This window comes from Olea europaea, unplaced genomic scaffold (assembly GCF_002742605.1).
Source record: "Olea europaea var. sylvestris unplaced genomic scaffold, O_europaea_v1 scaffold2659, whole genome shotgun sequence".
NCBI lineage: Eukaryota > Viridiplantae > Streptophyta > Magnoliopsida > Lamiales > Oleaceae > Olea > Olea europaea.
The window spans coordinates 16279-82718 of NW_019244955.1; the positions used below are offsets into that span (position 1 = coordinate 16279).

Below are 66440 nucleotides of genomic sequence, written 5' to 3' on the forward strand. Positions count from 1 at the left end.
AGTATACTTCACTACATGTGAATATATCTCAATGTAGTCTATACCCTCTCTTTGTGTAAACCCTTTAGCAACCAGTCTAGCCTTGTATTTTTTGTCATTTGAATTGTATTCTCCTTCTTTTATTTTGTAAACCCATTTACAATCAATTAGTTTGCAGTCTTTAGGTTTGACCACTAACTTCCAAGTGTTATTTTTATACAAAGAAATCATCGCTTCTTGCATTGCTGCAACCCATTTTGTAGAGTCCTTAGAGGTAATAACCTCTTCATAACACTCAGGTTCCTTATCTAAGGATTCTGGTTCTATCTGTCCAGACACATAATCTGCAAACTGGTACCTAGAAGGAGGTCTAATTGTTTTTCTTTCCCTATCTTTGGCCAATTGATAGTCCTGCAGGTCATGTACAGGTTCTAATTCATGAGGATTATCTAGATTTTCTTCATTGGTTTCAAGCTAGATCTCAGTCTAAGGTGTCTCCACCTCAATTTGTATTTGTTCAGGGTATTCTAGCTTTCAAAGTCAATTTCAGTCATAATAAAATCACTGTCTGTTATTTTATCTTCATTATTGTCACCAAGACATGGGAAGACATATTCATTAGAAATCACAGATCTACTTATGACCACCTTAAATCCTTTAGTTTCTTTTAGCCAGAGCCTATAGCCTTTTACCCCTTCCCCATAACCTAAGAAAACACATTTCAAAGATCTTGGGTCAAGCTTAGAATCAGTTTGGTGAGCATAGACAGCACACCCAAATGTTTTCAGATGAGAATAATCAGGAACAGAACCTGACCATATTTGTTGTGGTACATTGTTATTTAGAGAGGTGGAAGGACACAAATTTATCAGATAGCAGGCAGTTTTTACTACTTTTCCCCAGAAAATTTTTGGTAGTCCTGAACTAATCAGCATGCACCTAGTTCTTTCAATGATGGTTCTATTCATCCTCTTAGCCACACCATTTTGCTGAGGGGTATAGGGCACTGTTCTATGTCTAAGTATGCCATTTGTGCTGCAATACTGATCAAATTTAGTATTGCAGAACTCCAATCCATTGTAAGTTCTTAAGACTTTGATCTTCCTACTTGTTTGATTTTCTACTAGAGTCTTCCACTCCTTAAAAACTGAGAAGGTGTCAGATTTTGATTTTAACAAGAAGATCCAAACCTTTCTAGAGTAGTCATCAATAGTAAGGAGATAATATCTATATCCAGATGTAGTAAACACAGGTGCAGGCCCTCACAAATCATTATAAATGTATTCAAGTATATCTTGGGACTTATGTATACCAATGATTAAAGGGCATTTTGTTATGTTTTCCCATAATACAATGTTCACAGAAGGTTAACTTCTGAACATTGTCATTCCCAAAAGCACTAGCCTTTGAAAGAACCTTTAGGCCTTTCTCACTTAGATGACCTAGTCTTTTGTTCCACAATTCAGAATTATCAATTTGTGTGACTAAATTCACAGCAATATTATGAATGACAAAATCAGGACTTAGGGTATAGATGCCATTAATTTTGGGTGATTTGAATATAAGTGACTGGTTTCTGTTTATTTTTGTAAAACCATCATTAATTTCAATTTGATACCCTTCATCATCTAATACCCCTAAGGATACAAGATTCTTCCTAAGTGCTGGAACATACCTAGTATGGTTTAGCCTTAGGAGTTGACCATTCTTCAATTTTAAAACAATGTTTCCAATTCCTTTTACTTGATAGGAATCATTATTCCCCAGTTTTACACACCCACCACTAAGGTTTGTGAAATTAGTAAACCAGTTAATATTGGGGCTCATATGAAAGGAGCATCCTGAATCTAGAATCCAATCATATTCAGGTTTTTCTAATGAGAGCACATAAGCCACCCCAATATCAACATTCTCATCCCTTTTATAGGAAGCAACAATGGCTGAAGTGCCATTATCATGCTTAGGGCCATTTCCTAGGTCCTTAGCCTTCTTAAAACAATCTTTTATCAAATGACAAGTTTTACTGCAGTGATAGCACTTCGTATTGTTAGCCTTTCCCTTGTATACTTTCTTATCATTTCCTTTATTATTCCCCCATTTCTTTTTAGAGAAATTTTTATCTCTATTGTAATTAACTTGACTAAAATTATTTAAGCCTTTAATAGGGAGTTTTGGATTGGACATGGATTTTTCAACATGTAAGGCTACTTTATGTTCAGATTTGAGTTCTAGATCTCTATTTTTGAGTGAGTCATGGATGATTTCAACAGTTAAATCACTCCTACCATATTCTAAGGCATTCTTAATGTCCTTATACTTATCATCCAGAGCATTTATAAGACCAACTACTTTCTAATCATCTGAAATCTTTTCTCCACAATTGGTTAAATCTTGTGTGATCTTATTAAATCTATCAATATTTTCTTCTAGGTCTGCAGTAGGATCAAATTTATGACTGAAAAATTGTTTCCAAAGAAAACACTTATTTGGCAGGGACTTAGAAACATATTGTTTTTCTAAGGTTGTCCATAATTCAGCAGCAGTAGTGGTGGTTCCTATCTTTCTAATCACAGAATAAGATAGGTGAAGAAATATGGTGCTCCATGCTAATTCATCTTTCTCAGTTTTCCTAACTTCTTATAAAGTTTATGGCCAAGATTCATCAATTGCTTTAATACATTTTAATTGCATTAAAAGAGCTTTCATCTTCTGGCTCCAGAGAGTAAAATCTCCTTTACCATCCCAATGTTGAATATCAATTTTAGTGGACATATTGTGCAAGTGTGTCACAATAACATTCAAAATGATTCAGACAAGATTTAATCTTAGCTAAACAGATCACACAATATGCAATACATAGCAGAGGTATATAGCATAAAAATAGTTCACACTCATTAAACTTAACAATTGATAGATTAATTCTTGTACTAACAAATAAAGCACTTTCTTGCCAAATTATGCAAACGTGAGTACTGACACAAAAGTCAATTAAGTAATGTCAACTGCAGATAGATGATTAGTATTGTCAACCCTATACACAAGAATTAGGTTATGCAAGGATAATAACATAAATTGCAGAGCACAAAATAATAAACTCCTAATGGATTTTCTTCACCGTTCATTAATTTCCTCAGATTCTAGGGTTCTCTTATGAAACCCTAGACAAAGGTAAATTAAAGGGGGTTCAAAAAATCCCTAAACTTAATTCCTAATCAAGATTCGACAAGTATTAAAATTGGGGCTAGGTGTAGATTTCACCAGATCTACAGCTTATGCCAAAAGTACCAAATCGATACCACAGATCTACTCAAGATTCAGATCGAAGACTGTTTCCTATACAATAAAAGTAGATCTATCAGTTTTGGCAATTTTTAGTACAATCGAGTTACAGAAAAAATTCAAACTGTAATATTTTTAAAAAAGGCTCTGATACCACTGTAGATCCCAGTACTATGAACTTTTGTGACTTGATTACTTTACAGTAAAGACGTAAAATATAAATGAAAAGAAGGTAAAGAAACACGAAGGAATTTTTCGACCACCCGAGGTTCGGCAATCAACTAACGCCTACATCCTCGTTGAGCATCCATACGGATTAAGCATGCATCCACTATCACAGCCCCCAAAACGGGCAAAATCAAGTTACAAAATATGAAAATGTTCTGCCGTTCTTCAATCACAAAAAGCCCTCGCAAATCATACACTAATCTCACTAAGAGATGAATCTCATCACTTCTATTATACTATTACAAAGATTTCACTCAAAAATCACAGAGAAGAATCATCCAAATGATGAAGAGAACGATGAAGAAAAAAGACAGTTGAAAGAGATTAGGGTTCCACAGAAAATCTCCTAACCATATTTATATGAGAGCGTCCAACAGATTAATCCAACGGTTATAGTTTTGCCAAGTGTAAGAAATCCGGTGCGGGACGCGTTAGGTTAAAGTTGTATTTCCAAAAACACGATTTTGTTAAATCTGGAACCTTCAATTAAAATATACCAATCATTGGGCCGGGTCTAACGTTTAATTGCAGATCATCAACTGGGCTCAAGAATTTCAGCAGCCCAAATCTTTACACATCACCAAGTATTTAAGTAAGTTAACAATTCACAAATACCTTTAAATGTTTACCGTCTCTATATTTACTTTAAAAAAAAAAATTAATCCCAAAATACAAATTTTTTTTTTCTAATTATGTTTAATAAATTTTGATCATGCTAAAAATGTTAGACAATATGTAACATTTTTTAAAATTGTGTTACACATTTTATTACCCTTATTTCCACCGCCATTGTCACCATCGTCCCCATCACTTGTAATACACCGTGTTACAAAATATTTTGCCCCCTATTCTACTATCGTAATGATTGCTACCACCATCACTTTTAACATCTATTGTTATGCAATCACCATCGATCCATGTCTTATAACATTTATTGTTATATGATCATCATTGGCCCCATCACTTGTAACATTGAGCCTTTGTTTGAGTCCCATTATCCAAAAATTCATTTTTCTTCAAATTCATTTTTAACCACATGTTTTGCTAATAAAATAATTTCATATGTAACATGAATGCCAATTTACTTTGATCTTCCATAAAGAGGAAATGGCTCCCACAAAAATGAGGAAAAAAATGCATGTCAAAACAGCCCCATATTCAAGCCATTTTCCAACACGTATTTGGGAATGTTAATCAAGATTGCATGACGAATTTGAAACGTGCATGTCGAGAATAATTTGTACGAAAATTGATCAAAACTGAAAACACAACTTACTAGATAGATACCGTCGTTGATGACAGTTAATTGTCATTTTCTTATCATTTTAAGCAAAATTGTCTACTATTTTATTAATGTAGTCTTCTAATATTTTGCATATATAGTTATATTTTTCAGATGGAATTAAACCATATTGTAACAAAGCAACATCGTTTTAATGGCAAATAACCAAACTATGCAACACAAGCGACTTAAAAGGGGGAAAAAATGATTCGACATTTGTTGTCAATATCTTATCCAATAGGTCGATGGGGATACCTTGGAAGTGGAAGTATGCTTGGGCTTATGTCTTCATCAGTTATTCTCATGAATGTTTTGGTCACATAGCTATAGTGAACACAGTAGGGTCATATATATGGATAATTTCATTATATTCGAAATTACCATTTCGCTCATTATAATATGTTCAAGTACATAATATATCTCTTGCACCATGCATGAGTCATAATGACATATGACAGGACTCAAATGGATATGCATGCACAATAGCAATCACATCATAATCGAATCATATCCACACAACAATCTTTTACATATATCCAACAATAGTATCATATTCCATATACATTGCTCCAACAATACATCTTACACCTCACATGGGATGATGTTATAGTATAAATACTATTGTTTTACATTGTGGTTGAACCGTTACTTACCTCCCTCCTTACCTTGATAGCATTTACGGCTTCCTTCCTCTTCAACATACCATTCACTTGAAATTCAAAACGATGAAGAGTCATCATGTATACCGTATTTTGGATTATATACCATTAAAACTAGAGACGAGGATTGATGCTTGGGAACCAATGCACAGAAACACTAGAGTGTTGTGATTGATATACAGCTATCACAAGGCATATATTAGATCATTGGTAAACTTATCGTGTCAAAAGTCCAAGGCCTTTTACGAATCTCAATTCTAAGAACTGTACAAAAATTTGTGACGTTTTTGACCTCATCGAGCCGCTGCGCCGTCATAGTTATACCCCCTTTAATTAACTAATGAATAGCCTCCCTTCGCCAAGAAAGGATACCTGTTTTGTAAAAAGCATATAGGAAGTTGTCAAGGCTAAAAATGATTTTACTCTTTCCCCTTACCTCCACCCTCTGAAAAAATTGTATAAATAAATGGATGAAAAAGAGAAAATTGAACACTATTGTTGTCTTTCCTCTATTTGTGGGAAATAAAATTAGATCTTTAGTACACTCTGATAAAAATATATAAATAAATAAATAAATAAATAAATGTTTAATTGAAAAATTGTGGGTCCCATGAAATATTAGGTTAAAGTTAATTATTAACTTTAATTTATATTAGAATCTGAATTTTAAATCTCAGCAAACAGGGGCTTTGTATTTCATTGCTTTCTATATTAAGCAAGTGTATTTGAGAAAAATCAAATCATTGTTTCTACTTGGTTTTTCTGGGATCATATGACATTTTGGTTAATTATAAATATAACTACTATCCCCCTGTTGCAATCCAATGCTGGTGACAGAACTTGGAATTCACTAGGTGAGCCAAGTGTCTGAAGGGATTTTGTTTGAGGATTTTTAGGAACTTAATTACGTGCATGATCAAGCAACGACAATCCCAGTAGTCGAGCCAACAAAAATCACAAGTATGCAGCCTAATTCTCAAACTTGAGCGTTGAGATGATTGTTTTTGTTAATTCTTTTCTTTATTTATGTAGTCCATTCTATGAAATGAAAATGCAGCAAACGCCTAGATATTATTAATGCAGGGGAATTGGGACATGCCAGTTTTTGGTACATGGTATCAATTATGCAGCCACACCAACAAATAAGGTTAATCTGTACGGAATTTTTATATAAGGCGTTTAAGGCTAATGCCATTTGTGAAACTGAGATATTTGACTTGATTGATCAGTTCTGTATTTGTCTTTGACCAAGCAAATAATTTAGATTTTTAATATGTAGTTTATGTTGTAGTCCTACAGGCATAGACAGGAAGCAATGCTGAGATGACATTTTGCATTGGATCGATGTATAGAAAATGCAATGAAATATTTTACGCTCTCACCTATCTTGATTTGCGATTGGTACATGTAAAGTGTCTATGTATATATGTGGAAGATGTGTAAGTATTATGCCCTAATTCTAATCAATTTTGGACATAAATACTTTTGATATATAATTAATGTAATTTAATGGCAGATCTATTATTTAATTAATAGACAATTAAATAAATAATAGAGTCTGTAAATTCAAATCTTTGTAATTTGTTAATCACAAGGAGTTGTGATTGTGAGATACAAATTATATCTGATTGAATCTTAAATTGTCCGTGGTCGTAAGTAATAACGAGATACGAATATCATTATTACGATAGACCATCACGTATGACATTTCTTACTTGTAAAGTAAGTAGCTGATCTCACAAGGTAAAGTATGGTGACACTTAAATGAACACGTGGATATTTTATTATAGAACAAAACATTGGAGACCCACCGAGAGATTCCACATGGATAACTATCTGAGTGTCAGTGGTTAATATCTAACGTTCGGTAGTGGAATTGATCCTTTGACTTGAGGTCGTCTTGGTACCTTATATGAAGACAGTCATACTTTGACGGTGTTGAATGTTGCTCTGCAAAGGGCTGCTTATACGACATCGTTCGGGTACGTCAAGAATTGTAAGAAGGTTGTGATTGATCAATAAATGATTCGTCACTCTTAGATATTAGGAGATTATGATCTGCATTTCATTCAATTAAGTCGATAATGAAATCTTTGGCCAAGGTGTACTCATAAGTTGAAAAAGGAGTTTTCGACTTATATTGACTTAATAGTGGAGTGAAAGATATGATCGATGATCGAGATTGACACACTTCCATATCTCGTAATTGATCGGATCATATTGACGAAGAGATTATAATTTCATGGTAAACGAACGAGTTTGGTTTTGTCACACCACATGACATTTCCCATCACATGTATTGCCCTGACACATTGTTAGATGTCAATCAGGGACGGCGAGTGTAAATTGATGATAAATTAAAAGGGTATTTTAATCTATCAATTTTGATTAGATCAAAATAATATTTCACGTCATTAGGTATCGTGGTCGGGAGCCTAATGGATCGCACACAAAAGAGAGTTGGAAGATTGCAAATTGCCAATTGGTTAATTTAACAATTGTTGGATAAATTAATTAATTGGATTTGTTATTTATATTCTCGAATTAATTAATTGGATTAATTAATTCACGGACCAAATTTAATTAAATAGATTAATTAAATATTGGATCGGACCGGACCGACTCGAGCCCGTTTGGGTTTATATAAATACATGACTAGGGTTTGAGGTCAATGATGATTTTTTCTCATAATTATTCTTGCTAACACAAGAGGAGAAACCCCTGGTAGCTGCAATCTTATTGTCTGTGTGGATCACCATTCGAGATTGGACAATTGGACAGTTGTGGGTGGCGAATCAAGATTGTTGGAACGAAAAGGAAAGCAAAAGGTTGCAGAATTCTTCAAAGGTACAATCTTTATCACGATTTCTATCTAAACACAAAGGGATCATCGGTAGGAATCGAAATAATTTTAATTTTTCGCTGTGCATGTATAAGTAGATTTCCAACAAGATGTTCGTTTAATTTAAACTAAGTTATATATTTATGAATGTGTAGTTTGAGGCTAATTTCATTCGCGTGCCTTTCGGGTCCTCAAAAACCATGAGAAGAAAATCTCTTGGATGGCGGTCATAAAAAGGGTGTATAGATTGACACGGCTAACTACGTACACAAGACTAGCAGTTGAACATTTTTTCTCTGGCAGGCACCAAACTTCAATTTCATTGTCGTTGATATATACCTATTGTAATGATGAGAATATTCGTTCGTGTATAAGCAGATTCTCAACAGTGGTATCAGAGCCTCCTTTGTATTTGTTAGAAATTGATTTGTGTGATTAAACAGTCAAATGTTGATTGTTATTATTTTTCTTGTTTCTAGCATTTAAGTGGAAATTTAATTTTGTATTTTTGAAATCTGATTTGAAAAAAAAAAAAAATCTGTAGCGGCAGTGTGCCGTTGTTTCAGCAGCACGAAGGCGCGCGCTCCTGATATGGGCTGCAAGACCCATCGCCATAAGGCGGTGGGTCTTGCCCTCCAGTGGGGCGGTATCGGTAAGGCGCTGCCACTGGAGCACTAAACAAAATAAATAAATAAATAAATAAATATTTGGTGAATTAATCTAGGGTTTCAGTCGCTGTTAGGGTGAATTGGAGGCGGGAGCCTCTGACGCAATTTGTGAAATTGCAGGCCTCCATTTGCTATATCCATTTTGGGGTTAGTTTGTAAATTATTTAAGTGAGGGTAGTTCTTGCAGTATTTGATATTGAGGACCCCTTTCCTGCAATTTCATTTTCGGGGTTTGATTGCAATTAATGAATGAAAGGGCTTCTCTGCAATTTCTTTATTTGGGAGGTCCTGATTATAAATTCAAGTTTGGGTCAAAATACAATTTCAAAATAATTTTGAATTTATATTTTGGAATGCTTTTAAATTTGATTTTAATGGGTTTGACCTATAAATTTAATTTTGACCCAAATTGAAATTTTATTTAAAATTGACGACTTTTTATATTTTCATTAAAGTATGATTTTAACTTAAATATTAAATTTGAGCCCAAATAGAATTTTATTTTATTTAGGATTGTTATCCTAAATTAAAATATTAATTCTATTAAAATTAGAGTTTGACTCTAATTTAATACTTAATTAAAATTTGATTTTAATTAATTATTCATCCAAATATGTTATTGAAGTTAGAATTGGATTCTAATTTGACATTTAATTAAAATTTTATTTTAATTAAATTGTCTCACCCTAAATTTCCTTTTGGAATTAGATTTTGACTCTAATTTGTTATTTAATTAAATTTTGATTTTAATTAAATCAATTCACCCTAAAATTTATTCCAATCAGAGTTGGTCTCTAATTTGGTATTTAATTAAAATTTTGATTTTAATTAAATTAATTCGCCCTAAATATTGGAATTAGAGTTAGACTCTAGTTTTGTTATTTAATTGAAATTTGATTTTAATTAAATTCAACTGCCTTAAATTTTGAAATTAGAGTTTGACTCTAATTTGATATTTAATTAAAATTTAATTTTAATTAAATTATCCCGCCCTATAATTGTTGAATTAGAGTTGGACTCTAATTTGGTATTTAATTAAAATTTGATTTTAATTAAACATGCCCGTTAATTAAATAATTGATTAATATGATTAATTAATTATTTAATTGTTACGATCCATTTGTCTAAAAGAGTTTAGACGATCTTAATTGCTAAAAATTTGAAACTAATTTACATATAATATTAGATATTATATAGGTATACATTTATGTGATGAATGTATTATTAGTGGACGATTGTGAATTCGACCATATGGATATGTTGAATGGTTAATTTTTATTCTCGTTGTTTTCTGGGGCATGTGAGCTCTTAATTGTTTTGGGCCTGTGAACCCGTTATTATTTTGGGCCTGTGAGTTCTTGATCATTTTGGACCTGCGAGTCCATTATTATTATTATTATTATTATTATTATTATTATTATTATTATTGCTGTGGGCCTACGAATCCAATTTCATTTAGGCTTGCGTGCCAACTAGTATAGGATACATGTTGCAACTGGACTAATTAAAGAGACAAAAAGAGGAGGAGACCATAGAGATAGTGCATTGATACTGTTCAATGCTATACCCTCTAGGAATTGACCAACTAGTCTTCCTTATGGTTTGGGAAGACTAGATAGTGAAAGTCCATTATCGTCCACAATATATATATATATATATATATATTATATATATTGATTTGATGAGACTTTTGAATGCAAAATCCCTCCACAAAATATTAAGTCACATTTATGATTGACTTCCATCATTATAGTGAAAAATTAGAGTCCCAAATCGTCTCAACTTGTTAAGTATACTCAAAGCTGGTCTATTAGGGATATGTTTGACACTATGAAATATTAGATATTTCTGAATGATGGTTTCGACTTAACTAAAATTTATCTTTTGTTGAGTACACTCAATGAGATAAATTTTAGAGGTATGTAAAATGTGTAAAGACTAAGATTTGTCAGCTTAATGATATGAGAGTTGTATGAAGATACAATTGATAATAGTATCTACCCAAATGTTGTACTAGAGCTTGTTGAGTACACTCAAGGTCTTAATATAATAGATGGGATCCCAGCCCACTGGGAGTCAAGCATGGACTCCATAAATTTGTGTAAGAGGGTCATAAATTTTAGCATAATTAATTTAATAAAAGTCCATGTTAAATTAATTGATGCATTTTATATATTATTCTTTCCTTTTTCGTCATTTATACTTATTGAATTATGAGTAACCAAATGTATTTGAATGGCATACTAGATGTCAATAACCAAACTAGATTTTCTTAATTGACACAACAATTTGAGAATTATTCTCATACATGAGAAAATTGGTCACGTCCTTGAGTAGCTCTTTCCAGAGACACCTGCTGATGACTCGATTAAAGAAGAGGTGGCTACCGAAATAAACTCAGTGATGACAATAGTACTGCAACGTATGTGATACTTGCAACTATGTCACTAAATTACAAAAGCAACTTGAGAGTATAGATATTAACACATAATTTTTCATTACAAAGAATTGTATGATAATAATCATGTGTGGAAGGATATGAGACTTCCAAACAACTATATCGGTGCAAAATGACAGAGTAATCTTCAATCGATGCTTAGACACTGAAGATGATTGACGTTGAGAAATGTCTCAATTGAGTTCAATCATAAACCATGAACTAAGTAGTGACTTGGTTCTGCAATTTCTGTCAGATAAAGCTATTCATAACTAATTATGAATTTAACGTGAATAAACTCGAATGCACAATTATTAAGTTGCTTAACATCCGCTGGACTGTTATGCCCAATAACAAAGTTAGAAGTAGGCAAGCCATTGATTCCTCTAAGGGTATTAAGAGGAAGTCTAAAGGGACTTTGGGAAAGCATCTAATATGATTAAGACAGTCTAAGTGAAGGATAATACCAAATCTAATGACCTTTGGTTTCATTATAGAATGAAAGGTCATTGGAAGGAATATTGCGTGGCTTACGTCTACTTCACGAGTTTCTTAAGTATTTGATATGAGATGTAGATCTCATACAAATATGGAGAAACTAAATAGAAGTAGACCACTGCGAAAGGAAGAAGTTGACCTACACGTTGGAGATAAGCAAAGGTTGCTGCATTGCCTGTATGCATATACTTCTTGCCATTGCCTTTTGGTTTAGTATTGAAATTAGAGAAATGTCACTTTATACCCACCATAGCTGGAACATTTAAATGAATTTCATGTTCGGATATGAACTATTTTAATGCTAAGGACAATTGTTGTTCTTGTTTATATTGATAAAGATCTTAATGGCTATTGTAAATTACAAAACGACGTTTATATTCTATAATACTAAGGATTCTATAATGAGTATAGAAATTATAAGACATAAATGCGATAATCTAATTATTACCGAAATCTGGCATGACAAACTTTGTCATATAGATGTAAAGTAATTCCAAAGTTACATAGAGATGTATACTTGGGGCTAATTGATTTTGACAAGTACAAATTATGCATGTCTGGCACAATGACCAAATCTTCTTTTACTTGAAAAGAAGAAAGGTCAGTATAATTACTAGTATAATGCATAATGATGCATATGGACTCGTGTCAATTAATGTCAGGTAATATTTCTCTTATTTCATCAATGATCATGTATACTTGATGAAAACTCAAACATGAAATTCTTGAAAAGTTCAAGGGATTCAAACTAGAAGTAGAGAAACAAATAGGTAAAGATACCCTTACATTAAGATTCAATCAAGTGAGAGTATCTTAAAAATAAAATTTAGATTATTTAAGAGAGAATGAAATTCTCTTGAGTGGACTCCTTCTTATACACTGCAGCAAGGTGGTGTATATAAAAGGAGGAATTGCTAATTATTAGATATAATGCGATTAATAACAAGCCATGCAAATCTCCTAAAATTGTTTTGGAGTCATGCATTAATTGCAGTGTGCAACACAAGAAATCATGTCCCATCTAAATTGGTTAATAGAACTCCATACGAGTTATGGAAAGGAAATAGTCCCAATTTATCTTATATGAAAGTTTGGGGTCATGACGCTTATTTGAAGCGCCTTGAATCGGATAAGTTTGACACTAAATCCGATAAATACGTATTTGTGGGAATATTCAAAGCAGACGTTTGAATATAAATTCTATTATAATGAAAAAAGTCTTCATGTCACGACATATCGTCTTCTTAGAGAAAATGTTTACTCTAGGGGAGGACAGTGGGAGCAAAATAGAACTTGAAAAGTTCAAGAGTCCACAAATATAGTTAACCAAGTAGATAAATCCGAGCTTGATCCCATATCAGATATGGGACATTCTCTTGATCAGGAAGTAAAGACTCCTGAGGACATGACAGCTCTATATGAATCTAGTTGACAGCTCTATATGAATCTAGTAGGATCATTTGACCTTCAAGAAGGTGCGAATCCATGATTATTAATCAGGTATTAGTGATCCGGGATAATGAACCTGCTAGTTGCAACAAAATAAAGTCAAGTGTTGACTTAAAAGAGACAGCAAGAGGCCATGAAACTCGAGATGAAACTCGACGTATGTGAACAAAGTTTGGACTTTGGTCGAGCCTCCTGATGGAATAAAACCCATAAGATTTTGTAAATAGTTTACAAGGGAAAGGTCAATGTGGATGTGAATATCCATATATACAAAGCAATGCTAGAAGCAAAGGTTAAGTGTTGACCTTGGTGAAACCTTTCTCATGTGGCCTTGCTAAAGTCCATTTGGGTTTTATTTGCGATAGTTGCATATCGTAACTAAAGGTTAAGATAAGTTTCTATGGAGTTGAAATCTTCGATTTAATGGAAAAAGTTAAAGTGTTTGATTTTATTAAATTTGAAGACGAATTGTGTGTTTACAAGAAGATAGTGGGAGCATTGTCGTATTCCTAATATTATAAAAAACGACATCCCTATGTTTCAATCGTTGAAATAATGATTGTTAAAAGATTTATTCATGAACGATATGAGATAAGCAACTTGATCTATAGAGGTAGATCTAGAAGATTGCTTAACTCATTCCAATTTACATAAATAAAATCTTGAGAAGATTTCATATGGAGAAACTGGTTTACTCTTAAGCGGTATGTTGGAAAGGTTCCAAACGTGAAGCAACCGTTGATTCAATAGTAGAAACCTAATACATGACTACTTCAGAAGTAGCAAAGAGTTGCAATCTGGATCATGATGTTCATAAATAAACTTGGAGTAGTTCCTGATATTGTTGATCACATACCATTGTATTATGATAACAATAGAGCCATTGCGAAAGCAAAGGAACTAAGGTCTTATCAATGATCCAAACATGTATTAAGGTGATATAATCTCATCAAAGAGATAATACATAGAATGACGTAAAGAGAAGAACGAATTCCCACATTTAACAATATTGCATATCCACTGACAAAGAGTCGTCGTAGTATAAACATGATCATCATGTAAACTTATGATATTAGACATATAAGTGATTGGATCTAGTGCAAGTGGGAGTTTGTAAGTATTATGCCCTAAGTCTAATCAACTTTGAACATAAATACTTTTGATATATAATTAATTCAATTTGATGACAGATCTATTATTTAATTAATAGACAATTAAATAAATAATAGAGTCCGTAAATTCAAATCTTCATAATTTGTTAATCACAATGAGTTGTGATTGTGAGATACAAATTACATCTGATTGAATCTTAAATCGTCTGTGGTTGTAAGTAATAACGAGATACGGATATCGTTATTACGGATAGACCATCACGTGTGACATTTCTTACTTGTGAAGTAAGTAGCTGATCCCACAAGCTAAAGTATGGTGACACTTAAATAAACACGTGGATGTTTTATTATAGAACAAAACATTGGAGACCCGCCGAGAGATTTCACATGGATAAGAGAGAGAGATTTAATCTAACACAAAACATTACTTTTCATTATATAGAGACTCCGATTCAATTGACTTGAGAATTGGAGGGTATACACGGAATTTTTATTGATGCACGTTTGTTGGACATGTGAGTTTTAGAGTACTTACAATTCTTGGTAGAGTTAAGGATCAATTATCGACTCTAGTGTACATGCACGCATGCTTATGTGGAAGATCTTTTGTATCATGAGCTCTAGCCAAGTGGTGCAATAGACTGATCCATTAATATTATCAGTCTTCCTATTCTCCTTTGGGTTACATCTTGAATGTACTTTCACTTCCTACCCCCACCCACTTTCTAGTGTCTACTATATCCCATTTTGCTCTAGAAGAGGAGGAAGTGGTGTCAACAAGTTGAGCCGAAACCCGAGGCTCGGGTTCGATTGTAGTAAAATGGTTCAAGCTTTTTTGAAAGCTTGACCTGAGCTTTTGCCCTGGCCAATAAATCTAAGTTCAGCCTGTGCTGAGCTGGGCTGGCTTAGCTTAGCTTTTTTTTTTCTTTCCCCTTAAGGCAACACCCGAATACCTTAAAAAAGCAGCAAAATGCTACCTTTAACATGTTTTTTTTAAAGGCTCGTGAACCCGAGCTGGCGAGTGTGGTCTGGTGCCCCGAAATGGGGCTTGGTAGAGCTGGGTCGGCTAGGACTTTTTTCGAGTCGAGCCAGTGAGCCCAATTGTCATCCCTATAAGGAATCAAAGGTCATAAAAAGTCGACAACTTCCAACTAGAATTCTATCGTGTCATTTTATTTTTACCTAATGGACAAACAAAAATTTATTGATCAAGATTAAAAAAATAATAAAAAAAATTGATTATATTCACAAGATCGTTGCTTAAAATGCAATTTCCTCGTTATCATGTAGACATATTTGACCCTTATGTTTAAAACTTAGCTCATGTTTGGCTCAACAAAAAAATGATTAGAATTTTAGTCAAAGACAATAATTAATTTTAATTATACATTTTATAGGATCCACAACTTTTTATATACTAGATACACATGAAATCAACTTTCATCAAAATTTACTAAAAATATGATTTTTATCTAAATCAAATGAGGAATAGAAAAACCAAAATGATTGTAATTCTACCATTATTAGAAATATATTCCAATTTGAGAAAAATGAAAAGATTAGACATTTGATCTTTTCATTTAGATAAACGCACAAAAATAAAGTGGATATAGAATTTTAAGTATATAATAGTTGCATTTAGTAAATATCCGTGTAGATAGATTTATAATATCCGACTTCTATTTTTTGCATTTACATTTGAAACAGCGGGATCATGTTCAATCAATATGAAATTTCTTACAGTCGAAGAGAAGTAAAATGTTGTCTTTCTCAAACAAAGTAGAAAAAAATCGAAATTACACAATACTAGGGGTTTAAATATCACAATTCAAAAATCAGGGTCGTAGTTTCATTATTCAGAAATCAACTATTGATTTAATAATTTAAATATTAAATATTTCAACAACTAAATTCAATTTCAACCCTAATTCCTTTCTCTCTCTACCATCTATATTTTCTCCATTCTCTCTACCATAAAACACCATCTTACCATTGGCGGCGACGATTCACGATGGCGGCGAAGCTTTGAAGCATCCTCATCGGTGACTATTCTGTGTATTTTCTCTCTCTTCTACTCTGAAGCAATATCACTCGGTGGCTCCATCATTCTTCGATCTCTCTGTCGACAGCGTTCACTCGCTCTAATTGTTGAATAAGTAATTTACACGTTGACCTAATCTTTAGCATCATTAGCTAGTTTGTTTTGCTAATTACTGAGTCTATAGGATTTGTTAGTCAGTTCCTCTTTTCTTGCTTGTATCTGTTGTGTTAATGCCTATATAAAGACCATTGGATTGAGGAATAAAGATACCAAGAAGCAATTACGTTCTCTGCTCTCTTTAGTTTTACTGTATGAAGATTTTGTCTTCTTTAAAATTCAACAGTGGTATTAGAGCAGGTTATCTTAAAAACCTTCTACAAAAAATAAAATAAAATCTGACCGCCTCTTTCTCATAAATTGCAGGAGTAGTAACCTAATCCAGCAAGATTTAAACCTTACAGAAGCAAGTCTTTCCACATACTATAAAGGGCCTGCAGATTTTACTTTTGATCATAAATCCTTCCTCCCAACATTTAATCTGAACCGTTTGTAGCAGAAGTAAACAATGGCTTCTGACAGCTTTGTGCAACCAGCTATACCACGCTTTGATGGTGACTATGACCATTGGAGCATGCTCATGGAGAACTTCTTGATGTCCAAAGAATACTGGACGGTTGTTGTCAACGGAATAGTAGAACTAGCAGAAGGTTCTGTGGTGACTGATGTTCAAAAGACAGAGCTTGAAGGACGAAAGTTGAAAGATCTCAAAGCAAAGAATTATCACTTTCAAGCCATTGATCGTTCAATCTTGGAGACCATTCTTTGCAAAGATACCTCCAAGCATATTTGGGATTCCATGAAAAAGAAATATCAAAGATCAACAAGGACAAAGAGGCAACAACTTCAGGCACTTCGTTTGGAGTTCGAATTGCTTCGAATGAAATCAGGAAAGTCAGTTACAGAATATTTCTCGCGGATGATGGCAGTTGTCAATAAAATGCGTACCCACAGCGACAAAATGGAATATGTCATTGTTGTTGAGAAGATTCTTCGATCCCTGACACCAAAATTTAATTTTGTTGTTTGTTCTCTAGAAGAATCTAATGATATTGATGTACTTTCAATTGATGAATTACAAAGTTCTTTGTTAGTTCATGAACATACAATTACCCAGCACGAGAAAGAGGAGCATGCATTGAAGGCCTCAACATAAAATTACTTGACATCTAGCAGAGGACACCAAGGAAGAGGCAGAAACAGTAGAGGTTGAGGTAGAGGCAGAGATTACAACAATCATGGAAGAGGAAGAGGGAGAGGAGAGATGGCTTCCACTCAAATACTTTCAGACTTGAGTTAGCAGACAAGTTTGTCGTTGAGTGCTACAGATGTCATAAGTATGGTCATTATAAGTAAGAATGCCAAACTAATTTGCCCAAAGGTCATGGTGAGAGATCTAATTATTATGCAATAAAGGAAGATATAGTGAAGGAAGAAGAGGAAGTATGCTTATTGATGGTTAGTCATGCAAAGGAAAAAACCAACATTAAGTGTTTGTGGTATCTAGACACAGGATGCAGCAATCACATAAGTGGAGACAAGTCAATTTTCTCCACTCTAGATGAATCAATCCGAGATAATGTGAAGTTTGGAGACAACTCTAAAGTATTGGTTATGGGAAAAGGACAAGTAATTATTCAAACCAACGAAAATGCTACCAAAAAAATTTCCAATGTCCTTTTTATTCTAGATTTGAAAACCAATCTCCTCGATATCTGTCAATTAGAAGAAAAGGGTTATGAGATTTCTATCAAAGATGGAGTATGCAAAGTTTGAGATGATAATTTGGGTTTAATTGCTCAAGCCACAATGAATGCAAACAGAATGTTTCCTATTTATCTCAATAACACTCATCAATCATGCTTCACAGCAAAATTACAAGATGTGGCTTGGCTTTGGCATTTTCGATTTGGTCATCTAAATTTTGGTGGGTTGAGAATACTTCAACAAAAGCATATGGTGACAGGCCTTACTCAAATTACAACTCCCTCGAAAGTTTGTGAAGAATGTGTTGCTAGCAAACAACAACGGAAACCATTCCCAAAAGTCAAATCATGTAGAGCAAAGAAGGCATTGGACATAATTCATTCCGATCCTTGTGGGCCAATAACACCATGTTCTAATGGAGGTAAAAGATACATAATCACCTTCATTGACGACTTTAGTCGAAAAACATGGGTGTATCTTTTGCAGGAAAAATCTGAAGCTTTTGCAGCTTTTAAACATTTTAAAGTCCATGTTGAAAAGGAGGTGGGTAGGCAAATACAAATACTTCATATTGATCGCGGTGGAGAGTACAACTCACAGGAATTTGCAAAATTTTGTGAGACTAATGGAATTAAAAGGCAACTTACAGCATCTTACACTCCTCGGCAAAATGGTGTTTGTGAAAGGAAGAATTGCAAAATTTTAAATATGGTGCGAAGCATCTTGCTAAGGAGTGGTGTTCCAAAAAGTTTCTGGCCTGATGCTGTTAATTGGAGTGTTCATTTATTGAACAGAAGTCCTACACTTGCTGTTAAAAATATGACACCAGAGAAAGCTTGGAATGGATGAAGACCCGCTGTGGATCACTTCAAAGTTTTTGGGTGCATAGCTTATGCTCATATACCCAATGAGAACAGGAAGAAGTTGTATGACAAAGGAGAAAAATGTGTCTTTCTTGGTATTAGTGATCATTCTAAAGCTTACAAGTTATATAATCCTATCACTAAAAGGATTGTCATTAGTCGAGATGTAGACTTTAATGAAGAAAGAATGTGGCCATGGAACGAAGATAGAATAACAACACAACTCCCTGCAAACTTTGATGGAGAAGATGAAGAAGGGCAACAGATTGTGGAGCAAGAACCACAACCCACAGTTATCCAAGAAGAGTCCATAGCAGCACAAAGATCAGAATGGGTCTGAAGGAAACCCACTTGGATGGCTAACTATAAGTTAACAGGGATTGACCATTCCAAGAACTCACTCATACACCTTGTTCTATTTTCAAATTGTGATCCTATAATTTTTGAAGAAGCTGTCAAACAATCAAAATGGAGAAAGGCAATGGATGGTGAAATTGCAGCCATTGAAAAAAATAATGCTTGGACATTGACTGAACTTCCTCAAGGACAGAAGATTATTGGTGTAAAATGGGTCTACAAGACAAAACTGAAGGAAAATGGTGAAGTTGATAAATACAAGGCGCTCTTCGTTGCCAAAGGCTACAAACAAAAATTCGGCATAGACTACAAAGAAGCTTTTGCTCCAGTTGCAAGGCATGACACAATCAGATTGGTGATTGCATTTGCAGCACAAAATTGTTGGCCTATTTTTCAACTAGATGTTAAATCAACATTCTTACATGGAGACTTAGAAGAGCAGGTATTTGTTAATCAACCTCCTGGATATGTTAAGATTGGAGAAGAATATAAAGTGCTTAAGCTGAAAAGGGCTTTATATAGGCTAAAACAAGCCCCACGAGCTTGGTACAGTCTTATCGAAGCTTATTTTTTGAAGGAAGGATTTAAAAAATGTCCTTATGAACATACACTTTTCATGAAATTGGAGGATAATGGCAAGATGCTCATGGTTTGCTTATATGTAGATGACTTAATCTACATTGGAAATGATCAAGTCATGATTAAGAAATTTAAGAAGTCAATGATGATTGAATTTGATATGTCTGATCTTGGCATGATGCATTACGTTCTTGGCATAGAGGTGGTTCAATCTACTGCTGGCATTTTTATCTCTCAGAAAAAGTATGTGCTGGAAATTCTTGACAAGTTTGGAATGAATGAATGTAATCCTGTTAGCACACCAACAGAAGTAAATGTGAAGCTCATCAAAGATCCCAAAGGAAAAGATGTTGACAATACTCTTTACAAGCAAATCGTAGGAAGCTTGATGTATTTAACTACAACAAGGCCTGATATAATGTAAGTTGTTAGTCTCATCAACAGATTTATGGAGTGTCCAAAGGAGATGCATTTCTTAACTTCAAAAATAATTTTCAGATACTTACAAGGCACTGCTGATTATGGTTTGTTGTACAAAAGTGTTGAAAAATCATATACATTTGGTTTTACAGATAGTGACTGTGCTGGTGATCCAGAGGATAGAAAAAGCACATCTGTTTATGTCTTTATGATGGGGACAGGAGCAGTCTCATGGTCTTCAAGGAAGCAAGCCATTGTGACGTTGTCAACTACAGAAGCAGAGTTTGTGGCAGCAACGGCATGTATATGTCAAGCAATTTGGCTACAGAGGATTCTTGAGTTTCTTTGTTTCAAGCAAAAAGGACCCACCCATAACTACTGTGATAACAATTCAGCTATTAAGTTATCCAAGAATCCCGTTTTACATGGAAGAAGCAAAATATTGATGTAAGGTATCATTTCTTGCGAGACCTTACAAAAGATGAAACCATTGATCTTATTTACTGCAAAGGAGAGAATCAAGTTGTCGATTTGTTTATAGAAGCCATTAAATTGGATGTATTTCAAAAGCTGAGGAAGTTGCTTTGAGTTTGCACGCTGAAGAAATAAATGATGTTTTAAACATGAGTTTAAGGGAGGGATTGTTGAATAAGTAATTTACATGTTGACCTAATCTTTAGCATCATTAGCTAGTTTGTTTTGCTAATTACTGAGTCTACAGAATTTGTTAGTGAGTTCCCCTTTTCTTGCTTGTATCTGTCGTGTTAATGCCTATATAAAGGTCATTGGATTGATGAATAAAGATACCAAGAAGCAATTACATTCTCTGCTCTCTCTCTTTATTTTTATTGTATGAAGATTTTGTCTTCTTTAAAATTCAACACTGATGACGACTTATTTTTGCAGCCCCTTAATGTAGCATGACGACATTGCTGCAAACACAGCTTCACGATGCTGCAGTTCTTGGTGCCGACTGGTGTCAATGTTGGAGGGGATTTGGGATTTTTTTTCTTTCTCTTTCCGATTTGAGGAGATTGTGATGAATCATAGATATGGGCAAAAATATCGTGTAGTGGTGGAGACGGTAGCAATTTGGGGATTATTTGGTAAAATTGGTGGTTATGATCAGAAGAAGAGGTTGATCGGAGGTGTAGGTGGTACGGTGGTTGATTGAACTGGTGGTTGTGGTTACAAGAATAGGTGGTCGTGTAGCGATAGAGACGGTGGTAACGTTGTGGGTTGTGTATTGTTGGTATGTTTGGTGGAAGCAGTAGTGGTGGTTTCTGGTAGTGGTGGAGGTGGTTGCTGGTGGCTGGAGAGTTGATTGTTGTGGTTTTTGTTAGTAGTTAATTGGATTTGGTGGTAATGTCGTGGTGTTAGTGTTGGTGTTGGTGGTGGTGGTGGTGGTGGTGATGGCGTTGGTGGTAGAGGTGGTGGTGGTAGCAACGATGACGGGGTGAGGGCAGTGGTAAGTAGCGATGGTGGCAGTGGAGGTGGTGGTGGTATGTGACCCACTATCTGATATATGACTAACTATCTAACCTTGACATTGAAATTTGATAATTGTGACCAAAAAATTGGAAAACATGTGACTGATAGATAAATTATGATCTATAATTTTTTCATCTGTGACTAATGAAATAAATTGTGACCTATAAAATTTATAATTTGTAACATCGAAATAATCCGTGATCAATTAATTGATAATACGTGAATAATAAATAAGTTTATGGCCTATAATTATTTGCATGTAATCATTAATGGTATAAATGTGACCTTATTATTTTTAGTTAATAAAATATATTTAATTAATAAATAAAAACCTGATTTTCGCATTTTTAAAACTTTAGACATGAAAATTGAATTGCCCACACTTATGCCTTAATTGTGAATTTTTCCCTAGAAAAAATCCATAGAAAGAAAAAATAATAATCATAATGGAATTATGACTTGCGTCCTCTCAAGCCTTTAGCTTAATAGAGAAGAAAAGAATCGAAAAATAAAAGTAACGAAATATCATAGTTAATTGTCCCAATAATCACTAAACTTAAATTTGTGTCTTCGATTGTTCACTATAGTTTCAGATGTCCAGTTTTTGTCACTAAAATTTTAAAGTATCGGACGTTACACACTAGATGACTTCCATTTTGCAACTATAATGGAATAGTTGACATAACAGGCGAATTGCACAGTTGGCGCCCAACTACCAAATTAATGCCTAATCATGGAAAATGCATCTTTCATTGCTCACTAAACTTCTCAGACTGACGTCTAGAAAAAATAGAAATTTAGGAATTATCGGGACTCTTCAAGAACAAGCTTGCTTTATGAATTTTTTTATTAGAATGACTTGAATGATTCAGCTAACCCCAGGTAGAGGGACTTATGAACAGTCCACCCAAGCCAAATGAAGGCCTATCTACCTCTTCGTTAGAGATGGCAATCCGTCGGCTCGAGCCGCCCGTGACTCGACTCAGAAAAAGTCAGAGCCAACCCCACCCAGCTCGAGGCTTAGAGACACCAAGCCCCATTTCGGGGAGCCGACTCAAGCCTGGGCCGGCCCATTTAAATTTTATAAAAAGGAAAAAAAAAATTAATCTCCAATGACCACAAACCTGTCGCTGCCTTAACCGACATCATAAAGAAATTGCCTATTTGGCAGCTAAGGCAGCAAAGGGAAGAAAATAAATCGAGCAGGCTCGGTTCGGCAAGGCTCGAGCATTAATTTTTTGGCCGAGCAAGTGCCAAAAAAGCTCGATGTAAAAAAGCTTGAGCCGAGCCCAAGCAGGGAGTTTCAGCTCGCGAGTTGGCTTGGCTCAACTCATTGACACCCCTACTCCTTTTAATGAGAGGCAATGCATTTTCCACTTTAAAGAAGCCCCAGATGCAAGGATTTGTGCAAATAATGAGAGGTGTCTATGCCAGATTTTTTGTTTGATGCATGTGTTTTTTATAGAAACTTCTGAATGTAATTATTAGCTCTAGCATCATATTTTTTGGATGTAATTACTAGTTTTAACTACTAGTTTTAATTAGGTTTGGACATGGTTTGGGTTGTGCTGATATAGAGCTCAACTCGAGATCGAAATCGACTTAATCAATTTTGGTAAATCTCAACACAAATAAACCCAATGTAGCTATTGAAATCAAATCAAACCAAATTGATTTGGATTGGCTTGTTTTGGTTAGTCTATTTGAACATTTTTTCGAGTTAAAATAAAAAATAAAAAACTTATGTACCGATTTTGAGTTAAAAATTTTGTTTGTCTATATATATAATTTTTTTGCTTGCATATTGCGTATTAATTATATAGAGATAATGTAATGTAAATAGTAAAATGTTTATTTTTCCAAAATCAACATATATGTTTGTTAGTTATCAACAAACAACTACATGAAAATGAAAAGTAAGGCTACAATATAAATTTGGAGTTTATAATAAACAATTCTTCTAGTTGCTTTGTCTTTTCTTTTGAATTTTGGAGTTTTAGTAGAAAAGCGTAGATGGTAAAAAAAAATTATTTGAGAAAAATTATATTTTTATTTTTATTATTTCATTTTTTAATTTAAAATATGAATTTTATAATGAAAATAAATTTTCAAAAAAAAAATGGTATTAGCATGATGAGTTGGTTAATCGTCGCAACCAACCCGACCCGACTCTTTAATGGTTAAAACTACTTGAACAAAATCGATTTTTTGTTCAAACGAACCCAAAATGACTTGATTTGATTTGGTTTGATCGGTTTGATCGGATTTTTGATTTCTTTGCCACCGTGATTAATATTTCTCATTTCATTCTTCTTGATTTTAATTTTCTTCTCTCTCTAGCAAAATTCTTTCCAATTGACTTTGCACACCAACCACTATAAATTAGTCATTATCTTGCAAAAAGAGAATGCTGTCATTCTAATCATAAACTCATAAAGTGGACCTGTTTTTGAAAAGCTATTTATAATTCCTAAATTTTCATACGATTCTGCTATGCGTACATCTGAGTTGACATCTGGAGGACACTCCACACACATGGGGTGGGGCAACGATTATTTTATTAGGCTTGAGCCCCACCCACATGTGTGTGAAGTGTCATCCGGAGTGTCAATTCGGATGTCTACACAGCATTATTGATTTTCATATCATCTCGCGACTTGAAAATTTTAATTGCCAAAACTTGATCACTTTAAAATATAATGAACAATAAAAAAAAAACTTCTATCAAAGTATAGTAAACAATTAAAGACACATTTATTTGTGATTGGGCCTCAATTTAGAGATTAGGTGTCAGCTGTGCAATCTGTTTGTCGTGTCAACTATTCCATTATAGTTGCAAAACGAAAGTAATCTCAATGAATGACATTCAATATTTTGAGAAGTTTATTGATTACTGGAACAATTATCACAGAGATATCATGTACCTTTCAACCATTTATTTTAATTGAGAAGTCGTGAGGTAATTTTTCTTTTCGGAATGAATTTTTCCTGAAAAGTAAAATACAACAATGGTTCTCGACCTTTGACTTGCATTACAATTTTGTCTCCAATCTTTATTTCATAACAATTCTATTCTCAAAAATAGAGTAAATTATGGGGTTTCATCATAAAACAACATTTTTGCTGTTCTAACAAAACGACAATTCTCAGTTATTGTATTTTAAGCATGAATTAGAATACAAGAAGGAAAAGATGAAAAATGAAATTTCAAATTCGTCGCCCAGCCCCAAACAATTGCTGTAACTCTCATGGAAGTAGCAAATAGTTAAGGATGGCAACGGGACGAGTCGGCCATTTCCACCCCCGTTCCGTTAGGTATTTTTGTTATCTTACCCCATACTCATGCTCAATCAAAGCGGGATGGGGTGAGATCAGGGCGGGATCCCTGACCCATTTATCACATCATTTATTTTTTCTTTTTATTTTATTTTTATCTCTTTGTGGATGACAAGTTGTAGAAAATAGTAGTTTCGTGCCTAACTTATTCCACAAGACCCTCCAAAAGTGATTAAGGAACTTAATATCCATATCTGACATTATACTCTTAGGTACTCTATGCAAACGCACAATTTCTTTAAAAAACAAGTCTGCAATATTAATGGCGTCATCAATTTTGTAACATGGAATGAAATGTGTCATTTTACTAAACCTATCCACCACTACAAAAATTGAATCTCGCTCCTTTTTAGTCCTAGGCAAACCTAACACAAAGTCCATTGAAATATCTACCCAAGGTTCACTAGGTACTGGCAAAGGTGTATACAGTCCATGAGGTAAGACCCTTAATTTAGCCTGTTTACATTTTATGCATCGACTACAAACCCTTTCCACATCAATTATCATTTTAGGCCAATAAAAATGTTCAGTCAATACCTCTAAAGTCTTTGTTACCCCAAAGTGACCCACAAGTCCCCCCACTATGTGCTTCGCTAACCAGTAGTTCATGCATAGAGCAATTAGGAACACATAATTTATTCTCCCGAAACAAATACCCTTCATACTTAAAGAACTTATTTATAGCCCCCTTATGACATGAATTGTAAATGTTGGAAAAATTAGAATCATTAACATACATGTCCATAATATATTCAAAACCAAGCAATTTTGCACTTAGAAAAATAAAGATATTTGATGGTTCTTTTGATAAATTATATTCTAATTTTTTGTCTTTTATGTTTAATAGTTGAAAATTTATGAAGAAAAAGGAATGAAGCGAAAAAAAGAGTGAAATCCAAAAGTTGGGGGCCAAGTTGTAAAAATTCAATAGTTGATCTGGACCATGAATCGAAGATTGAAATGTTTGGAGGTCAAATTGAATAATTTAGGAAGTGAAGGACTTGAATTGAACTAAAGAATACATGGGTTGCAAGAATAAAAGGGCTCAAGGACTGAAATTTATTATATGAAAAGATCGAGGACTTGATGGGTAATATAGCATTAAAGGCTTTGAACGGGAGTCAAACTTTGTGGTTGTATATATATATAGAGAGAATTGGAGGGCATTAATTGATGGAAGAGACGCATGGGAATTGAGGGAGATTCAACCATTATTATACAATTTACACACATATTTGAGGACAGGCGATGGCTGAAAAAAATAAATAAATAAAAGAAGAAATGGCAATGAGCATGACAGAGACGGCAGATTCACGTTGCAAAACTTCAATAACGTTCCGTCAATTAATTTGGTGATGTCTTCCATAAGTTCTTGTTTTTCTCTCATTAATATGTGTAACTAAATTTTATTTTTTAGGGCAAACAATGTAATTGATTTGGGATCTTTATTTCTTTTATTTGAGATTATTGTTCTTTTATATTTTATGTGTGAATTTTAATTATGTTTTTAATACTTTGAATTTTCTGGCCAATTATTCAATGATTTCGTGAACAATAATTACGTAGAGATGCGGATTCTTATTTAGACTATATATTAAAATTCGGTAAATTAATATAACGTGTAGAGATACCTATATTAATTGCTGCGATCATATAGAAATTCTTAGAACTGTTATTTCGTTTAATTAAATTCAATTTGCATAGAGATATGGAATTGAACTATTTAAATAGGTTCAATGAGAACTTGATAGGGATAAGTTGAATACAATAGAAGAATTCGACCGAACACTACTTTAGTTTTATGAATCTCGATATTAGAAATAAAGGTGACCAGTAGGTGAATTTGTTCCGCCCTAGCTAATCCCCATTTATTAATTAAATTCTCACTAATTTTCTGTTACATTCACGAAATTTCTAATAATTAGATTTAAAAATCACATTTAATCATTTTTTAGTTACTTATTTCCATTAAATAGAAGTTAGGAATAATAAATTGAGTACTAAAGTATAGTTCTCGTGGGAACAATAATCCGGACTCAAAAGATTCACTTTACTACTTGTTACGATCCGTCCACTTGTGAGATAAAATCGAAAACAAGTTTTTGGCGCCATTGCCGGGGACTATTATTTTTTGTCTTAATTAATTTATTTATTTTAGTTATTTTACTTTATCTTATTTTTAATTGTTATTTGATTTGCTTATTTTCTTTTATTTACAGAAAACTGTGTTCGTTGTATGCTCCGTGCCCAATGCGACAATCTTGAACCGTTTGATTTGGAAATAGAATGTACCTTCAGACGAAGACGCAGGGAACACAAACAAAAACAGCAATATCAAATGGCTGACAATCTAAACAATCCTAACCTTATATAGCCAATTAGACAAATGGTGGCGAGAGCTCAACACAAGAGCAAAGGGAAGTAAATGAAGGGAACTTGCCAATTTCTATGTTTTTGACGCCTATAGCAGTGCCCGCGTGGTCCAGCATAGTATATCCAGATTTTGGGATAACAACTTCCAGATACGGGCTTATTGAATTAATTTGATAAGCAACACTCTGCAATTCTATGGGTTACCTCATGAGAATCCAAACACACATATCTCAAGGTTTCTCAGGAATTGCCAGAATTGTCGTGCTCCTAGGGTTAATGAGGACGCCATCAAGCTGCGATTATTCCCATATACACTGAGAGATGCAGCATTGGAATGGCTAGATGCCGAACCGGATGGAAGTATTACCACATGGGAGGAACTGACCAGGAAATTCTGCAATAAGTTCTTTTCACCAGCTAAAGTAGCAAAAATCATATTGGAAATTCAAACCTTTCAGAAGAAAGATGGGGAAAGCTATCAAGAGGCCTGGAACAAATTTAAGGAATTGATGAGGAAGTGTCCAAATCATGGGATCACTATTGGAAATCAAGTGCAGTATTTCTACACCGGACTTTCACCACTATCCAAATCTTAAGTGGATTCCTCTGTAGGCGGATCGATCATAGGAAAATTAGTGCAACAATGAATGGATCTGTTTAAGTTGATTGCTACTACTCATTCCATGTTTTCATCAGAAAGAGTGGTGCTTCCAAAAGCGGCGGGAATTTATGAATTAGACAGCACAGCATCTACCAACGCCCAAATAGCAGCATTGACAAAACATGGAGAGTTATTGGTGAAGTCACAAACAAAAGGAGCACATGCAGTTATAACTGGACCATCCTGCGAAAACTGCAGAGCAAATCACCTAACAGAAAATTGCACATCTATGGGGTTTTCGGAAGAACGGGTCAACTTCATTCAAAATGGCTCGCGAAATTTTAATCCCTTTTCTCAAACATATAACCCAGGATGGAGACAACACCTAAACTTCAGATGGTCAGATAATCAGCAAGGGAACAATTCAAACAATGCACAATAGGAGAAAAAATCAAGTTTGGCAAAGATGTTCAACCAGTACATGTAGAAGACAGACAAGGTGTTCCAGCAGATTGACGCTAACTTTCAGAATCAGCAAGCATCCATTAAGAAGCTGGAAACTCAAATTGGTCAAATTGCTCAACAGCTTGCAGAACGCCCACGAAGGACATTGCCAAGCAACACAATGGTCAATCAAAAAGAGCAAGTGCAAGCTATTATGACTAGAAGTGGAGTGCAACTTCTAGAGATACATGTGAAGAGACCAGACAGAAAAGACAAAGAAGCAATGGGTGAAGAGGCTGGGATAGAAGCAGAGTTTGAACAACCAACCAATGAAGAGGATAAAAGGATAGAAACACCCACAGTGAGAGCACCCAGCCCCGAGAAAGCTTATGTGCCACCAATTTCCTTCCCTCAGAGGCTACAGAGAAAGAAGTTGGACAAGCAGTTTGCCAAGTTTGTAGAGATTTTCAAGAAACTGTTCATCAATATTCCATTTGCAGATGCAATTGCCCAAATACCCAGCTATGCTAAATTCTTGAAGGAGATCTTGTCTAACAAAAGAAAGTTGGAAGAACATGAGATAGTCTGCCTGAACGAAGAGTACAGTGCAATTCTATTGAAAAAACTACCTCCTAAACTAAAAGACCCAGGGAGTTTTACGATACCTTGCACAATTGGTTCTAATTATTTTGAACATTCTTTATGCGATTTAGGTGCAAGTGTTAATTTAATGTCTCTCTCTATTTACAGGTCTCTTGGATTGGGAGAAACAAAACTTACAACAATCTCATTGCAACTAGCTGACAGATCAATCAAACGATCGAAGGGGATTATTGAAGATGTACTAGTCAAAGTTGATAAATTCATTTTTCCGGCTGACTTTATCGTTTTAGACATGGAAGAAGATTCAAACATCCCTCTAATCTTGGGAAGACCCTTCTTAGCTACCTGAAGAGTGCTGATTGATGTTTACGATGGAAAGATAATTCTTCGGGTGGACAATGAGCAAGTCATATTCAACATATTCAAGGCAATGAAACATCCACTGACTTCAGACACTTGTTGCTAAGTAGATGTTTTTGAAGAGTTAGTGGCAGATACATTTGAAACAAAGCATCAAATAGTTCTTTGTGAATCAGAAATTGCATAATCGGAAGCAACAAAAGTAGGAAAAGCTGAATGTGTTGTCAACTTGGCTGAGCAACCAATAGGAAGAAGACATTGGAAGTATGAATCTCTTGGTGACAACCTTTCACCCCCAGTACCTTCAGTAGAAAAGGCATCCACTCTTGAACTAAAGCCCCTACCTTCACATCTCCGTTAAGTATATTTGGGAAAATCTACAATACTTCCAGTAATCATTGCAAATAACATGACAATGGAAGAGGAGAATAAATTTTTGGAGGTACTTAAACAGGAAAAAATGGCAATTGGATGGACAATAGCTGATATCAAAGGAATAAGTCCAACTCTTTGTATACATAGGATTTTAATGGAGGACGGGTTAAAGCCATCAGTGGAAGGACAATGCAGATTAAATCCAACCTTGAAGGAAGTAGTGTGGAAAGAAGTTCTAAAATTGTTGGATGCAGGTATTATCTATCCCATCTTTGATAGTTCATGGGTGAGTCCAGTACATGTTGTGCCTAAAAAGGGTGGAATCACAATGGAGAAGAATGAGAACAACGAGCTGATATCAACACAGTTAGTGACAGGGTGGAGAGTATCTATAGATTACAGAAAGCTAAACAATGCAACCAGAAAAAATCATTTTCCATTGACATTCATTGATCAGATGTTGGGGAGGTTGGCCGGTCATTCTCATTACTGCTTTCTCGACGGATATTTAGGGTACAATCAGATAGTTATTGCTCCAGAAGACCAAGAGAAAACAACATTCACATGCGCTTATGGAACTTTTGCGTTTAGAAGGATGTCATTTGGTCTATGCAACGTACCTGCAACCTTTCAACAGTGCATAATAGCTATCTTTTCTGACATGGTAGAAAAGTACATTAAGATTTTCATGGATGATTTTTCTGTGTTTGGAGATTCATTTGATGACTACTTGGATCGGTTATCTCTTGTATTGAAAAGATGCGAAGAGAAGAATTTGGTGCTCAATTGGGAAAAGTGTCACTTTATGGTAAAGGAGGGGATAGTTTTAGGCCACATGATTTCCTCAAAGGGCATTGAAGTTGACAAAGTTAAAATACAAGTGATTGAAAAATTGCAGCCTTCTAATTCAGTTAAGGAAATCAGAAGCTTCTTAGGACATGCAGGATTTTATAGAAGGTTCATTAAAGATTTCTCAAAAATTACAAAACCTCTGTGTAATCTACTGGAAAAGGACATGTCATTTCACTTTTCTGATGAATGCTTAAATGCCTTTAATACTTTGAAAGAAAAGTTAACTTCTACACCAGTGATAGTAGCACCTGATTGGGATCTACCTTTCGAACTTATGTGTGATGCTCGTGAGTTTGCAGTGGGAGCGGTGCTTAGCCAATGTAAAAGAAAAGTGTTACATGTAATCTACTATGCCAGCAAAACCTTGACAGATACTCAGATCAATTATGCAACAACAGAAAAATAGATGCTAGCAGTGGTATTTGCCTTCGACAAATTTCATTCATATCTAATTGGTTCAAAGCTGATAGTCTACACTGACCATGCAGCATTGAAATATCTGTTTGAGAAGAAGGATGCTAAACTTAGGCTGATTCGATGGGTTCTGTTACTGCAAGAGTTTAACATTGAAATTCGTGACAAAAATGGTACAGAAAATTAGGTAGTAGATCATTTATCAAGGCTGGAGCAACTGCATGATTCAGAGGACATGGATATTAATGAGGTCTTCCCAAAATGAACAGTTATTGCAAATAGAGAAGGTTTCGTGGTATGCAGACATTGTTAATTACTTAGCTAGTGGCTATATGGATCATGATCTCACCTATCAGCAGAAAAAGAAGCTGCTTCAAGAAGCCAAATTTTATTATTAGGATGATCCAAATTTATACAGAAGAGGGGCGGACCAGATCATTAGGAGATGTGTACCAGAGGATGAGATGAAACCTATCCTTTCATGGGTTCATGCTTCGGCTTATGGAGGACACTTTGGCCCCACTAAAACAGCAACAAAGGTGCTTCAATGTGGTTTCTTTTGGCCTACACTGTTCAAGGATTGCCACAGTTTTTGCAGGTCTTGTGATAAATGTCAGAGGATAGGTAACATATCAGCGCGTCACGAGATGCCACTTAACAACATTTTGGAGGTGGAAATATTTGATGTTTGGGGTGTTGATCTTTTGGGTCCTTTTCCATCATCTTATAACAATCGGTACATCCTAGTGACAGTATATTGTGTCTCTAAATGGGTAGAAGCTAAAGTATTGCCTACAAATGATGCAAGGGTGGTGGTGGACTTCATAAAGAAACACATTTTTAACCGCTATAGATCACCTAGGGCTATAATAAGTGATGGTGAAACTCATTTCCGCAATCGGTTATTTCAAGTAGTGCTACATAAGTACGGGGTACAACATCGAATTGCCACTCCTTACCACCCTCAGACAAGTGGACAGGTGGAAACCTCGAATAAACAATTGAAAAGAATTCTGGAGCTCACTGTGAATGCATCTCGCAAGGATTGGCCAAAGAAATTAGACGATGCTTTATGAGCATATCACACTACTTACAAGACACCTATTGGGATGTCTCCATATCGACTGGTCTTTGGAAAAGCATGCCACCTACCAGTGGAGTTTGAACATAGAGAATACTGGGTATTGAAGCAGTTAAACATAGACCTCGAAAAGGCTGGAGAAACAAGAATACTGCAACTACATGAATTGGAAGAATTCAGAAGAGAAGCATATGAGAATTCAGCCATCTACAAGGAAAGGACGAAGCAGTGGCATGACAAGAACATTAGGCAAAGAATTTTTAGAATGGGAGATCAAGTGCTTTTATACAATTTCAGACTTAAATTGTTTCCAGGAAAGTTGAAATTTAAATGGTCTAACCCTTTTACGGTCTCTCGGGTGTTTCCCTACGGCACAGTTGAATTACACTATCCAACAAAAGGAAACTTCAAAGTAAATTACCAACGTATCAAGCACTACGTGGAAGATTTCCCCATCGCTAAAGAGAGCCTTAACCTAGTTGTACCAAAATAATAGCAGCACAAAGTCCAGCTAATGACTTAAAAGAAACACTTATTGAGAGGCAACCCAATTTTCAAATTTTTTTTATTTTACTTTTTGTGTCGCACAGCATATAGTTTTGTTTTGTTTACTAGGTTGTATTAGATTTAGGCACATTTCAATTTTTAGGAGTCATCACCTATATCCCTTCTGCCCTTAGGCCCTTGAATTTATTGTTGGTTATTTTGATTATTTGAGCTAAGTAACTTTTATTCCCTATCTTTAACTTGTCAAATTTGATTTTTCAGGAACATGACGTCGTGGAACACTCAAACCAATATAGATCCAAGGGAAAGCATGATGAAGAATATTATCCAGTCGTCTCACATAGTGCCTCACACATTCAACAGAAAAATTTGGGGAATACCTTCTTCTTCTTTTTCCCTACCCCCTTTATGTGTTTATTTATGCTTTATGGCATTGAGGACAATGTCAGTTTTAAATTTGGGGGTGAAAAAAACTTTTAGTTTTAGTTTTTTTTATGTTTTGTGTGTTTGTTAAAGAAAAAAGAAAAGAAAAAATTGAAATTAAAAAAAAAAGAACTCTTTTGTTCAGTTGAATGTTTGTGTGGATTAGACAGTATAGCAGACAATGATGATTTAATTTGAGATTTGGTATTGATTTATGAACTGTGAATAGGATGCATACTAGACTAATTGAAGTTTAACCTCACAAAATTTGATATTACAAGCGTACTAGAATTGAGTTTGACATTATGATTAAATGTGTTGTTTCTTGCTTTGGATATGTTGATCTAGTTGGACATAAATGGTTTACCTAAACCATAATAAATTATCTATCCTTAGACCAAATTTAGCACAGTTTGGGCGTGACTTTATAGTTGTAGGAAGATGCTGAGTGAATGTGGATTCCATGTGTGGATACTTATGTGTAGATTATCTTAGACTAATATGATAAAACTCTGTGAAAGTCTTAAGTTAGAGATCGGTTTGTTTGAATAAGTGTGTGATAAGGGGCATTGCACTAATCAAGGCATATACATTTGAAAAGTTTAAACTTCTCTCTAAAGCCTTTTTTACTCGAGTGATTAAGTCTGTAAGGGTATCTTAAAACCTGGTGCCCTAAAGTCATCTGACTTGGGAGTCATCGGCCTAAAACTCGTTACAAGGGTCATTTAGAAAGTAATTAGAGACGAAGTTGCACTTAAAAAAATGAGAAAAAAAATTTGTTCTCTTCGAAGCCTTTTTGAATCGGGTCAGTAAGTTTGTAAGGGTATTTAAAAACCTGATGCTCTAAAATCATCTTATTTGGGAGTCATTGGCCTAAAGCCTACTACAGGGGTCATTTAGGAGCTTAATGAAGAGAATATATAAAAAAAATACCTGTGGTTAAGCCCTAACGGTTACTTGAGGGAATTTAACTTTTGATGTAAGATAATTAGCTAGTTGATTCTTGGAGATCGAAACAATCAAATAATTGGAGAATCCTTGTTCACTGAAGTGTTGACTTGCAACTAGTAACGTCCACCTAAACTCGAGAGGGTGAGGATAGTAATGAAATATTCAACCTTATATTACACACTAGAAAAGAGTGAAAAAGAATAAGTTTAGGGTTTGTGAATCTTACGAGTGATGAAAGGATATATATGACTATTAAGGGTCGGAAATTGAAACAACTTGTGCAGTCATGGTTGATTACTCGATTCTTCACAGACACACTTCAATTTTTGCATTGGAAGAGTGGATATTAGTTTGGTACTTGTGACTTTGAAGCATGTTTATAGCGTAAACACTAAATCTTGAATCCTGAGGTGAGAAGCTAGATTGTCCAACCGAATATTTTTGAATGCTTGTGTGTCAATTATTATTTATTTATAGTTTTGTTTGAGGATAAACAAATGTTTAAATTTGGGGGTATTTGATAAGTGTATTTTATACACTTATTTGGTACCTTAAAATAAAGATATTTGATGGTTCTTTTCACAAATTATATTGTAAATTTTTGTCTTTTATGTTTAATAGTTGAAAATTTATGAAGAAAAATGAATTAAAGGAATGAAGCGAAAAAAAATCGAAATCCAAAAGTTGGGGGCCAAGTTATAACAATTCAATAGTTGATCTGGACCATGAATCGAAGATTGAAATGTTTGGAGGTCAAATTGAATAATTTAGAAAGTGAAGGACTTGAATTGAACCACAAAATACATGGGTTGCAAGAATAAAAGGGCTCAAGGACTGAGGCACCACCGCCACCATAATGTATTTGGTGAAAGTAAATGAATAAAGATTCATCCACAAGCAAAAACATAAAATTAAAACTGGAAATTAAAAAAATTGAAAATAAAGTTAAAAAACACCAACACGTCTTTAAAATTAGTAAAGACTAATTTCTTGGTTTTGTTTACACTTATTCGGAGAAAACTGGCTTGCTACATTTGAAGTCAATAAATTAAAAATTCATAGAAATCTTGGGAAAAAAAAATTCTAGAAACTAATTATTGGGAGTAAATGGGCATTAACATAAGCCATATATGTTGCACTTAAATTATTGGGGGTGAGTAACGAAAAACTTGCAATGTGTCAACACAGATGGAGATGAAAAGCGGAAAGAGAAAAACATATTCTAAGAAAAAATAAAATAAAGATGAAGTATATTGAGAGGATGAGTGCATCACAATATTGTATTTTATTTTTAGTTTTTATTGTATTAGGAGTATAATTGTAAATTTCTTGTGATGTTTTTATTGAAAATATATTTTAATTGTGGTGTGATTATAATGTGGTGTAATAATTAAATTGTGATGGTAATATAATTACCCAATTCAATGTTATAATTCATTACTCATTTGACAACATAAAGTGGCTGAAATATTTTTTCAACGAGTTTTTCGATCTAGACTTAACAGTCGTGATATTTCTTGTTTCTTATTTTATGGAGTGTTTGAAAAGTCTAATTAACTTGATAATGTTCTCGGACTTTATGGAACAACCCCAGCTCTTACAGACCTCTTACAGGGGTCTCATATGGGGTGGAATCGAGGTTTTTTTTTTCACTTTGTATTGCATTGTGGCCCACTTGGAGCCGACCCCATGTGAGGGGTCTATAAACCCCTGTGAATAGTGGAAATTACACCGTCCCAGGTGTTTGAAGATTGGGCTGCAAACATTAGGTGGGAAGTTTTTTATGCACATGTCATGTTTTTATATAATTATTAAATGTGAAATATTTATTTTTTATAATTTAATAATTAGTCGATGTGTATATTAACTGATGTCACGTTTCCTTAATTATCGTAATTCAAATTACAATTTTCTTAACTACCATATCAATTATCTTCTCTCTCTCTCTCTCTCTCTCTTTCCCCACGATTTCACGTAATCTCCAAACCCTCTCTTTGTTCTCCCACGACTTCCCGTCGTCTCCAAACCCTCGCTAGTTTGAACTCATCCACCCAAAGTCCAAATATCGCCATTTAGTTACCCTACAATCTCACCATTGTCGAAGTCAATTTGTGCAAGAACCACTGTGGTGAGTACATCCCTTTCGTTACCTTAAAAACGAAATCTAATGGAGAAATTGAAAGGTGCATGAGGGGTTATTAATCTCGAAGACACAACAAGAAGAAGAAGCAAAAGGATGTCTCAGGATAGCCCAATGGGAACCCCAACGCATTCGGTGTCTGTGACCGAGCCTAAAGGCCAATCGAACAAGGTTATTTCCTCATTTTTTTTTTGTTTTTTGTTTATCAAACAATGAAAAAACATGTTGGATATTTGGGCACTCTGTGAACTGTAGTCGATTGAAGTAAATTCAGTATTGGGCATGACCTAGGGTTTTAGGTGTGAAGAGTATGTGTAAGGAAATTCCTTCGTGCTTGTAATTTGATGTCTAATATGTTGCGTGATGTTAGAGGATAATTTGTGACCCGAGCTCAGTGTATGTGACCATGGTAGATGATCTGTGACCTGAGCTCAGTATATGTGACTTGGAAGTGCCAACAATGAATTGCTCTAATCTGTGACATTATTCATTTTATTGAAAACTAATACACATATCTGTGTACTGCTGTGATGTGATACAAATGAAAATGTTGATTTTATTACAAGACTTCTAGTTATTGGTTTGTTAGTGACAATGCGGAATGTGTATGGTATTGTATTTATGCTTCTAATTTGATGTCTTATATGTTGCGTGATGTCAAAGGTACTAAATGTGACCTGTGACCTAACCCGAATCTATGTGAATTGGAAGTACTAACAATGAATAGATCTGTGACCTAAGCCGACTGAATATGTGACTTGAGTGTTCTAACAATGAAGATTTGTGACCCTATTCAACTTACTGACCCAAGTGTACGTGTATGCATATGTGACTAGTTAGGCAGAGCATGTTATTAATTAAATCTCGTGTTGTAACATATCATTTGTGTGTGATTTCTTTCAGTACAAGTGTTTAACATTGTCTGCAATTTCAATACAGGCTTGGCAATTCATAATACCAGAAGACAGGTGGTTTCTTGGGAAAATTACAATCTTAGTCTGTAAAGGTGTCTTGAATACCATTCAGATGAGCTTAAGCCGACCACAAAAATGTATATTGATGGGAACCTGTTTTGCTCACTTTCTAGAGTGCGACGAGATCATGATACAACCACAACTAATTCACTTCTTCCTTCTGAGACAAGTTCATCAGCCGAAAAACTAAGAAATGTGGTTTTATGTGGCTGGAAGGTATGTAAGATTCTCCATCTCCAAGTTCTATTTAGTCACATGCCTGAGATGTCATGGAGAGTGTGATACACAAATGTATGATAGTAGAACATCAAAACTGAAGGGAAAGTACTTTTCTCAAGTGGATACTGTAACACATGAAGACATCAAGTCCACATTTTTCTCTGCGTGTCAAATGTCGGACTTAGCTCTTGTTGAAGCTCTACCGGATGATGACATTGCTAGGATGGATGCGTTGTATTTCCTCACTGCCTATCTCTTTACTAGAGATTACAAGAAAGTTGTTGACAACTACTTGTTTGCCCTAGTGGACGACTTCAATGCAATGAACATATTTCCATGGGGCAAATTATTATTTAACATTATCTTGGGTTCATTGAAAGATGGGTTGAGTAGGAGAACTCAACATTACAGGCTATGAGGTATGTAGGTAGCCTTCCAAGGATGGATTTATGAGACTTTTCCAAGTCTAGATGGAATTGTTATCACGCTAACATCGAAGACGCATCCTCGAATCATGAATTGGATAGCAAATGAACAACCTTCTGCTGTTAAGTTGGAAGGAGCTGACTGTTTTGCAAATGTTAATGTAATACATCAATAAGCCTTGTTAGCAGTCTACTGAAGTATTATGAATATACTTTTTCTAATATACAGTTTGCAGATTGTGATTTGTAACCTGGAACCATCGAAAATGGAAATGGCCATGCCATACATGAACAATGTCCTATACAAGAAGTCGATTCAATCAGACTTATCAAGTGAGAGCCGTAGGAAAAAGAGGACAATGAAGTCAGCTGACAATGCCAGTACTAGTGGAAAGTCAGTGATCCTCTTGACGAATAGTAGTATAGGACAGCCTAATGTATCGAATGACAAAGATGATTTCGTTGATCCTCCACCACGACGTCAAGAGTCACCCCCGTGAAAAATCTCCAATTGATGAAGCACCGTCAGCTGCCCATAACTCTCCAGATGAACCACACCCTCATAGGGCGCAATGGGTTGATGTAAGTTGATGTAATTATTTTTTTGAAATCAGCGAACACAGATCAATGTCTTGGTCACATATTACCTTTTTGAAATTATTGGTCATAGATCACTGCGATGAAGGTCACATATCCACCACATTTTCATCATGGAACATATTTTCCTAAGTCACATATAACCTTTTTTCCCATAGAATTGGTCACACTCGTCTTGTTATGGTGTTACGTTAGGCATGTGATGATTTGAGGATGCAAATATGCAAACTACCGTCAGATAATAAATTATTGAATAGGAAGCTCGCTGACATCAAGTCATAGATGTCATGCTTCAATGATGTGCACTAAAAAAATGAACTCTATTGTCCAAATGCAAGTTGTCCTAAAAAGTGACTTGATGGAGATTCGAACTAACATGCAGTTTCTATCCGAAACTGTGTCAACAATGATATCCAGTTCAATGAAAGAGATCATGAGACAGTTTAGTGAAAAAGTAAAAGATCGAGGCACAGAAGTTCACGGAGTTGGAGACAAGGAAACTCAAGTTGCTAGAGGCTCTGATAAGACCGACGAGATACTTACATGATATTCGCACATTTCATTTTACACACCACAGTTACATTGACATGCCAAGTATTTTTCTTCTTCTCCAAGACACAGGTACAAACAGTGCAGCCAAATGTTGACAGGAAAGAAAAATGTAAGATAGACCCAAATGAAGACATTAGTACCCCCCTGTAGTCTTCAACCACCATCGTTCGATTTGGGGATTGGATATATGTAGCCTGATGACGTACACTCTGAAGATATTCAGAAACAGGTAGATTCCGTTATATCTGACGTGGTGAGAGCAACCAAAAGTGTTCAGGTAGAAGTATCCACAAAGCCATTATTCATTAAGTACTTGTCACAGATCAACTACATGCCAATAATAATAAACTTTAACACATCACAGATCATTCAAAACTTAGTCACATGTAGTTTCTATGTACGATGTGAAACTTAACAAGCTTTTACAACAATATACAGGGATCCACGTCTCTTGAAGGTCGTTCCGAATTACCAGTCAAGCAGGTTTCGAGGCCCATGAGGATTTTGAAGTCTCCATTCATTGTTGGAGAAGATAAGTTGTTCAAACATGAAGAGCATGTCATAGTTTTTGAACATTTCAAAGACGACATTGAAGAAGTTGACAGATCTACGTTCATGAGTTGGTTCCCGAGGGGTTTCAAACCCAAAAATAAGTACGTACAATTTGTATATATCTGATAATGTAACTTAACAAGTTATGGTAGCGCAACACTCAATATTCAATTTCATGTCTACGGGAAAAAGTTTAACGACAAGGACGACAAAATCAAACCTGCATTCGTCATCGGTTCATTTCTAGTTGGTCACAAATCATGGTTCTACAATCTTATACACACAGAATCGTCTTTGAGTAGCACGGTACAATGAAACCATATTATGCTCTCACATATTCACAAAGTGGCCACATCTTTTAACTTCTTCACTTACATGTTACTGTTGGTCACACTTTCACATATTGGTCACATATTCAAATATTGGTCACATTTTCATAGACTGTTTCCTTTTCTTATATGTCATTGTTTCCTTTTATTACAGCACATGGATGCGTGCTTTACTACATTCGCCAACTTGCAAAACATGGCAAGAATGTAAAGTTTAGAGCCACAATAACAAATTCTTGGTTTCAACATAAAATAAAAGAGATATACCCTACTTTTATAAAGGATCCCCAGGTTTTGATGTCGGAATTGAGCTTTGTTAATGTCATAACTGGCACAACTTAACTTTAAGCACACCTTGGGCCGATATTGACCATGTGTTCATGACAATGCTGCCCACAAACAAGGCCCACTAGATGCTAGGTGTGCTACAATTCAGAAGCCACTCCTTGACAGTGTTCAATTCGACAGGTAAAACATATCGTGACTGGAAGGTTCTAGAAGACATTGACCTATATATGAAAAATTTGCCAGCACTTATGAATGCTTTGGGAATTTCAAAAAAGGATCCTGATTACCACGGACCTGACTCTAAGGATTTGAAGGTGCACATCAACAGTATGCTACCTTAACAGACAAATGGGTAATTCTTGTGACATTATGTGTGCTTAACCTGAAAATTTTTCAATCATAACATTATTTTTTCACTGTTATTTTGCAGTCATAATTGCAAGATATTCGTGATTTTGTACGCTTTATACATCCTTCATGATGGACTATGTTTCATACCGTATAAATTCGACATTAACAAGTGTAGACTGGGTATTGGTGCACTACTCTACAAATATCAGGAGATGTACGTGAAGCATGCGAAGTAGGGTTTAATGGGGGGATAGTTATAGAATGACATCATATGTGCTAAGGAAGATGAAGTTTTACTTGGTAGCTTTTCTGATCTGTGCACTCCAGATTTTTGTATTTTTCTCATCGTTTCTACACCATGGATTTGTCTTGTTGCTATGTACACAGATTTTTTTGTACGGAATATATGACAGCATCACTTTTCAAGTTATAAAATGTAGTAATTGTTTTTCACTAGAATTGCTTTGATCAACTGTTATTTTTTTGTCACCTGTTATTTTGGGTTTATATACACATGGATGGTCACATTTGATGGATGGTCACAAATCATGAGTTGCTTGGAATTTGATCACCGATTACGTAATCACAAGTAGTTACTATATATGATCTTTTATTGTTAGAAAAGGTCACATATAACAAAAATCTGTGGCACATAACCTTTTTTTAGCCAAATTTAATCCTTTTTTGCATTATTGGTCGGAGATAACTCTATTTTGTGTCACATGTCAACACATTATGTCCCAAAACTGTTTGGTGATCACATATATTTATTATTGGTCACATATCACTAGGATTTAGGTCCCATGTTCATCATATTTTGGTCATAGAGTTGTTAGGAAGTCACATGTCAATTTTTTTCCCAAACAATTGGTCACATGTCTTTGAAGTTTGATCACAGACATCTACATGACTCATCAGGTCACAATTCTGAATTAACAATGACCACATAATTCAATTATAGAGGTTATGTGTTTGACATCAGGTCATAGATCCTACTGTGTGAGGAATAGGGATTCATAGCCAACTAGATTACATAACTTTTGACCATATCTAAATAAATGTATTAACAAACAAATACTTAGACTCAAATAAGATTTTGAACACTTGAAAAAAACAACGGTCACATATAACGTCAACCTTGTATTACAAATGAATGTTTCAAAAACACAATGATCACATATATTATGTGCTATTGCATTGACTAATATTAGCTCAATGGGACAAGACTAGAGCATCTCCTACAGTTGTGACCATGTCCTCCACAACATACACATTTCACTGATGGTTTTCCTTCTCTAGATGATCTCTTCCTCTTCTCAGTTGACCTTCCACAACTCCATTTTTTGTTAGGAGCTAACACAATTTCATGTAGCACTTCTTTAGGCATTGTCCATTCGCTTGGATTTCCAACAGGATATGTATAATCTTCGTATGCGTTCAAGTATGCATCACGTGTGTAATAATAAGAACAGAAAGTATATGGATCACTTTTTGTATTTGCAATTACAGCCAATGCGTGTGGACATGGTAACAAATCAACTTTTAGCATCCTGCATATACATGTCTGTTACTCAATATCAGCAACGAAAATTGTTTTATCACCGCTAACAAAAAATATTGACTGGTTGCAAGGAGAAACCTAGGAAAATATAATCAAATGGACATATTACGTCATTTTAAACAAGTATCTACCCTGTTGCCACAGTCTTGAGGTGTATGTCACAAATTATAGATCTGAGCAGGTCACAGTTGCACAGTTTAATGTCACAGAATTATATAGAAAGGTCACATGCGGTTGCACTGTTTAATGTCACAGGATTTATGGGAAGGTCACATGCAGTGAGCTCAGGTGACATATATAAAAGGCCCATAAGTATACAAACATATGTTATCACGGAAGTGCATTTCAAGTCACATTAGCTCACGCAACTGTCGTGTGAGTAGTTGTGATCGTCAGAATTAAAACTTACCCTCAAGTTTTTTAAATCTATACTCATTTTTCGGATCTCGTTCTCGTATTTGCTTGTCAAATTTGTGAAAGTCCCATGCGCGTTGTCTCTGTGTTTACAAAACCAGTTTTACATAGTTTATCGCAATGATTCCAGTAGGGATACGATTGGATAATTTTTGGCTACCTTCGTGATTGTATTGATTGATTCCACGATGTTCGATATCACTGTTGAATACCTATTTTTGGCATATGGATTCGTGATCACTTTTTAGGTCCACCCTCAGCCTGCAAACATGTATTGCATTGAGAAATATCATATAACTACAATATGTAACCATTTCAATGTTTTGTGAAAAATTACATTCAAGTACTACAATACCAGTTAAGCACTAATCTTCTGATTCATTGTGTCCAGTTGCTGCATATGATATTCGAACTCTTCCAATGTGTAAGCTCTGACAGCTGAATTGAAAGGTTGTGTAACGTTTTGTCCAGATTTCCCAAAATGCGACTTCTAGTTCTGTAGCAAATGATATGAACATATACCATGATAGGTTCCCGGATACACGTTCTATTGCATTTTTTTATAATATTATGCCGATCCGATACAAAACACATCCCTTCTCTATTCCCGTACGCCTTTTTCAGGTTTTTTAAAAATCATCTCCATGATTTGTCGTTCTGATTATCTTCAATCCCAATGCAAGGACGAATACACTGTTACTTGCATTTTGTGTACACACTATGAAAAGGATACCTCCGTAGTAATCATTCAAGTACGTACCATCAACCACAATTATTGTCCTACAATGTTTCCAGCCGCGTATTGATGCACCAAGTGCCATAAAGAAATACCTGAAGCGATTGTGACTGCCAACCTCCAAGTTTGTGACCGTCCCAGGATTCTTTTGTTGAAGCATGTAGAAAAAGTTTGGTATGTTACCAAACAAATCGATCGGATCACCTCTTATCATCTTCAAAGTTTGCTCACGAGATCTAATACAAGACATCTAAGTCATACAAGTAAAGAGATCTATTCATTGATAAGAAAAAGAAAAAACGTGAGTGGGGATTGGATTGATGATAAAATAGAATCCTGGGTCGCGAACAGTGATTCGATTGATGGACCCAATTCAATTCAATGGGATCTTTCATTCAAATTTTTTTCCACCAAGAACGTCTTCTAAAACTCTTTGACCCCCGAATTTGGAATATCCTACTTTGTGGTCAACAACGAAGGAACCGAGAAGAAGGTATGCAACATATCACTACATATATCCTTCAGTGTATATATAGTACGAGACGACGTGTACTTGTACTTGATGTTAGAGGACACAACTATAGTTGATAATTGCCTGTGTGACCCCAGCACTACATTTGATGCACATGTGTGACTACCAATCTTCCGAATCTTAAACAGTTCCGTTTTATCCCATTTTGATGCTTTGCACATCCAACTACATTCCTCGTATGAGCACCTCACAACATATTCTTTCTTATCTGACCATTCAACCATAAACTCAAACATATTCTGTATGGTAAGAAGTGATATGCTTAACTTTAAAATGTCTTTATCATAGAAAACCCTTCATTCTTCGACCTCTGTAGCATCTACAACATAAACAACTATGATTTCGTTGTAATAAATGTGACCTACATTTTCAATTGCTGCTTCACAAATGTTTGATGTCATATCCTGCAACGTGCATAGCTCACCAACAGCATGTCGATTAACTGGCAATGTGATAGATGGTTTATCTACTTCTGCCTCCGCAACATCAATGATTAATGGGTATTTAGTAGGTTCGTGCGCCATATACTTCAGCATGATGAAAGAGAGCACATTGCTGTCATTTCTGATCTAATTGGAGGCAAATCTTCATTCAGTATGTACTTCAATGAGACTGCTACCTTTGTAGGATCCAAATCGAACTCCTTCATAATCGTGTCCACAAGGTTTACATATCTGCAATTTCGATATACCAATGTCAAAGAAGTTTGAGATGCATGCAATAAGCACACATGCAAGTACACCATTTCTACAAATTAAAATTACAATTGTTAGTTGTCTAGTGATGAAAGTATAACAGTTGACACAATTTGTGTATGAACTCCTAAAATAATAGACATGCACATTTTTCAAAAAGTCACAAATGAATGCATGGTAGAAACATAAATCACAAGTTAGGCATCACAATTCACATACACGAAGTATGCACATTAGTTACATACATAGCATGCACTTACTTTTACGAGTGTTTTCATTCAGGTCACATTTTTGAAAAAACATCATGTAGGAATAAATATGACTGCATATTACATGGGTCACAGATCATGTAACACAATTGTCTCACTCAGATTATGCGCAATAGTTTCATATACTGAGTGATTCAAGTCACATTTTTCAAAAAGTCAATCACGGAGAATATGAATTTCAATATTGTTGAGACACGGTGAAATTCATTCATCACATGTCTTATATGTAGCCTTCATATTATATTACTTACAATATGCCCGTTGGTCACATAGTCAGATATCAGATCATATGTCGAAGCATATACCTGTACTCTATTTTTAGCGACGATCAGGACTTCTACGACTAATGTTAGATTTCTTCTGCTGCAAATATGATAGTATTACTAAATTGATAATCGTAATTTGAAATTCAATGATTATTCTTGTCTCCGGTGATTGTATTCGATTTACCGAACACAATTTCGGAGTATGTGATTCGACGTTTCAGACATGGGTGAGATTGTGAAAATTTTCATCGAAATCAGTGATAATTGTTACTTGCTTCGTTATCGTCAACAGCCAAAATAGGTTTTCATGGTGAGAACACAAAATGTTAGATGAATTTTTTAATTTTGGTATGTCGATTTTGTATTGAAATGAGTCATGATATAGAAGGGAACTAAGCGTAATTTTAGAAAACGGATGTAACTATATATATATATATATATACACATTTGACTTTTGAATCTTCAAATTATGCATCTGATATATGATTCAATGTATACTTAATCATTGAACTATGAATTTTTCCCCTGTGAATATTTGCTCTGTACACGGGACTTTATTCTTTATGGAAAGTTGGGACGATTTTTGGCTTTCGTCTCTCTATCCTTAATAAAAATTATAGAATTTACAAATCAAAATTAACACGACATGAAAACTTGCATAATGCGTCCTATCATTCTGGTTGCAAATGAATATAATCTTTTTAACATTTCTAATATCCAAGGTTGTGAATCATCCACATCACACATTTCAACTTGTCTACAAAGAAGAATTTATTTATTTATATCACCATAAAAAATACTATAAAAATATGATAAATGCTAGGGTTTGCAATTGGATCCTGCGAATACACAAAGGCACAGCCGAATATGATAAATGCTAGGGTTTGCAATTGGATCCAACGAATACACAAAGGCACAGCCGAATGCTCCAATCCTTCAATCTTTTCTGTTTCCTCGCTACAAATTGTGTTTAACACAATCAATTTTATTGTTTTCATGTTTGATGAAGATGATGTATGCTGCAACAATTCACAGAAGAGTCAGATTTCAAGTTTGTGCGTGAATCTGATGAGATGAGTACGCACTTGATGTGGGGGATGTTGATAGTCAATTCTATCAACATTTTCCTGATTTGATAATCAATCGGTGTTGTATTAGTTTGTTAGATTCACGCACAAACTCGTAATCTGTCTTTTCGATTTCCGCTCTGGTTTTATCAGTCTTACCTTTCCCCGGTTTGTTATGTTCTTGATCTCGATCCCGATCTCGATCTCCAAGGAAGGTCATTTTTAATCGACCCTGTTTGTTTTCTAACTTTGATCTGATTTATAGTAAATTTGTATTTTATTAAATGTTTTGATCTTGATTCAGTTCATAAATGGAATTCCTAGATTGGCGAATCTGCTGGAACAGACTAATAAAATTAGGGGAACTGTGGTTATTAGATTATTAAGAGCATAGGGCTTTTGCTTTTGCCTCTTGTAGAAGAGCTTCTTCAGCTCTAGCCAGGCAAAGCACCCCCACAACATTTTATAAACATGTTCAAAAGCAGCTATTTAGGCCAGAAGCAGCTTTCAGCTTTTCAAAAGCCATGCCAAATTGGCTTAATATGATGAACATGATAAATATGTTCTATTTTGTGAAATTTAGGAACTTTGTATTGAATATATTTTCGAATTGAGATTGTTTTAGTTTCATTATTATTTTTATCTTATAGTTTTGCTAAGATTGAAAGCAAATCCTTATCCTTTCTAACATTTGAAGCTTATGTTGAGGATAGAGATATAAGCTGTAGATAAGTATTGGGAAGATGAATCCGTATATACATCTAGTTTATGTTTGGCTAGGCTTAATAAATTTACTTATAAGTGAAAAAGGTAGAGTTGGAAATATTAAAGTTATTGTCTTGTTCATTGTCCAAAGAAGTAACTTCTTTAGAGAATCTCCGAAAGGCTCTCTAACAGAGAGCTTCTTATATATGATAGAGAGCATCATTAAATTTATAGTGTAAATTTTTTTTTAAACCCTCCAACAATGCTATCTATTTTAACATTATTTTTCTTTTTTTCATAAACATTTATTGTTTCCCTTCATCTATTTACTTTTTTTTTTTTTTTTTTTTAAGATTTTTATGGCCAATCAATTCAAATATGGTTTGAATAATTTGAGAAGTGGAATATTGAGAACTGTAACTTATCAAATGTAATCATTACAATGTAAAAATAGAGAGTAAGTTTAGCTCTTCAAATCCAGAGAAAATCACTCTATATTTTAAAAAATTAACAGCCTTTTGGAGCTTATTTTTATGCATTGGCTTTATAAAATAAAGAGAATCTTGTAATTAGAGAGTCTCTTTGAGGCGCTTTTCATTATCAATAAGAAGAAAGTAAAATTTTAGTGATATCCAAACATCTTTAATTTGCTTACAATCGAAGCTCAAGATGCTGATAATTATGTTCTCTTCTGATTCAGCTTGTCCAATTATTACTTGTTACCAAGTACGTATATTAAATATATGTATTTTCTGAGTCGATTTATGACTGAAATTCTCTTGTGGTGCTTTATACTGAAAATTTATGGAATTAATGATCTAGATAGAAATCAGATTTGTTTTTGGTTTTTGTTATGAACATTGTTGAAATGGAAAAATACTTCTGCATTTTTGTCTTAAAGACTATGCTGAAGATGAAGTATGCCAGAAATATAGGAAAAAATGTCTTTAATAGTCATTAATTCTCTTGGCCATCATGGAAATGTAGGGGATAAATACCATTTCCCTTTCTTTACCTACGTGTGAAAAGTGTTTCAAGTCCCACTCATCTCCAGTGTCTCTTTCACTATCTTTTCCCTACCCCTTGTCCACTTCTTTGATCTACATGTGTATGTATGCTTAGATTTGATTGGCATTGTTTCATTCAATAGGTTCATTATACACGTGCATGCCATTTGAGATTGGATTTTCTGAAATATGGTAACTTTTGGTTTCAATTTATGCAGAGACTTGATGGGATTAGTGACATTGTTAACTGATATTTCCAGGTTTAATGAATGTGTTATGAAGTATGAACCTCTTTATTTTTGTATAGTTTGAGAGATTAAGTCAATTTCTGGTGGCAAATTCTTGAGTAGTTCAGAATAGCCTTTCTAGCAGAGTGGAAATTTTACCCTTTTTATTAGTTTAAGATAAGATGCATTTTTGGAGATTGAATGTTCAATTTAACCTTGTTAAATATGACATTCAGCGCATCATTCTTTACTTCCTCTTGCATACCTCCTTCCCCACTTTGCATATGCGATCCCCATATCTCCCCTGCATTTAGTGAGCAAGACTTCCGAGTGTAACTGGGAAGGAGTTTTGAGGACTTCCTTCTATTTGGGGGCTCCCGACCATGAGGAAATTGAGCAGGATGAGTGGTTGGGATCACAGGAGATGGGTTAGGGAGAGAAGGTGATGGGTGGAGGAGGAGGAGAAACGAGAATGTAGAATATCAACTAGAAGACGGTTGATCTATATAAAGCTGGTAAATGAGGTTATTTTGCATTTTCTAGCGCCAACTTGGTCCTCCTCAAAAGAGCTCTCATTTTTAGTATGTAAAATATTGTATGCCTTGATGATAAAATGGAATCAGTTATGCTACATGTACATAATGTGTTTATATAATGATTTACATACACATAATGGTGAGATATGATTGCTATACGGAGTCTCGCTCATAAAAGAAGAGTACGCGTGCGCCTTTGGGCAACCACCAAACCTGACACATCAAATTCCTCTCCGATGACTTGGGAGGTATATAACGTGGGCACTAAGAATGCCTCACCTGTTGACACGGAACGGGAAAGGACCTGAAAGGATAACTTTCATGTATATGAAACGTGCTTGTCATATTCAATAGTGTATTCTGTTGTGAAAAACGCAATACAAATCTTAATTGATTAGTTTATACCAAATTGATGTTGCCACTGCTCATAACATGTAAGCATTTCACATGGTTGATATCTGTAATTTCAAAGCTGTTATATGTACATTCATTTTGTACATTAAGTTTGACATTCATGATGTGTCAAAATCATGGCCATTGTTTAGAGTAGGGGATGTCAAGCTAGTTGTACAGAAGGAATGTATAACTAGTTTAATTCTTGTAATTTTTTGGTGGGCAATAATTTAATAGATCCTTCTCTTCACTCCTTTCTAGAATTGCCACAGTTATTGAACATTTGCTTTCGGCCTAATCTGAAAAATTAGGAGAAATTCCTGAAAAGGGAAAATTCTTCACCTTTAAACAAAGTGACAATGTTTTATGATAATACAAACTAAATTGAGACATGACTTGTTTTAAGATAATTTTATAAGAATAAGGTTATTTGTGCTAAGAAATTTTTTAGATTAGATAACAAACAACACAATATACTCAAAAACCAACAAGTTTAATCATAAAATTGCAACCTAATTAGTAATTCCCACATATCAAACATTGATTCCGAAAAATAAAATCTAGCTTGTCGTATAAAAGACAAGGTTTGAATAAATCGTCATTCATTACGAAAATGGCTTAACAACAATTTAAATAGAGAAATTATTACAAAAATGCGCTAACAACTTTTTAAATAAATAAATTTCTCGTATTGTTCGGACGATGCTTCAATTTAGCAAGTCATGAGTCAGCTTGGTATTTCAACGCTTTTGCAGTCTTCATAAAGTAGCCCATGATTATGCTTTCTTCTTCTGTGTTCCCCTTTATTGATTTCAAGAAACAAAGATGATGCATACAGTAAGTTCCATTCTTCTCCAAAACCCTATAAAGATTGGTAAACAATTCAATAATCCTAAGCTGATCCTTATCACCATCAAATTCTTTTCTGAATTTCAACAGGATCGGATGAGCTCTTTTTCTGAAGTATCCCTTAACAAAATCTTCAAAATCCATAGGAGGTTCTCTCAAAACCTGAATCACGATCCCACAAGTTAATTCAAATGCTTTCTTGTTGGATTCTTCGGTCGAGTATGGTTTTGCACACATGAACAAACCCTGAATTGCATATAGCACGTGAAGAATACTAGAGTGTTTATTCCATTTTTGTGGGTAACATGCATACCATTCCCGTATTATACGTTCATACCTCCTCGCTAACATGCTTAAACAAACTTTTCCTCCGTGACGAAGATTCGGGTTCAGATCAAGGCCATAAGAATGATAATAAAGTTTTGGAGGATAAGATGGATAATTTCTAGGAAAAAATATGTCAAAAAAGAACAAGCCATGGTGATAGGGAGTATGAGGTGGACCTATCATGGCAATTCTCATAAGATCAACCCTAGATTCATAAACCCTAACAAAAATTGAATTTGGGAGATTTTTCTTCAACAAATTCCATTCTTGTTCAATCTTTTGCCCTAATGGGGATTCCAAAAGAACCCTACTGGAATCTTTCTTGAACCGATGATCGTCCGGAGGGTTGGGGATTATATCGAAGTTCTTGAAAAGATTGAATCTGCTTTCTACCTCGTCTTCGATTTCTTCAATCTCTCCGTAAAATTCACTCGTTCCTGTGCTATTTGGGTTCATGATATCCATGCAATAAAGATTTTGATGTATATTATTAAATTATATTATGGTATTTATTCAAGAACATGGACTGCACAAATATAACAGAATACAAAAGAGAAATTAATCCTACTGTGAATAGGATGTTTCTAAAGTTTTAATGTAACTCTTTCAGAAAGTACATAAAACCTATTTAAAAAACTATACTTACGAGCTTATAGTTTTCCTATTTATTTTAATGATATGTATCATAGTTGATTGTAAATAGGGTTCCAACAGTTCATAATCCATTTCGATTCATACTTACCGATTCAGATTATTTCACGTTTCTGGACTCCTAACGCTGCCTACTTCTCGGGCTTAAGATATTATCAACTAGAAAATAGGAAAATGAAAATAAAAGGGAAAAAGTGAGTCCCCATCTCATTGATTGTTCTGACACGTCACTATAGTTTTGAATGTCAAAATTTTAGTGGAACATAATTAAGGGAAAATGAGGGGGAAAAAAAAAAAAAAGCTCTATCTCCCTTAAATTTTGATACCTCAATATTATAATGGTGTGTAAAATTTTGGTTAGAGGATAGTTGATTAGTCAGGAAGATGGAGATCACATATGTGAACTCAGGATCTAAAAAAAAGAAAGACTTGGGGTGCGTTTGATTTGTTGTTTTCAAATTGTTTTCAATTTTATAAAATATGCGAAACTTATTTGATCATATATTTTTGAATGTGCATTCTTGAAAAAAGGATAAATTTATAACATAAAATTTAAAACGTATTTTTAACATTTTGAGATTTTAAGTGAAAAAGCACAAAAAGCTATAAACCGAAAATTCAAATTAAAACACTCAAATCGTTCTCACGCTTAACTCCAACGATTCATCATCCATTTCACCGCTCCCTGACTTGCCGTCTTTAAATCTAATCCGACGACCACTCTTCCATTTCGATGAGCAGGTCCCTAATATCCTCTCTCTGATCAATAAGCATCAATTTAGTAAAAGTATTTGTTGTTTAATATTAATATAAAAAAATTCTATCTTTTTGTCAAGTCAATTTATTAATTTTTTGTATTTTGTCTTTTATAATCCATATACCTGATAATATATTACCATAAAATTATTCTATTTTTATTACATAATCTAATGAATTGAATAAAATTTTATAAACAATTTCTAGAAATTTCATACATACACATTTTCTATTTTTACTTTTATTTTAAGAAACAGTTTTTAAGAATTACAATTTGGGTTAATTTCACAAATGGTCACTGAACTTAGGCAAAAATTACAAAACGGTCACTGAAGTTTAAAACTTTCAGTAACGGTCACTTAAGTTTCCAAGCGCTTTCAAAAATGGTCACTAGAGTTTAAAAACTTTCAGAAATTGTCACTGAAATTTCAGTTTTTTGGACTACTTTTGCGGTAATTTTTCGGCCACTTCCGATCACCGATACCGTCAAATTTTGATACCATCGAAAAGACCACAATGTCCACTTCAATTACCACCCAAAATCTCCCCATAATTCCAAGGGATTCGACCAGAAAATCGTTGCAAAATTAGCCCAAAAAAAGGGAAAATCTGTCCAGATTTTTTGGGCCAATTTTGCGGCGATTTTTTGAAAACTTCTGACCACCAAAATTGTCAGATTTTGATACCGTTGAAAAGCCCACAATGTCCTCTTAAATTATCATCCAAAATATCCCCAAAACTCCAAAGGATTTGACCGGAATAAACCCACAAAATTGGCTACCCAAAAAGGCGAAAATGTGGGCTGATTTTTTAGGCTAATTTTGAGGCAATTTTCCGACAACTTCCAACCACCAATGCCACTGGATTTTGATACCGTTGAAAAGCTTACAATGTCTTCTTTAATTATCATCAAAAATATCCCCCAAAATCCAAAGGATTCGGCCGGAATAAACCCATAAAGTTGGTTACCCGAAAAGGAGAAAATCTGGGCAGATTTTTCAGATTTTATGGGCTACTTTGAGGCAACTTTCCGGAAACTTCTGGCCACCAATACCATCGGATTTTGATACAATTGGAAAGCCTACAACGTCCTCTTCAATTACCATGAAAAATATCCCCCAAAATCCAAAGGATTCGGTTGGAATAAACCCACAAAGTTGGCTACCCGGAAAGGCAAAAATCTGGGCAAATTTTTCAGTTTTTTGGGCGACTTTTGTGGCAACTTTCTGGCAACTTCCGACCATCAATTTTGCCGGATTTTGATACCGTTGGAAAGCTGACAATTTCTTCTTCAATTACCACCCAAAATTAGCCAGTTTGGTGGTCGAAATTCACAGGAAAATCGCTGCAAAAATCGCCAAAAATCTGAAGATTTTGGCAGATTTTTAGATTTTTTTTTGCGATTTTTCGATCGAATTCCTTGGAGTTACGGGGAGATTTTGGGTAGTAATGGAAGAGAAAATTGTGGACTTTTCAACGGTATCAAAATTTGGTGGTATTGGTGGTCGAAAATGATATAAAAGTTGTCGCAAAAGTAGCCCAAAAAATTGAAAAAAAATTTCAGTGAGCGTTTCTGAAAGTTTTTAAACTTCAGTGACGATTTCTGAAAGTTTTTAAAATTCAGTGACCGTTTTTGCAAGTTTTTAAATTTCAGTGACCATTTTTGAAAGCGCCCCAAAACTTAAGTGACCGTTACTGAAAGTTTTAAACTTCAGTGACCATTTTATAATTTTCTCTATAGTTCAGTGACCATTTGTGAAATTAACCCATTACAATTTACAAACTAAATGCATTTTCTATAATCTTAAAATAAAACATTAAAACTGAAAATTGAAAAAAATGCAAATCAAATGCACCCTTCCTATTTTTGGTTCTTTAGTTATGTAACCAATATTTTTGACCTCTTCTCATTTTTATTGGTTTTGAGAGAGATATTAATACCAAATTTAAATTTTTAAAAAATTTAAAAAAAAATTCTACTCAAAAATCCTCTCAGTTACCAAAATATTCTAAAGATCAATTTTTTTTCTTTTTTCCACCATTCAGAACAAATAAATATATAAATTGTAAATTATCATTCACAAGTGGAAGTCCTAACGTTTGGTTTCCGAGACAAATTTGCAATTCGAAGTTTCATTTGGTACCGATTATCATCCACAACTACATGTTTCACAGTGGTTGTACCAATGACAGAGGAGGTGGTTAATGGTGAACCAGATGATGAAACATATTGGTAACCAAACTCAAAATTCACCTCGGACCATTTTGAAAAACAAATGGAAAGATTAGCATCGTAAACCACAAAAATAATTTGAGGTCAGACCATAAGTTTGTTCAACAAGTTTGGACATGAGTAACCGTCACAGAAACACCATTATGATTCCCTGAAAAGGTGTCCCATCAGTGGCATCATCTCCTTCCATACAGTCGATCTTGAATGAAGCGAACACGAAACACCTCATCTTCCACTAGTTAGAAGGAAGTAATGATTGTCTAGACAGCAGATAATCATGATTTAGACAACATGTACGTACTAGGTAATATGATAGCTTGCCCCGTGGACTTCAATGACCTATTAAAACTCATCAAGATGGTTGCACACATATCGAGATCGACTCGGTAGCTTGACCCTCGTTCGAAGGCCTATTAATAGGGACATTGGTCCTCAACTTTAGCCAGCATATCACGACAATCTCTCAAAAATTGATCCTCTATAAAAATCTCATTCATTACAATAATCCAGCACTTATTTCATTAAATACATTAAGTTGATCTAAACTTGTCGCGTCAGTTCAAAACATCAGTGGTATGGTGGTCCAATCGCTGAGGAGTCAGAGAGGGTGGTAGTAATACGCGGAAGATTCCAAGCTTGATGGAGGCATTAATGGAGACGGTGACTGCAATGGTTGGGACCGTTGGGTTTTGGTGGGTGGCGTCGATCGGATTTGTTCTGGAGGTCTGTCTATAGCCTGGATGATTAGTAATCTTTCTTGATTTTGTTGCGGTTGGTGTGCTGTATACAATACCTCTATCAGAGATCAGTCTTGCTCTTGTTCCAGCTTCTGTTACTCTGAATCTTGAATCATATTTCTTGGCAGCCCTCTTCTGCAATTAATCATTTTCGCCGAAGTTTTGTACATTTTTCAATGATATGGATCTTAAATCAGATTACAGTTTGTTTCCATCCATATCAGGCATGCTTCACATAACCCGTTAGAGATGCTTTTTTTGTGATTTAACTAAATCTTAAATGTAATAATTTAAATTTTTCGAGATTAACTAGTATATTCTTTTGGCATATTCGATAATTTGTGCTGGATGAGACTATAGGTAACATGATCGACATAATTTATGAAATGTACCCAAAAGAAAAATCCTTCCCACTTGCACTTTGGCCTTGTGGGTTATTATCAATAGTAACATTACTTAAATAACAAAAATTAAAAAGGAAATATTTTTATGAGCCACTCATCGCGACTTCCTTAGGTTTACTGCCCCATTCAGTAAAGAGCACAAGGCCTTAGGATTTTGATCAGAAAACAAGAGTTATATTAGAAATGCCCCCAGTTTCTTCATTCCATGGAAGGAACAATCCCAATTTGCCATTTTCAGACCATTCAAATCCAACTTCTGAGCCATTTAGGTAACATTTCTTAGGTGAGACATTGGAATAGGCCAAGAAATTCCCTCCACCCTTAACTTCAATTTCTGCATTAGTGCCATTGTAAGACAGTTTTTCAATGCACCCTCCACAGTTGAACATGTTAGTTAGTCCGATAGGCGCGAATTTAGTGGCCTGACCGAGTTTCTTGATCGGGACAAATGTGAAGATCTCGAAAGTAGACGACTGGATGACGATCGGAATGTCGTCAGAATTGTTTGTTGTTGTGAATAGTTTCTCTTCCTCGGTGAGATAGACTGCATATTCTTCAGCTTCTCCTAATTCAGTTGCTTCCTTCTTTTGATCCCATTCAATGTCACTCACATGAACAGAACCAGATATTGGCTTGTAGCAATGGGAGTAACCTTTGATCCTTTGCTCCTTAGGGTCCCATCCAGCACCTTGGCAGTTAAATGCACCAACCACGCCTCCATACTATAAAATTTTGATAGAAAATTAAACAAATCAATTAAGGAATTTGGAAACTATTAGTACTGAAGTAAAATTCTTTCCTACTGTCGGTATGTGGAATTTTTCGTATTTCTTACTGATGAGTGTAGAGGAATTGGACCGGGGAAAAAAGGGATTTAGTTGTACGAGATATTTGTTGTGATGGAGAAGTATTGAAAGAATTTGACAAAAAAGTTGCCCTATAAGGAAGCTCTATAATTTTCTTGTTTGCAAATCTATCGTATGTGCTAACGTTATCTTGGCCTACCGGAATTGAGAATTGTACCTTGTTGACGTTCCAAATTTTGAGAATGGTTTTGCTGTCAAAGAGGGGATTCTTGAAGAGGCAGTCTCTTGTTGGGAGAGCCATATATTGGCATTTGGGAATGGTACCATCTGGGAAAACTAGCTTCCTCAGGAGATCAAAATCATGGCCTCCCAGTGAGTCACTCACATAGACAGGCCCCCCACAGATAGCCCTGGATCCAGCATGGAATTTTGCACACAAATGATCAGATTGAAACATGTCCCAATCTGGTTGAATGAACTGTCCCATCCACATGCTGTTATAAGCACAATGGATCATATGAACACCTTGTAACCAATAAACTCCCATTGGATCACCATTGGGATCTTGGAACCAGAAATCGTCACCTATTGAATTCAATAAGATAAGAAGTGAGAATATAGGCCAACAAGCCATAAATTTGAAAAAGAAAACGAACTATTTCTTACCAACTCTTCCCATAGAAATTTGCTCAGTTCCCATCAAGAAGAAGTCATTGCATTGCTGCATGCTGGATATGAATCCAGTTCCATTAAAGTTCTTAGACAGGGATTTCGATATCCCTTTATAATATTTCTTTGCAAGCTCCACCCTACCTCCATAATCCTCACATACGTATTCTAGTGTCTGAATTATGGATGTTTATATTAAGCCAGTAAGAAAATCGTGAAAAAAAATAAAAAAATAAAAAAAAAAAGGGAAAAGGACTATGAAAAAAAGGATAAATAAGATCCCAAGGTATGAACTTACATGAATAACATCTACTTTTACTCCTGTAATCCCAACTTTAGCTAGGTAAGAATGCATCATTTCGTACAACTCATCGGCTTGATCAGGATGAACGAGTCCAATCGAACCTTCGATAATTTTCACCACTGCAAGATCAGTCATGGTTCCATCAAGTCCAGGGGATAATTTGCAAGGCACAATCTTGGCACTCAGAGGGGTGGCTCCTGGCCTCACCCCACCCCAGGCACCAGCTAAGGCATGCCATACATAAATATCATCCAATCCTTTGAAATTTGCCTTCAAATCTCTTGTAAAAGCTTTCATTCCAAAGTTTTCGGATTTGCAAGAACAGCTTGAACATCCTTGGCTTGAGGGATTTCCCCCCTCTTCTCCACCAAACATTTTTTCCAAGTCCTTTCTCCGTTTCTCAATCTCAATTTCGTATTGAGACAAGTCCGTCACACCAGATTGAGCAGCCTTATCCCGAGCCTTTTCAGCCATCTCGAGCTCGATTGCCTTGGAAATCAACATCTTGGGCTTCTTGGGATCAAATGGTGGACGATTAGGCCCTGTCATTGATCCACCCTTGTACTTTCTGAACTTTTCACATTCTTCGAACCTGTGAAGACGAGCAGTCATTTGAGTCCCTCCAAGAACCAGATTTTTCGCGTCCTCATGAGGGTCCTGCCCATCAATGTTGATGCTTTGCCAACCATCATCAATGATCAAAAACCGAGGTGAAATCCCTCCATCTGCGAATTCCTTCACTCCATGCCAGATTCCAGCAGGTTCAACAGTCAAGTAAAATGCATCCCATGTGCACCAACCAAACTTATTCACCAAGGGAGGGGGTGATTTTTCTTCAATAAGTTTGAATGAATTCAGATGAACTCTAACTGCACTATAAGCCTCTTTCATCAAAGTGTAAGGATTTTCAGATACATGAATATAAGCAATAGCATCAAAAGATGATGCTTTCACTTTTGATGAGCCACTTTCAGCACAAATCATAGCATGTCCATTGAGTCCAGGCTGAAGTGCAGACCTAAATTTCCCTTCAGTTATTGGGATTATTACAGCATAAGACCTTATTTCGGGTACACTTATCATAGCCCATTGTGTTTCCATCTGGAAATCCGATCCCGATTTCCCCACCCATTGAGTAGACCACCATGTTTTGAACCTGAAGATGCTGAGGAATTCCTTTCCACTGAATTTCCCCAGTGAATTTATCAACCTGTCTGAGGATTCCCCTTTCTTAAATCCTAGGAATCCACCCTTGTAAGAAATGGACTCAACTCGACGGATAAGCGAAAGAGGAGCCTCAGAGGTTTGGCATATGGTGGAAAAACTTTTGAATGTCACATTGCCTGGAACTTCAGTCAGCAATGGCACATTTCTCACAAAAAGTTTGTCATCAAAGAGTTCAAAAAGATTATCCCTCTTGCTTGGCTTAAGAACAGTGAGAACTGAGTTGATGGTATCACTTGTAGGTGCCATTTCTATAGGAAATAGAGTAAAACAGGAGGAAAAACAGTGTCACTCAAATTTTAGAAAGAAAACCCCTAAACGACGAAGAAGGGAACTTTCCAAGAAAGCTGATGTTTGGGTACAAAATATAAGCTAAGAACTTGGAAGGTGTTGTTTGAACTCTAAGCATGAAGGCAGATATATATAGGAGGGGGGAGGGAAAGGGGATGGAAAATGAAAAAAGAAAAAAATATATATGGATTTAAAAGCAAGTTGAAGGGATATATCTTTTTCCTTTTAAAACAAATGATCTTATTGGCTTCAATTGACAGTGAGTTGGCAGCAATTCTTATTCTTCAGAGGACAATTTGATCAAGAACACACACAACATTATGAATATATCCATTGATGAGTGCATGTTATAATTTGTTCTTGCGTGTATCCAGCAAATTGTCACCTTTTTTCCTTGGCCAGCAATTTTCACTTTTCTTTTTTAATTGAAATTTACTCAGATGGGGTTGGGGTGGATTAAAGAATTGATTGTTGGGATTATTAATGGTAGGAAAAGAATTGTTCAAGAATCTGGAAACTGGATTATGGAACTGTGGAGATCACAGAACTAAGAAGTTGTTAAAAAATTTCTTCCCTCTCGAAACTGAATGTGTCTGTATCTCTTAAACTTCCAAAAAACTAAAATCTAAAATCTAGTCGGGTTGAGCCGAGCTTTCCTCAAATTATTTATAAACAAACCCTATAGTTAACCCAAAATTTTGAGGTATGCTTCTAAATGTTCCTTTCAACATTTGATTACGAAATTTACTAAAAAATTACCGTCGATAAGTTATAGGGAATCTTTATTTATTTAATAACACGATTGAATGTAACTCCTCAAATCTAGATATACTAAACTTAGAAGTATTATCATTTAATTTTCTATTACAATCATAAATGCCAAAAAGTGATTTGACTTTTCTTTAATATAATAAATATGAAAGGCTTTTGTTTATGGAAAGAATTTGTTGAAATTTTTTATACTTGAATAAAATAAAAGAGAATTAAATTAAAGGTTAACTTTATTTCAAAACAAAGAAAGTATTTATATGTCTTAGTACTAAGTCTATTACACCACAAGTTATCATCTTGAATTATCTTACCTTCGTCATTTGAAAAATGAAGTGGGATAATAGAATTAATCTATATGTACAATATTTTCATACAATATTGTTAACAATATCGATTGTTGCAAAAAAATATTTGTTTTGAAAAGATGAATTGTTTTTAAACTATCCAATTACAACATGTCATGAGACATGTTGTCAACATGTCAAAATCGTTGTACACTAAGCATTGTTGGGGGATAATATGGAATGAGCTAATCCAATAGTAAGCAAGCACATGATGCATGTTTGCAATATACATTTATTTACACAAATTTACTTTTCGAAATGTATATACCTTTTTCTTTTATCATTTCTTTAAAAACATCAACATTGTAAGGTCAATTTAGTATGTTGTCTAGCCAATTAGAATGCTTTTTGTTAACCATTATTATTTGGGACTCAATTCAATCTATCGATAGTTACCACAATCAATTAACACTAAACATTCAACTCATTAGCTGAGTGCACCGATCCCTCGTGCTTCATTTTTCACTCACACCTACCTTGGCATAGACATATATACACCTTTCCAAAATTTGGGTATCGAAAATATTATTTCCAACTTTATCATTTAGAAACTTTACTTCATGCATAATAATTGAAGAATTAACATGCATGAATATGACATGAGATGCATTTATGATATATACAACAGCAATAGAATATATTGTTTATATACTAACAATCTGTGTAATACATCTATATATTTAACATCATCACTTAAATATGAATACAATGAGAGATTTACTTGAAATTTTTGCAATTTACTTTTAAAATAACACGTAGAGATGTATCTAGCAGCCCACAAAATCAACTTGCCAAAAGTTTCATGTCATTACCATTTATTAAGAAACTTCACTATACTCATAATTTATTTCTTTATTTTAACTACTTAGATTTATTTATTTTTCAAAATATCTAGTTATGATTTTATTTTATTTTATTTTACTTCATGCACCATAAGTATAAGTATATCAACACATCTAAGAATGTCACGTCAATTAAATAGATCAATTGTCATATACATTCACGAGTTAATTGTTCCAATGGTTACTAAACTTAGGTCCATATCTTTGATTAGTCATTGAAATTTAAAATGTCAAGTTTTGATCACTAAACTTATATCAATGTCTTCGATTGTTTACTAAACTTAGGTCCATAGCTTAAATTGTTCGCTGAAATTTAAAATATCGAATTTTGGCCACTAAACTTTGGAATATGTCGTACATTACTCACTAGTATAACTGTTAAATTTTGAAAATTATCGAGTTTATAGCGAGTAATGTATAGCATTTTTCAAAGTTCAGTGGTCAAAACTCGACATTTTAAACTTCACCGAGCAATAGAAGACATGAATCTAAGTTTAATAACCAAAACTTGACATTTTAAACTTCAGTGACCAATCAAAGACATAGACTTAAGTTTAGTGACCATTGGAACAATTAACTCAACATTCACAGACTCTTCAACACCTCAAAATTCCTTAATATATAGATCAATAGTGCTAGGGGTACATCACCATGTACTTGAGGGTGTCCATTACCTTTAGCATTATTCGTATATAGATAGCATAATTCCAAATTTAAATGAACACCCTTAAGTACATGGTGATGTACCTTTAGCATTATTCATATATAGATAGCATAATTCCAAATTTAAAAAGGATTACTAAAAATCAAATAATTTTATCTCTTTATGAAAAGATTAAAATAATGTATGACCTTAATCAATATCTTTCTAACAGGTCATAGAGTCACCAAAAAATTTATGCAAGTAATTAAATGAGAAAGTATTTGTTCTTAATTTCAAAGCAATCAATCAAACATTTTTAGAAATTTTTGGGCAAGATGCACGCGAAGAATTTTATCTCAAGAATTAAAAGTCAATATTGAGTAAAACTTTTCAGAAAGAGTAATGTTATTCATAATCGTTTATTGCGGTAGTCATTTTACGTGACATCCTACATGACGATTTGTGATTTGATGTATTAATGTGATAATTTTTTGTTGTCTCATACATCAAATCATTAACCATCACATGTATATCACGTATGACAACTGCAACAATGAGTGACTGCAAATAGCATTATTTCTTTCAAAAATAGATCGTGCACAAAGTTTTACAGGGTCAAAAATCGTTGGCTGATCCACATTTTCGATTTTACAATTCGAGTTATATATTTTGTTAGCATTAACATAGTCAGTTGATATACACTTAGTTAATATATAAAAACTAATTCATTGGGCAAAAGACATAATTAAAAATTGACGTATGGTCATTGCTGTAGTAAGTGAGTAAGAATAACATTAAAAATATGCGGTCGGAATTGGGAGAAAAAAGGAGATGCATGTTTTTGGATTGGATTAGTAAAGAAAGTTTGTTTTATTTTGCGAAGAGATCCAAATTATTTTATTTTTTTTTATTATTATTTGACATTCCACAAAGGGATTATTTACACTAATTGGATATTTACAAGCCAATAAATTGGTTTCATTAGGTGGTACAACTTCAATTTAATGTAAACTTGTTATTTAGATTATATAAAGTTTATTTAATAATATGAATAAAAATTGAATGCTTGAAAAGGTTCATATAGCAGTATCAAGTCTAAAGATTATAAAAAATAAATATATCATATAACTTAGTGAAGTTAAATTGAATTATATGCGTACTAAATTAAAATATATTAGGCACATCAATCGTCTAGAGCGTTCAAGGTACATTTCCATTACTAACAATAAAAAGTCACAATAAGTATATATTTACTAATCAAGAATTAAATATCATATATAAAGGTAAAATCAGGATTGACCTAGCTGAATTGTTTTTTTCTTTTTTCCCCCTCTAAAAAGAACGAAGATGATTATCAATCCTTTTAAGCTTAAATGTAAGAGGTTTTTACGTAAAAAGTCTTGAGTAATATTATTTAACACCACTGATTGTACAACACCGATCTAAGTGCCACTTAAGTGATATTAAATAATAAGCACAATTAAATGAATTACAAAACTTTACCTTTAGTTGAGTCTATCGCATTATGACATTTAGAGTGGTGCTCTAACCCCATCGACGTTAGATAGCATCATTCTTTAATAAATCTCTTCTTAATAACTTTTAGCTAAATAGCCTTTTCAAACATAGACGAGCCAACATCCCATTAAGCATATTAGTTCAAACATAAATTAACACTCAATTTTAAAATAGGAAAAAAAATTATATCTGCAACAGATGGATATAATTTTAAAATTAAAAACGAGTAAAAAAAATTTCAAAAATGAAAAAGGTAGTATGTAACTAAGATATGTTCTAATAAGTGATTATGACCTATAAATTCTGTAATGGTAACTTTTTATGATATTTGATAGTGACATAATTTATATGTAGTTTGTTAGTTTATTTTTAGTGTCGATTGTGACTTAATTTATTTTACTATGACCTTTATAAGTAAGAATTTATCGTCACCTATGAGTATACAATATGACATATGAGCTCGTGTGATTGATATTTTACTAACTACTACCTAAGCATATATGTTCACGTTACTACCTAATTTTTGGGGGAAAAAATAATAAAAATTAATACCTGACTAATGAAATTAAAACTTCAAAAAAAAAAAAAAAATTTGATTTCAGGTAATTTTCTGAATAAAATAATTGATCCTCTCTCTTTATAAATTAAATAACTACTTTTCAAGTGGGAATTATATTATGGGTATTACATAAAATAATATTGTCTATTTTATTTATGAAGAAGAAAAAATTAAATTAATAATGGGACGAAGGTAGTAGCATTTCTTATACTTGGAATATTTTTTTTTAGCAATGATTGTACTATTTGTGTTCCCAAACTATTACCTTAACAGCAAGTTGGCCAACAACAAGAGCACAATCAACCTCCAATTATAAAATTGTACAAATCTCTTTTTTTTTTTTTTTTTTTTTTTTTTTTTTGATAACCCAGGAACCCGCAGCCGCTACTGGCGACCAGTGCGCACTAGGTAAACCTGGGGGCTGGCACGAGACCCGCAACCACACCAGCCGGTTAAATCTTCTCCAAGGAGAAGGCAGATGTCTCAAGCGTGGGTTGAACCCTCGTTGAAGCCAAACCCAGTTTCCCAGGCCATGCCCTTTGCCAACTCGGCCACACGCTCTTGACTAAAATTGTACAAATCTCGATCGTACCGTTACTTGACCAACGTATATTCAACTTCAAGAAGCTATTTTTTAATCATCTCAACGCATGTCAAGAAATTTAAGGTGAAACATGTATACATAATTTTAAAGGATTATTTGCAATTATATTGGCTTTTACACAACCAAACATGTTACCTTTACCTAATCGGCATGGTCCTCAAGTACAAGTATGGAAGGACCAATTTGCCGACGCACTAAGTCGAAGGGCAAAGTTGTCTTCTCGTGTTGCTTTGACAACCACATAATAGATGTGATTTTTCTCATCTATGAGAGATAGAAATCAAGTTGAGAGAATCGCAACTGAGTTTATCTACACCTAATTAAGTAGTGTCAATTTCAATCATTGTCAACTAGAAGAATGAGATCAAATTGAATCTCTCAGCTTTAACCCAAGTTGAGATTAGGTGATTGTCGTCTTCATCAACAAAAATAGAAAAAAATCTCAGAGTCCCGAGAGAACTTCTAAAGAAATTCTCCAATAGTAAAAGATAGCATGAAGAATATACATACTGGGGATGGGAATCCATTTTGCAGAAGAATAGTATAAAGTGACTGTTCAACTGTGTAAAGATTTAAAATCATAATAATAATGATATAAAAAGTATAGAAAATCCCATTTTCTTTTAGCAGGATACTTTATATTTTAAGATTTTTTTTTTTTTTTTTTTTTACCTCCTAGAAAGTATGCTGATCGATCCAATAAGACGCAATTAATCTTCTCTACATATACACCATGAGTATATTCATTTTCTTTAGCTGTATATTCATAGAATTTGAAATGTTTTTTTTATTCCTTACCAACAAGAAAACACAATGACCTCTCTCATTTATTATCAATTTATGGCAAAACAAAAGAATACTAAATTTGAGTTAGTTTATCTAATCTATAATATTCTCAAGTATGGCTNCATTTATTATCAATTTATGGCAAAACAAAAGAATACTAAATTTGAGTTAGTTTATCTAATCTATAATATTCTCAAGTATGGCTGCCACTATTTATGAAATTTTCACGACCATTAAAAATTTAAAGAAATAAAAATGAATTTTGTGTGCTTATCTTTCTAGTGGTCAAGTAGTCTTACGGTGTTCTTTTTCATACAAGACTATTAGTAGTTCATGTCGGAGAATTTTGAATCATCTTATCTAAAAATTTAAATTATTATAGATATAATACATTTATTTAATTTAACGTTTATCTTTAATATTCACCTTCATATACATTCTGGGTTCACATAGAAAATTTTATAAATTGATGCTAGTAAGACTTGAATTAGGTCTTTTGTATGCTCAAAAAAAAATCCAAGCAAATACTACATTTTAACCCACCGTAAGAATTTAGTCCCTGTTTGTTTCCAATTCTTTGAAGAAAATAATGGAATTTTCGACCCTTCTTTGCCAGCACGTGGAACCCATTGTGAGAGAAGAAGTCATCAATGTGGGCTAAGGATCTACTAACGGTCCGAAAATTCCTTAAAATTGGGTTGAGAAATTGAAAACAAACAGGGGGTTAGTAGTTTGTCTCTGCATACAAATATTCAACTCATCTTTAATAACTAGAACTTTTAGAGGACGATTTACACGTTCCATTCAAACTCGTGATAGAATTAAATTCCTAAGGCTTGCAGAATATCCTTATCCCTGCCGTATCGATATCCTATTTATCCCATTGAATTGAATACCACATACAACGAACTGATAAAAAAATGAACCTATAACAGTTCATAGAATCTGATACCACCCCACCATATATGGTTTCAGATTGAATCGATCAAAAAGGAACACTACTTTTTTCGTAGATGGAATCTGATCTGATCGATCTGATCATGCATTGCCCCTTTTGTTAAAAGAAACTTTTTAATGCATCGTTTTATGCATGCAAAAACACTACGTAAGATAAACCTTAAAAAAGTTGCTTGGAATCTGTAATTTAGTTGCAGAAATATTCATTCTCAACAAAGTGACTTTTAGATAAATCATCAGATCAGATGATGCAAGTACATAGGCACAAGATGTTAATACTTACACAAGTGATTATTCATAAAATGAATCCTAAAAAATCTGCATAGCTACTTTGTATAGAAGAAGTTATTACGTGCACAATGGAATTTATGTTCTTTGTTATATTATATATGTGATATTCATTCTCAAGACGACCCTTAGGGCCTGTTTGGCAGTTTTGGGGTATCGGTTATGGGCGTTTTTTGAAGTATTAGTTTTGAGCATCTATAAACTGATCGATTTTGAGTAGTTTTAGTAGCAATTTTTAGAACAATCAAATCCATGTTTGAGAATTTATCATCCATTGGTTCTGAAAGTTTTTTAAAAAGAATAAAGCCCCCGTTTGGCCTCATTAATTTCCTTTTCATTTTCCTCTCTCGTATTTTCAATCACTCAATCTTCTATAAAATAATATTATACGTAAACGGGAAAATTTTTGTTCTTTTTCAACCACTCATTTTTCAAAGAAATATTATTCTACCCATTTTCATTTCCACAAAATGGGGACCAAACGGGGGCAAAATTACATATATGCCCCATAGTTGAAATTTTCAATTTATAATTTCTTGTATGAAACTTTCTTCTCATAAATGATATTTTACTTATAAGTAATTTTTTACATGTAAGTTAGCCCCTGATAAGGTAATTGGCACAAAACGTCCCTACCTTTCAAATTTATTGTGGAAAACTTCTCAACCTTTCATTTTTTGGCATTTTCGCCCCTCCCTTTTACATTTCTTTGCGCAGAAGGTCCTTTTCATTTGTTTTTGACGATTTTACCCTCCATTCAAATAAAACAAAAAG

General features: G+C 34.3%; 5 protein-coding genes and 1 long non-coding RNA gene across 6 annotated transcripts; 4 read left to right on the top strand and 2 right to left on the bottom strand.

The window, feature by feature from the left end:
- The first annotated feature begins 17039 nt into the window (after positions 1 to 17039).
- LOC111383319 lies at positions 17040 to 17826 on the top strand. Its single transcript, XM_023007401.1, has 2 exons — positions 17040 to 17613; positions 17705 to 17826. Exons 1-2 carry the CDS (start codon positions 17040 to 17042, stop codon positions 17824 to 17826), a joined length of 696 nt encoding a protein of 231 aa, XP_022863169.1.
- Positions 17827 to 28304: 10478 nt separating this feature from the next.
- Positions 28305 to 29654, top strand: LOC111383320. The gene is made up of 3 exons (XM_023007403.1): positions 28305 to 28568; positions 28788 to 29302; positions 29453 to 29654. The coding sequence occupies exons 1-3, from the start codon at positions 28305 to 28307 to the stop codon at positions 29652 to 29654; spliced, it is 981 nt and encodes a 326-aa protein (XP_022863171.1).
- A 2761-nt stretch (positions 29655 to 32415) lies between these two features.
- LOC111383321 lies at positions 32416 to 32880 on the top strand. Its single transcript, XM_023007404.1, has one exon. It carries the CDS (start codon positions 32416 to 32418, stop codon positions 32878 to 32880), a length of 465 nt encoding a protein of 154 aa, XP_022863172.1.
- A 13036-nt stretch (positions 32881 to 45916) lies between these two features.
- LOC111383324 lies at positions 45917 to 48369 on the top strand. Its single transcript, XR_002700731.1, has 2 exons — positions 45917 to 46450; positions 46540 to 48369. It is a non-coding gene; the product is annotated as an uncharacterized LOC111383324 (long non-coding RNA).
- A 1454-nt stretch (positions 48370 to 49823) lies between these two features.
- On the bottom strand, positions 49824 to 50744 carry LOC111383322 (probable ubiquitin-conjugating enzyme E2 25). The gene has a single exon (XM_023007405.1). It carries the CDS (start codon positions 50742 to 50744, stop codon positions 49824 to 49826), a length of 921 nt encoding a protein of 306 aa, XP_022863173.1.
- A 4193-nt stretch (positions 50745 to 54937) lies between these two features.
- On the bottom strand, positions 54938 to 58463 carry LOC111383317 (stachyose synthase-like). Its single transcript, XM_023007400.1, has 4 exons — positions 56834 to 58463; positions 56533 to 56710; positions 56084 to 56451; positions 54938 to 55782 (listed from the first exon to the last, which is right to left on the bottom strand). The coding sequence occupies exons 1-4, from the start codon at positions 58310 to 58312 to the stop codon at positions 55219 to 55221; spliced, it is 2589 nt and encodes an 862-aa protein (XP_022863168.1). The 5' UTR covers positions 58313 to 58463; the 3' UTR covers positions 54938 to 55218.
- Between the last annotated feature and the right edge of the window lie 7977 nt (positions 58464 to 66440).

Excerpts from the sequence above, each read along its gene's own strand:
- LOC111383319 (XM_023007401.1), top strand. The coding sequence starts at position 17,040 with ATGGCTTCTGACAGCTTTGTGCAACCAGCTATACCACGCTTTGATGGT. Across the intron at positions 17,614-17,704 it reads TTCAATTGATGAATTACAAA|CAGAGGACACCAAGGAAGAG; the intron begins GTTCTTTGTTAG and ends CTTGACATCTAG.
- LOC111383320 (XM_023007403.1), top strand. The coding sequence starts at position 28,305 with ATGGATCTGTTTAAGTTGATTGCTACTACTCATTCCATGTTTTCATCA. Across the intron at positions 28,569-28,787 it reads TGGGGTTTTCGGAAGAACGG|AATCAGCAAGCATCCATTAA; the intron begins GTCAACTTCATT and ends GCTAACTTTCAG. Across the intron at positions 29,303-29,452 it reads ATAGTCTGCCTGAACGAAGA|GTCTCTTGGATTGGGAGAAA; the intron begins GTACAGTGCAAT and ends CTCTATTTACAG.
- LOC111383321 (XM_023007404.1), top strand. The coding sequence starts at position 32,416 with ATGTCTCCATATCGACTGGTCTTTGGAAAAGCATGCCACCTACCAGTG.
- LOC111383322 (XM_023007405.1), bottom strand. The coding sequence starts at position 50,744 with ATGGATATCATGAACCCAAATAGCACAGGAACGAGTGAATTTTACGGA.
- LOC111383317 (XM_023007400.1), bottom strand. The coding sequence starts at position 58,312 with ATGGCACCTACAAGTGATACCATCAACTCAGTTCTCACTGTTCTTAAG. Across the intron at positions 56,452-56,532 it reads AATTTCTATGGGAAGAGTTG|GTGACGATTTCTGGTTCCAA; the intron begins GTAAGAAATAGT and ends TGAATTCAATAG. Across the intron at positions 55,783-56,083 it reads AAATTTGGAACGTCAACAAG|TATGGAGGCGTGGTTGGTGC; the intron begins GTACAATTCTCA and ends AAAATTTTATAG.